General features: G+C 37.3%; 5 protein-coding genes across 5 annotated transcripts; 2 read left to right on the top strand and 3 right to left on the bottom strand.

The window, feature by feature from the left end:
- Window positions 1-8943: 8943 nt before the first annotated feature.
- Window positions 8944-19273, top strand: LOC145768524 (zinc finger protein 474-like). Its single transcript, XM_082580034.1, has 10 exons — window positions 8944-9189; window positions 11572-11699; window positions 11998-12112; window positions 12840-13032; window positions 13365-13661; window positions 14535-14763; window positions 15105-15207; window positions 15808-15963; window positions 17590-17803; window positions 18610-19273. The coding sequence occupies exons 1-10, from the start codon at window positions 9043-9045 to the stop codon at window positions 18753-18755; spliced, it is 1728 nt and encodes a 575-aa protein (XP_082436160.1). The 5' UTR covers window positions 8944-9042; the 3' UTR covers window positions 18756-19273.
- A 1320-nt stretch (window positions 19274-20593) lies between these two features.
- On the bottom strand, window positions 20594-23592 carry LOC145769348 (nicotinate-nucleotide pyrophosphorylase [carboxylating]-like). Its single transcript, XM_082580959.1, has 4 exons — window positions 23093-23592; window positions 22305-22468; window positions 21460-21591; window positions 20594-21118 (listed from the first exon to the last, which is right to left on the bottom strand). The coding sequence occupies exons 1-4, from the start codon at window positions 23568-23570 to the stop codon at window positions 20933-20935; spliced, it is 960 nt and encodes a 319-aa protein (XP_082437085.1). The 5' UTR covers window positions 23571-23592; the 3' UTR covers window positions 20594-20932.
- A 4459-nt stretch (window positions 23593-28051) lies between these two features.
- On the top strand, window positions 28052-44580 carry LOC145768116 (haloacid dehalogenase-like hydrolase domain-containing protein 3). Its single transcript, XM_082579588.1, has 2 exons — window positions 28052-28632; window positions 42383-44580. Exons 1-2 carry the CDS (start codon window positions 28140-28142, stop codon window positions 42709-42711), a joined length of 822 nt encoding a protein of 273 aa, XP_082435714.1. The 5' UTR covers window positions 28052-28139; the 3' UTR covers window positions 42712-44580.
- Window positions 32975-39184, bottom strand: LOC145768266 (uncharacterized). The gene is made up of 3 exons (XM_082579746.1): window positions 39125-39184; window positions 35058-35177; window positions 32975-34585 (listed from the first exon to the last, which is right to left on the bottom strand). Exons 1-3 carry the CDS (start codon window positions 39182-39184, stop codon window positions 32975-32977), a joined length of 1791 nt encoding a protein of 596 aa, XP_082435872.1.
- A 1557-nt stretch (window positions 44581-46137) lies between the features above and the next one.
- Window positions 46138-50912, bottom strand: LOC145768115 (ras-GEF domain-containing family member 1B-like). Its single transcript, XM_082579587.1, has 9 exons — window positions 50819-50912; window positions 49960-50044; window positions 49063-49848; window positions 48650-48868; window positions 48417-48557; window positions 48041-48223; window positions 47492-47878; window positions 47096-47219; window positions 46138-46951 (listed from the first exon to the last, which is right to left on the bottom strand). Exons 1-9 carry the CDS (start codon window positions 50848-50850, stop codon window positions 46809-46811), a joined length of 2100 nt encoding a protein of 699 aa, XP_082435713.1. The 5' UTR covers window positions 50851-50912; the 3' UTR covers window positions 46138-46808.
- Window positions 50913-65333: the final 14421 nt, after the last annotated feature.

The following is a 65333-nucleotide window of genomic DNA, read 5'->3' as shown; positions in this document are numbered from 1 at the left end:
AATAAAAATGATGCAAATTGAGCAATCACCCAATTTGAGTTAGGGTTAGTTAGATCTATAATAACAATTACTCTTAAGGGTAGCCTATTTATACTTGAACAGTTTTTGTCTGAATTTTTCGTCAACACTGAACAGTCTAGCCCAGGGGTGGGCAAAGTTGTTCAAAGAAAGAGCCGCTCGCGGATAAACCATAATCACCAGCGAGCCGCAAAATCAGTTGACATAACATAACAGCAATAAAAACACAATGATTGTTTATCCATATGAGTTATGTACTTGACTCACTAATCTCCGAAAATTTAGACGATAAGTTGTTGATGCTGTGCGAATTAATTCTTCCATTTGTCAAGGTTGCAAGATGTTTTGATTTTACAAAGTTATAAATTCTTGTAAAAATGAATAAGTAAGTTTTGGCATTACTTCTAAGCTTCAACTAATCGCTGCTTGGCGACTTTACTAAACTTCCAATTGTTGCTGAGTGAACTCAAAATGAGCCAGGAGAAGCACAATGTTGCTTTTGCAAAGTCACAATTCCATTGTTTAACAATGGCTACAGTAAAAGAGAGACTCTTGTTTGATCTTTGTGTTGTATTGGCCGCAAATTAGATTTTGAAGACAGTGTAGGCTAAGTCACAAATTTTAATTTATACCAACCGATTTTTGCGCCCCTATCAATGTGGCGCCCATGGCTCGAGCCATACCTGCTATACCCTAGGTACGCCACTACTTGGTTGACAGTCCGAGATACATTTATAAATTATAATCTTAATTTTTTTGTAGTAGGCTTTTACGATTCAATACAAGAGCCACAAATTTTATGTTGAAGAGCCGCATGCGGCTCGCGAGCCGCAGTTTGCCCACCGTTGGTCTAGCCTATATAAGAAAAAATGTTTGGCGATGGTGGTGAGTCATTGACTAAAAAAATAATTCCAAGTCAGATTCATCTTCCGAGTCGGAATCTCCGCTCCACTGTTCATCACAACTCTCAATGTCATCCTCATCACTTCTTTCCTCCGATTTACTAAATAGCTCAGATTGGTATAGCTGCGCCTTCAAACCAGCCTGGAATGATAACTTCATTTGTTTTCGACCAGCCATAATAGTGAGATCTGCTCGTTTTCTTTAACAATCGTGGTTGCGTAATTGTTTCGCGGCATGCCGGCATCTTCGGCTTGTTCTAAGCCTGCAAGATACCTTAACTCTGTTACAAAAGCAGGTCTCTGTGTAACTGTGACACAACATCTTCTTATAGCACTTTTTGAGTTCCGAAACCCAATTATTACTTTCACCTGCAACGCAGCGTCCCTATTCGCAGTTTGCTCTAAAGACAGATCGACTGCCGTCCTAGAGTAATCTTTTTTGGTACGCCTAACTGACAAAGCACCATTATCCAGTATAGCTCTCAGTTTCGGATCGGCGTTTTTTAGTTTGTTTTAGAACAACGATCCCCATCTTGCATAATTTAGACGATTCAGAGCAAAATATATTTCTAGAAGTATTGATACAATAACCAAGTAACCACTTACGTCGTTCATCCTGACGCATCTCTGCACTTCTCGATAGAGTCGGTTTATTAAGAACACCTATAGTGTTCAGAACTGACAGGTTTCGCCAAACACTCCATTCATGGACCTGTTAAAGCATTCTTTATACTTTTCCCGATGTTCGGTGACGACTGGATTGGCCAAGCATACTTATACTTTATCAGGGTCAGTTGGAATAGTGGACATGACTTGCTGGAAGTTGTCAATTTCATCTGCATCTAAAGTTGTCAAGAATCGATCGTATAGCTTTCTTTCCATGACCTTGGCTGTAATTTCGTGCACACGAGTACAGTACACCTGTTGTAAAATTTCTTATAATGAACCCTTGCAATGATCCCTCGGCAAGGATCTTTGACTCCGACAATATAGACTCTATCCCGCAATCATTTATGAAGGTTCCTTCTGCTCCGAAAAATGCAAGATCCATATGAAAATTCCCAAGCATAATGAGGAGATTGTCAAAAAGAATGGTTTTAATGGCTTAAATGGAGTAGGCTTTTTGTGCAACCAGGGTGTGCAACAGCTACGTCATATGTCAACGTCACCACCAGATATTGTTGAGTTTCAGTGGCAACCTTCATGGTTCTCACCAGGGTTTCTTTAACAACGTTATTGTTGGTTGGTAATCTTTTTATTGGGTCCATGTAACATATTCGCTGTGGCGGTAGACAGTCCACTCTATTATTGCTCATGAAACCAGCATAAAGTGGAGTTGCAAAATCTCTACTTTTGCTGAAGCAATACATATCTAGCGGCTTCATTTTGCATGTCAAGATGGACTTTTTATCCGTTATTTCCTGAATATAATCAGATGCTTCTCCCACGGAACGTGATTTTTACTTTCTTCCTGTGCTAAAGCGGAGTATGCAAATTCCGGCTCTAAACTTTTCACATCATTGTAGTTAATTGTGTGGCCTTCCCTGTTAGGTATCTGAAAAGTTAACTTGGAACCTGTTATTGCTCCTAAACCAAGTATTGTGTGCTTCCATGGCTTTACATGACCTCGACTGACGTTATACACAGCATTTGACTACATTGATTCTACTTTTCTTTCCATTGTGTCTGTGTGAGAATCACTGAATTTGGATTTCAACCTGCACAATAGTGTGGTATAGAAGAGTTGCAATCATTCGGGAAGTTTTGGGGCCATATCCTTCAAGCTCTTTATGATTGTTGGATTTGACGTTTTGAGTAGCTCGTAATTTCAACATTTCACCTCGTAAGAGAAGTGCCACTGCTCGAATCTGATCATTTTGATTGCCACTATAATCACCTATCAGAGCATATTTTTCTTCTTGGGCGGAGAGAAGTGAGGTGTAAATAAAATTGCCTACTTATTGTTAGTGCTTTACCAAACTTATGAGAAATTTTCCTCACAAGGTTCTGTGTGGTGTTAGACCATAGCTCAACATCATTTCCTCCATTTACCAAATACTCATCTTTGTAAAGATTAAATAATATTGAACATAGCATTGGCGTTTGCTTTTGCATCTCTTCCTCAACAAATTCGCATATTGTTAGGAAAGGAAGGTTGTGAGTTTGGCGAGATGAAATATTCCAGTTTGTGGTGGTTTGGGGATTGCTTTTAGTCTTCTCTATCAAAATGAACCCGGCAAGACTTGTGATACTCTGCTTCTTTGGCAATTAAGTCCACACCACTACGAATTAGTGATTTAATCCTTTCGTTTTTACAAAACACTGCTCTTGACTAAAGTGATTCGCATCCATCCGTCGTTGAGACCTTAACGGTAATTTCTTTTTTTTTTGTATTTCTTTTCGCTTACGAGAGCAAAATATACAAGATCCTTTCAATAAACCTATTTTGTCCGACTTAAGGAGCGAGCTTCTGCATCTTGTTTCAACTTTAGCGACTTTAGCAAAAGATAAAGCAACTGCCTTAGGTTGAAATGTTCTTTTAACTGCTGTACAGGTAAACTTTTTGTGACATGACTGATGATAGACACCTATGGGTAACGCAGAGGAACTTGTCTGAATGATTTTACGTATGGTGACAGAAAAGCAATCGAATAATAATAATTGTGGTCGAATGCTTGCAATGTTTTTTTCATGAAGTCCAGATTGTTACATTCACAACTTTACATTTTGCATCGCCTGAAGTCGTGCTACAGCAAATAAAACATAGTTGATGTTCTCCATGTCTTTCATAGTTGACCTGAAAATAAAATGTGTGAGCCTAAAGAGTTTGACGTATGTCAACGTAAAGTTAAATTAGCAACATGTTGGTTACTAATCTATAGTTTTGCGTTGCCAATCGCGATATAATTGTATACGAGTTAATCTCAAATCAAGCGCTTCCATGTCGCGTACGAAATACCATCCTTTATCGTGATAGTTACTATACCTTAGTCGCATCCTCATCGGTTGGCGGAGTTACGATGATTGTAAGCAACTGATCAATGACACACTCCTCCATTTGGTAGTTGTTTGTCTGTAAAATATCACTCCGAAATTCGGACTTTCTTTTGAAGTCTGTCCAGTTAAGTTACTGCTGCTTTTCCAACATGCTTGTTACAAAAAACCTTGCCAATCTTTTGAGTACCTCCTAGAATTATGGGTAAATAAAACCTTGGTGTGATAGGCAAAACATTACTGGCTTGGAAATAATAAAGTAGCCAAGCCACCTGATAACTCTTGTAAAGTTAGGAGTACGTATTGCAAACATTACCTGGGCATTACCAGACATAAATCGAAACTATACAAATAGTAGCAGTACTGGTATTGGCTAATAATGTACACTAATTACTCCCAGACAGCAAATCAACCGTTTTTTTTTCATTGATTCAACGTCAACGTCTGCTTTCGAAAGGATGCTTTCTACACTGTTTTTGTATCACATTCTTCAACTTAGCCTACTAATATTTATCCATACTCGTTAGATCGCTGATTTGTTGCGTATTGAATTGTCACTGACTGCCTCTTTGAAAAGTCTTTTTCATGGAATAACGGTTTGGAGGAATAAAAAACGTAGAGTACATGATTATTTATCATTGTGATGTCATATAGTAGCTTATTGTAGGAAGTTTCGAAAAAAGTGTTATCACATAGCTAAATGGTTAGAGTATAGTCAGATGATCAACCGCTTTAAAGAGTGAATTGTTAGTAATGTGTCATTGCCCGCTGTGACACAAAAGCAAATGATCCCTTTCAAACTAATTTAACAGCTTGCACTAGGGCTGTAAAATTCCAATCACCAAACTTGCTAAAAGTAATACAACCGGATTTCTCTATCTCAGCCAGCAAATCAACCCTTTTTTAAATTGATTCATCGTCTGCAGACGTTAAACCAATGTAGAAAACGGTTGATTTACTGGCTGAGATTGTAGTGAGCCAAGCAGATGCAAAAACGCTTGATATAGTTCCTTGCACTGAAACTATTTTTATTTGTGTAGACAAATGAAGTAGATAAATCATGTTCTGTTACTTAGCATACCGTAGCCTACTTCAAAAGAACAGCTAACAAATCCCTCCTATCAATTGACTTAGTGCAAACCTGGGGGTTACCTAGGCCTATTTCAGGTCGCCTGTCAGGGGACACCCACCGCCAAATTTTTCTGTCACATACATGTTTGTGAAGCTTAACACTCACACATTAATTTTCAATTGGTTTGATCCGGTAACTATTTCAGCTGACCTAGCTCAATTAGGGGGGTCACCTACTTTAGGTCGTCTGTCAGGGGACACCCACCAGCAAATTTGTCTGTCACATACATTTTTGTGAAGCTTAAAACTCACACATTAATTTTCCATTGGTTTTATCCGGTAACTATTTCAGCTGACCTAGCTCAGTTAGGGGGGTCACCTACTTTAGGTCGTCTGTCAGGGGACACCCACCAGCAAATTTGTCTGTCACATACATTTTTGTGAAGCTTAACACCCACAGATTAATAATCAGTTGGTTCTATCCGGTAACTTTTTCAGCTGACCTAGCGCAAATTTTGGGGGGTATAAAACTTGTCTGTCAGAGCCCCCCCACCACCAAAAATGTCTGTCACATACCAGACAATCATCTAGAAACTATTTACTTTACAACCAACTAAGTTTCAAACGGTAACTATTTCAGCTGACCTAGCGCATTTTTTGGGCCATGAAAAATGCCCCCCATTCCCATACCCACCACCGGCGGCCCGGCAGACTTCCAGATTATGAGTGCCCACATACCACCGGACATCGCTGTATGAATAGAAATTGGTAACTTTTTCACCTAGGGTGGACGTCGCGGGCTCCCGGTCTACTAGTCAGGAAGTGCAAATTTTGGTTTGTATCAGCTACTTGAAAGCAGTGTTGTACGTTGACATCGTCAATTTGACGACGTCATTTGACGGCGTCAACTTTTTGTTGACGCTGAGGCTAGCGCAGTCAATTTATTTTTTAGTTAACGAAAGTGATAGCGCCGTCAACTATTTTACCGATTTTAAGCATCAAGCGCTATGCGTCATTTTTTGTTTTCATTGAAAATCTCGTTTCACAATGAGAGTTTCACATTGTATTCTGGCCAGCGCGACTCATTTGAATTACCAGCTTTCGCGTTGGTTAGAATGGCTACCTGGACTACAAGCGGAAGAAGTTCGCCAAATGGTGATCACTGATCACTCATATCATGAACAGTATCGAGAACGAGGGATCAGAGAGAGAAAGCGAAAAATCAATGAATGTCGGAGGTTGAAAAATGAAGATACTTTATTTCAAAAGCTCTATGCCCAGAAAAGAGCGATGTTGGGGCAGTGGACCTCGTGAAAATATATATATATTTGCTACATCACAGCACACTTGAAACAGTGATACCTTTCCGAGTAAACGTTTTTAAGGCTTGTTTTTGAAATACAACACACCAAATAACCAATACCATCCAGCGCTGCTATGGAACGCATGTTTTCACTTGGAAAGGACATTATGCGTCCCAAACGCAGCAGATTGTCGGACAAACACTTTGAAATGCTTGTGTTTTTACTTGGCAAGAACTAGCCTGTAGGCTAAGCATTAAGCAACCAATTACAATACAGTCTCAAAACATAATACCTGCTCTTTATTTATAGATATTACAAGCCTAAACTTGGTTGAAATATATACTTCTTTTTTGTGAGACCCTGGCTAAAATAGCGGTAAAAATTAGCGCTGACGCCGTCAATTTCTTTAAGAGCTGACGCAGTACTTTACGCCGTAAAGTTTTTAAGCAATTTACGCTGACGCCGTCAATTTATTTCATTGACGCGTACAACACTGCTTGAAAGGAAATATTTTCATCAGAAAAAATGACCGAAATAAATAAAAAAATACCGAATTTTTTCAATTCATTTCGGACAAATGACCGAAAAGTCTCAGCAAAAAAAAAACCCAGCTCCCAATCAAACCGAAAGCAAAAATTTTCAACACTTACGTTTTACCAGTCGTGCTGTACAGTCTAGAATGCGTAACTTAATGTTACTTGATCACAAGAAAATAGAAGATCTTCTAACTATGACAAAACTACATCCAATTGCAGCAATAATAAAATCAAAAGTTTTAAAACTGTTCGGCCACACTAATAGATCACAATTCGGAATCAGCAAAGTTTGCACAGAAGGCAAAGTAGAAGAAGAAAACGTGGCAGACAACCAAAACGATGGCAAAACAACATTCAATCATGGACCGGACTCAACTTGATGACACTGGGCGAGTTGGCTCAAAATTGCCACTCTTGGAAGCAAATAAGCCATGTTGATGGGCAATCTGCTGCAGGCGGAGATGACGACTGATGATGATACACACCCAACTAAACATCAAGCGGCGCTGGTTTGCCTCTCGGAGTGTGCTTGAGCACTGTATTTCAGGAGTGCTCTCCATTTAGTGGCACCAAGTGGATGGAATAATTCTCCAAGCAACAACACTTTAACAACAAGAGGAAACTTCACTCTGTCAGTCTAGGTGACCAGGCCTGCACCAGTGGTTCAAAGCCTCTACTGTACAAGTAAGCAAAACTGCCAGGATTAATCTTTCTAAAAAGCTTTCCCAGTCTGAGGATAAACATCAAATCAATCTATAAATTTCACATCAAACTAAAGGGTCTTTGTTGTGAATTTTGAACAACTGGCAAATCTTTGCTATGTATTCTAAGTTTGTAACAAAATGAAATTGTCGACATAAAATTTGATCGCTGAATCCAAAGAACCATGCTGCAACTAAGACTTCTCATAAGGCAGGGCACCAGGAGCCGCAGTGTTCCCATTGACTTGAGTCTCCAAAACATCAGATTTTTTCCGAAAAGTTCCAAACTAACATCAGACTCAAAATCTTATTGATTTCAATAATAATCCAAAAGTTTCTGACACCTTACCTAACAGTATGAATAAAATGCACAAACACAAGCAGTCAAATTCTGTGTAATTTGTGCATTTAAACATCAAGTACTTTATTCGTAATGTTATTAGTGCAGAATAATACACAGTGGTTGTGTATTATTCTGCAGTGATAGCATTACGAATACTTGATAACGAGTGGTTGTACTACAGTATCAATTGCAATGTCATTGTCAATGCCTTTCAATTGCAATGTCCAAGGGGTGTGCAAATACAAATATTTTGGAAACTCCTATAAGAAATTTACAAAACCAGCATTCACTCTCAGTCTTCACTGTAGCGTACACTCTATATCATCGAGATGGTCCTCTAATTTTCATATCCTGAATTAAACTTGTTGAGGGCTTCCACCTTGTGCAGTGTGCACCCTCCATTGGATCATGAAATTAACTGATGTGCAGAGACTAGACATCTGAATAGTTCCTTAGAAATAGCCTGTGGAGTGTGGACACATAGGCTAAAGCCTAAAGCTAGTATGTTATACTAAATAAATTAATTAGAACACAAACCTACAGTATTCATAATATAGCCTACCTATATAGAAGTACTCTGCCCTAATAAAAACCGCCTTCACCCTAATAGAAGTACTCTGCCCCAGAAAAAAAATCACACATCAAAACATCAGACTTCAACATTAAAACATCAGACATCAGACAGTTTGCTCAAAACATCAGATCTGATGTTAAAACATCAGATGTGGTAACGCTGCCAGGAGGTCCAGGAGTTGATTTTAGCATTGACTTGATTCACTTCTTTTTTTTAGAGAAATCGTCACGGCTTTTGCTTTGTATTTGTTTTAAATCCAGCGGTTAACATCATTTTTATTTATTTCATATATCTCGGAACTAACATGTTGTGTACTTTCAAAAAAAAATACTCCTTTAATAAATAAATTTTCCTGGTCTTTAAGTTAAAACATTTATTTAATTTTTTTTTATTTCTTCCGTCAGCTTCAAAAAGAATCTTTCGAAAAAGATATTTGGTAGGGGACAATTTTTTTTAGTTGAAAAGCGTTGAAGCATGAAGTTGATATTTGTTGTGGCGTATTGTTGCTATCGGATTGTATTTTTGTGTTAGCAGAATATGTAATTTGTTTTACCGATTTAATTGTGTGGCAATGAAAATGAAGTAGATCAACTTGCACCATGAGCCCTCCAGGTTTTCGGGTTTGTTATATTTGTGGACGTGAATTTGGTTCACGCTCGCTTGCCATTCATGAACCGAAATGCCTTGAAAAGTGGCAACAAGAAAACTTAAAACTGCCTTTAAAATTAAGAAGAATGCCGCCACAAGTGAGTTTATTTTATGTAGAAATTTGCATTTTTTTTATTTAAGGATTGTGCACTGGTTTATAAATATTATTTTATTCAGCCTTGTTGTTAAAATCAGCAGATAATGGTCAGCTCAGCGAGTTGGTTAAGCTCTCAACTTGTAGCCTACATTGTCCGCCCTATTAGCTCATTGGCTACGCGCCGGGCTTAACATCTCACGGCGCTGGTTCGACTCTTGGGGTGTGCGCTTGAGCAACACATTTCAGGACTGCTCTCCATTAAGCGGTACCTAGTGAATGGAATAATTCCCCGGCAACAACATTTCAACAATCGGAAAACTTCACTCTGCCCATCTCGGTACGGTAACCGGCCCTGCTTCAAGAGCCTCTACAAGTATGCAAAACTACCATGAATAACCTACCAAGGCTTTGTCAGTCCGAATATAAAGGTTCAAAACCAACCAACCAAGTAACAGCAACATCAATCAGCGCTGTTTCGGCTCTGTATGTGTGTTTGAACAAAACACTTTAAGGACTGTTCTGGTTCTTAACTTTTTCCTTCTAGAAAAGACAGGTTTAGTTGTTTGTTAGTTCCTCTGCTTCTATTCTGTCATATTTTGGTATTTCTGTTTTGTCTGACCAACAACAAATTATTCTATGGGGACATCTCAACTACTGTAAGATATTTGTAAGGTTTTGTCACTGTTAGCATGGTGCAGCATAGTTACACAAATGAACAAAACATGTATTAAATAATACAACACCTATAACTTGCATTTAGTTTTGATGTCATGTTATCGTGTACAATACTTGATATGTTGAAGCTATACCAAAATATACTTACTCTCTTTGTTTGCCATTAGACTTAATTCTCGCCTAGTAGGATATATAATTATAAAATAAAACAAGAATAAAATGTTGAAGGAGCTATGTGCAACTGCTATAGTAAGTTTTTAACTTTTATTGTCAATAAAATGAAGGTATTACTTCAGTTACGCCTAGATTATTTTCTTACAATACCCAACACTTGTCTTATTAATTTGTAGCTTATATATTTTATGTTTTGACTAAGAGTGCGTTCAACAATTTTTTGTTAATAGTGACAGTTTCAAATATTTGAAGTGGTACTATGATAGAGCTTTAGTAAGCAATTTAATATATGACAAACATGAAAAAACTAAAATGTTATAGTTGTGGTAATATAAAACTGATATCTTTGCAACTGTGTATAGTCCACGAAAATATGCTATGTTATAGTTCAACAATGAATATAATGATGTTATTTCAGTTTTAATCTTAATAAAAATTTTTTTATTATTTTTGGAAAATGGCTCAACTATCCACCCCGATAGCTCAGTTGGTTAGTAATTAGTATGTGACTTCTGGAACAAAGAAGCTTCAAGATCAAGCGGCGCTGGTTAGACTCTCAGGGAGTGCGCTTGAGAAATGCACGTTAAGGACTGCTCTTCATACAACGGCATCTAATGGATGGAATAATTCCGGCAACAAGACTTTAACAATTGTAAACTTCACTTTGTCAATCTCGGTGACCGGGTTTGCGTCAGTGATTCAAACCGCTACAAGTACTTCCAGGATTAGGCTATCTAAGAAGATTTTCGTGGATAAAGATTCAATAATCAATATTGCATGCTGTTCTTAAGAGGACGAGTTTAACCATACCTGTCATATTGACCTTACACATGGGGAGAAGTGAAGCTTGTTATGACAGTTAAAATTACAGTATGGGACTTTTTACTATGTTCTGAAATTAGGATAAAACAAATATATATTGGTGTTTGATGATGGAGCATCTGTACGATGTTTGTTCATATGGAAATAGTGACCTATCATCCTTATGGTTTTTGGCAAAAATGATGAATAGGGATCTAAAAAAGTATTAATTAAATTCTTTTGTGAAAGAATTGACCCAAATTTCTTTGGAAATCAGGCCAAGAATTAAAAAATCTTTTTAACGTAATGTAGTGAAGGGAAGAAGAATTATATAATAGGCGTAGTTGAAATATTTTATGAAGGACAAGAAATGCAAACAGGAGTATTGAAATTAATCATTTTGTGTTAGTATTTCAATGAAATGTGGCAGCACCCATGCAAATAAAGCATATTTACTTAGTTTAGTTGGTATTACATTGCTGCCACAACAGTGGTTGCATTGAGCACTTTAAAATTTATATATATGAAATTAATGTATATATTAACTCCAATCAGATGGCTAGTCTTATGGAAAAAAAATATTAACCACACTGCTTTTCAGATCAACAAAGACAGTTGATTTAATGGCAATTGCTTGCTTGGAAACCTAGTAAACTTTCAACTTTTAGAATAGCTAAAAACAAATATTGTTTATTGTAGTGTTTAAAGGTTATTTATATTTGTTTTTCTGCAGAAACCACAAATGTTGCCGTCTTTAAGTTCAAAAGGATTTAACACAACTAAAAGTGAAATAAAAGTAATAGAAGAATACAATCAATCCGCGTGGGAATCTGCTCAGGCTCAACTTGTCCCTTGTTCAAGGTGACATAGTATCATGCTTAACATTTAATATATATAATTGTATTTCACTTGCAAAGATATAGTTTTGAATGCTTATCCTTTTACTGACAATGCCTTTGATAGGTTATATCTGGCATAATCATAGAGGTTTTGAACCACTGAAAGCCGAACGTGCACCCTGAGAGCCGAATCAGCACCGCTTGATCTTGAGTCAGGCACGTAACCACTGAGCAAACGCGACAGACAAGTTTTTATTTGCCATTAAACTCAATTTCAAATAGCATTTAGAAAACAATGATTTTGTTGATATTCTTACCAGATGCGGTCGAACATTTTTACCTGATCGTTTGAGTGTCCATTTGAGGAGTTGCAAAGGGGTTAAAAGACCAAATACAGTTGTATTGTCTAAAAGACCAAAAAATTATGAAGGAGAGGTAGTGTATGTTTTTTCTTCAGCATAAACATTCGCCATTTATGCTAAAATCGTATAAATTTTCTTGATGTAAATGCTGATGAATATTTAAACTTGATTTTATTTATATTCTACGATATTATATTTTATATTGTACTTAAAACGGGTCAATTTTAATTCCATATCGAGAGACATAAGGAGGAACAGCCCAGTTCATGCTTGGTGTTATAAAAAAAACTTGAACTGATCGGGACATTGACTTCTTTGGGAAAAGTTATTTGTTGCTTATAGTTGTTTCAGGTCTTGCCATCAACACAAAAATTTCAATCATGGAGTGTCAACCACAGCTGAATGCAACAATTTATTTGTTTTTCTTGTAAAAATAAACAATCAACCTCTGTGACGAAAGAAACAAAGCAAAAAGTTGCACATGACTTACGAATCTTCCTTTCATTAAGATTAGTTCAACTATTGTACCCTAGGCTTCTGCTTAAACTTTCTACTAATGTTGATGTCAACCCCTTGTAATCAACTTCAATATTGTGGATCTGGCTTTATCATAAAACTGCGTCTTAAGGGATTTCATAGATGCAGTCCCATCACTGCATGCAAAATAATTATAAACGACCGTTATGACTTTAGATGCTTTCCCAATTTCCATCCGTGATTTTAAGTTGTCTGCGTACCATGTTGAAACACTGCAAGCTTATCTTGAAGGGAATTATTAACATGGTTTGTTTTCTTGATAGATTTGCCCTCCTGTTGTTAACTCCGGGAACACGTTTGCTTCAGTAAACGCTTACCAAAGTGGTACAGTTGGTCTTCCACCTTCTGAAAAAAATGTAATATCCAGCAAAAAGGTGTTGAAGCCCTTGTCAAGGACTAGCTTGAATACTCCCAGACACTCTGCAAGCAATTCCTCAATGGTTAAAGAAAATTCTGGTACCGTACATTTGAAGTTGTTCAGCTACATTACAAATGTTTTACCGCACTATTGCTTTGCGTTATTTTTTAGTATCGTAATATTTAAGCATTAGCGTAAAAAAGAAACCAATTGAATTGGAAACGATTACATTACTTTCGTGCCATTTTTTAACAATTATTATTTGCAGTTGGTGATGAAACTTTAAGCTTTTACACTTTATCGGATCAATTGGGTAATGTCTGATTTATATAGTCTTTTTAAAGAACGTGTGTACTGTGTTGTCTGTGCCACTGAAAAAAAAATCGTATCTAACATGCTCGAATCTTCTGTAACAGCACAAATTTTTCAGGTGGAAACCAATCTGATAGAAAAGGATCGTTGCAACCGCTCTACCGAAATAAACTGCCTCCGCAAAAAGCAGTTGGAATATTGAAAGATCAAAACGTATCATTCAACAGCAAAACTGGCCCCCAACTCAAGCTATCTATGAACGAGCCTTCAAAGTCAATGTCAAGATTAAGAGACAGAGCTGGATCGAAGTCACATCCTGGCCATATTCTTCCCAACCCCCCAAACTTGTCTTCTGCGAAGAGGCAATCTTTGCCTGGTACCCGGTCAAGAAGAGGAAGGTTTAATTACAGATCAGGTTCTATAAAGAGTTTTTTTTTGATAACCTCATTGTTACGGTTGAAAAGAAGTATCATGTACAGGGCAGAGAGCTTCGTCACATGCTTCCCTCTTGATACTGAAGCTGAGGAATGGGATTTTGCGTTCAAAATAAGCAAAGTTTATTCAGCAAAAGAGTTCCCACAAACTCCACAAAACTAAACCAACCTCTACTTCTTGGGGCCGGCTCTTTGTTCTTATTTGTAATGCTTTATTAAAACAAAGATTGTACCATTGTGGTGCTCCCAATTTCTTTCTCGGTCAGTTATCGCAATACACTATTCTAGTCCGCTCCGTTAGCTCAGTGGTTACGCACCCGGCTCAAGATCACGCGGTGCAAGTTCGACTCTAGGGGTGTGCGTTTGAGCAACGCGTTTTCAGGACTGCTCTCCATTCAGCAGCACCTAGTGAATTGAATAATTCCCCGGCAACAACACTTCCACAATAGAAAACTTCACACTGCCAATCTCGGTAACCGACCCAAGAGCCTCTACAAGTATGCGAAACTACCAGGAATAACCAATCAAGGCTTTGTCAGTCCGAGGATGAAGATTCAAAACTAACCAACCTATTCTTGTAACTTTGTGTGGATAAAATGATTAAGAAACCGTGCGATACCTGACACCTGTATCACAAACAATAGTGGCAAAAGTGTATTTCGTGTATATTTTAATCCTAACTATGTGGTTAAATGCATTGCAGTATATCGTTGGTTTCATTGAATTCTTGATGCAGTGCAATTTTATACACTACTAAGCTTTTTTACTTAAACTCATATTGCAAAATGTATTTCAGGTTATGGTACGTTGGTTATTTCTAGTTTTTAAATCGAAACAAATAAATCTATTTCCAGGCACCACCACACCGGGTATGCTTTCAAAGAAGCCTTCCTTAGATAGTGACATATCAAGCTCAAGGACAAGTCTTTCAGTCAAATCTACAACTGATCGTCTGGACAAGTCGAGAGAGAACTTCAAGACAGAAGGATCTTTTACACCACACCCCCCTGGTATCAAAAGTGAAGCCCGTCCTTCATCTCTTGAATGCTCAAGAGTTCAGTTGCGAAGGAGAGGAACGTATGAGTAAGTTGTTCGAATTGAAGTATTTTATTTGTGCATTGTTGTATCGTATCCTCACTCCAACCTGTATTATTGCATGGCTGTACCAGTAATCCAGAATGCTTAGCACTGAGCTTGTGCCTGCTATGAAAAAAAATTGACTTATCTTGCTGTCACACGAAGTAAATTTTTCTAAAAGGAATGATGTTCAATTAACGGCATGTGGTACACGGAAAAAAGTGCTAAATTGCTTTTTGGAGGAGGTTAGGCTACTGCACTTCAGTTGAAGCCGTTTACAGTTGAATTAAACTGTGTACTGTTTTTGATACAACACATTTCAAATTAAAAATGCTTGACCACTGTAGATTAGACAAGATGGAAAGTTCTTTGGTTGAAATGAAAAAAGACTCGGAGATCCGAGTTGATGTTGTGCTGTCAGATCTTTCTACGAAAGACCTTAGTCCTAAGGTGAAACCTGTGAATTATTATTATTAATTAGCTCTTGTGGTTGTTTGTCTGTAAAAATAATCATTTTTATAGTTTGCCCTGGTTCCGCTCCCGGGTGTGCGCTTGAGCAACATATGTCATATAATAATTCACGTACAATAACACTTCAACAAGCCTTAACTTCACTCTAACCGACCCTGCATCACTGGTTCAAAGCCATTACAGCTTTACAGGTAGGCGAAACCACCAGCTCTTAAAGAAGCTTTCTTAGTTCGAGGATAAAGATTTTCAAAATCAATCAGCCCACGATGACTGCAAAAGTAAGATAAACACCCTTAATAAGCCTGCTCCGGTTTGTCATGATTAAAATCTTGGGGCTAAAAGGCCTATATCTTTATCTTGAGAATGACCATTTAACATACTTAAGTAGAAAGCTGATAACTTTGGAATGGGTAGTTAGTTCAATATTTTTCTCAAACAAAAGCTACTATTTACAGACTTTTTTTTACTACCTCGTTTCAGAAAATCTGATTAAATATAGTTTCTTTAGGCCAAATTTAAGCACAGGCCTACAGCAAGTTTGGTTTTGTTGCGTAGCTTTACAAAATTGTTATTCTCAAGGATACACTTCGCTTGGCGTCGTCAACCACAGGCAGCCTAGGTTCGAGTGGCAACCAACAACTTTCTGCCGTGAGAGCAAAGACGAGGAAAAAGCTGCAAATGAAAGCTGTGACTCCGACTTTGAAGTTAAGCGAACCTCGACCAAGCGTGGGGAAGGTAGAGATTTAAAAAAAATTTTTTATAAAATAGTCGTAGATTTAGTCCCTAAAGCTTGCGCCTCTTGTAAAGATAATTTTGATTGAAAAACAAAACCGAAGTAGTTATAATATGCTTGGATTCAAGCATAAAAATGGTTTTCGAGGTAAATTTACTTGCAAAAAATTAATCAGGGGTACACAAGAGTAAAAATATCAGGCCTAACATTTTGATAGTTGATCTAATTTAGATTTTTGTATCGAATGTTCTTCCTTTTAAATACTTTTATCAGGGTAGTTGCTATTTTTGTGAGTTTCGAACTATGCGGTTAACCTTCAAATCTCATCTCATTTTTGCATTTGTGTGAATTAAAAGCGCGCGACTTTGTAAACCAAGAAGGTTCAAGATCAAGCGGCGCTGGTTCGACTCTCGGAGTATGCGCTGAGCAACGCATTCAAGGACTGCTTCATTCAGCGTTATTGAGTGGATGGAAGAATTCCCCGGCAACAACACTTCAACAATCAGGGCTTAGTCAGTCCGAGGGTAAAGATTCAAAATCAACCAAACCAAAACCAACGCTAAAATGTGTTAAATTCAAATTGTTAAGATTCGCTGGTCTGAAAAGTTTTTTTAAAATACAAATCATGAAATCAGTCGCTTCTCTGAACTCAGATTGTTTTCTATCACGTCAAGTTTTCAAGATACAGTACTAGTAAGCAGCATATTTGACGATTTTCAGTGTACGACAAAAATTCGAGCCAAAAACAATGATAAAAAGTTAACAAGGATGTGAGCAAGCAAAACAATGCTTTCAGTATGTTCTCAAGTCCCAACTATGTCACTAAACTGCTCATGCTGGAATTTTCCAAAGAAGTTGTCAACCACTGCCTTGAATCCAACCCATGCTGCTAGCACAGAAGGCTTAACTATTCTTTGAAGCCATCATCGAGCAAAAGGTTCAAAAGATTTCTGGTCCAATAAATATAAAAACCAGCTTGACATCAAATTTGCTGGCCGAAAAGTTTTCTTTCACAGAGTGCGAAGGTAAAGTGTAGTCTTAACAATGAAGCAATAAAATTGTTTGAACATTCAAGCAACTTCATTTACTAATTTTAACCAACTACAGTACTGGCTGCGTATAACTGCAATAAAAGCATGGCAACAACCCCAAAACCAATGGCATAGTCCCCTGGCGATCCTTGAAAAGGACATAACTATAGCAGTCAATTATGAGAGGTTGTGATATCACAAAAACAAAACACCCAAATCATTATCTCGAACAATTACAACTCTTACTTCACAATGCTGAAATTATTGTTACCTCATAAATCCAATGTTAGAGACAATTAACTCGACCAAATATTTTTTTGCTGGAAAAGGAACAGAAAGTGTGATTAACGATCATCGTAAAATCTTGACGTGGTAGCAAAATTGAAATTCTGATTTCAGATTCGAGCTCAGCACACCAGAATTGCTTCAAAATGGTTGTTATATAGTTCGTCTGGCGAAAATTTCTTGTTGACCAGTTTATCATAAAATAGTAGGTTGCTCATGCTCAGAATGAGTCTATTGCTATTGCAGTAACATCAGCGATCATTTGTTTTGACGGGTTGAGCACAGATAAGCAAACAACAACTTTTGTTGCAGCCTTCGCAGAGCGTTTCTTCGTCTATGACTTCGAAAGCTGCCATACGTCAGCCACCCTATGTAATATGCTACATATGTGGGAGGAAGTATGGCACCCAGTCCATAGCAATACATGAACCTCAATGTTTGGACAAGTGGAGATTAGAGAATCAACAACTGCCGAGGCGTTTGCGAAGGCCTGAGCCGAAGAAGCCAGAAGTGGTACCGATTACAGGTAGGCTAGCGGTCTAACTTTGGTTTTAAAGTGCCAGACCAAAGATGCCCAAAACTTAGCCTACGCTAAAATTAAACAGCATGAAGTTCTGGAACATTAATTAAACAGTTTGTCATTGTCAATATACGTTTAATTATGAAAATATTCCTTTCAATCTGACCCTTCAGTTTTCTCAAAAATTCTGTCCCAGTTGGAATAAAAATATAACTAATTGGAAAGCATAAAGATAAAATTTAACTCCTGAGTCCGGATAGGAAACTAATGAGCAGTTTACTATGTAGGCTAAATTATATAATGAAAATACCGTAATCGATTCATTCGAGTTTTCCACGGAAACAAAACGGTTAGGCCAGTTCCTAGGTAAAATATACATGCTAAGGACCGCTGATGGAATTCAAGATGAAGCGACCTTCCAAAAGCTGACCCTTGACATTCACAACTAAACAATGGACAGCTTCTCGTTTTCTCTCAGAAATGCATTAACGCCAACGCTTCTCTTGCTATAACTAGAGATCTACTTCCCAAGATGCAGTTTGAGAGACTAATCTAGGCCTGGTACCGATGGCAGTCCCGGTCCCCCAAAACAAGACACCTCTATAAAATGAACTATGGCAAACGTTAATGCAACGTTTTTGTTAACATCCTGGGCCCTCGGGAAAGGTTTCGGGCCCCTAAAATCATCCCGTATCCAGCAGTAACCCTTGTCAACGCAACTGGTTGTAGAACATAGCAGTGTCACTCATACCGCATTTACCACAAAATGTTTGATATAACTGTTACCATTCCTTTTCACTTGAATTTTATAGCAAATGGATCGTACGATATCGAGGCTGCAAACGAAGCCGCCTGGCAAGCTTCACAAGAACAACTTGTCCCATGTGATAGATGCGGAAGAACATTCCTACCGGATCGCTTAATTGTTCATCAAAGATCTTGCAAAGGGAAAAAGTAGCTTGGGCAGAGATTCACAGGCTGGCTGTATTTAAACTCGAAACAAAACTTAGGCCCTATGCTTATTGAAATTGCTTGATCACGGGCTTGGAAGTAGGTGTAGTGTTTATTATTATTGTCAAGAAGTACGAACCGTTGGCAAATAATTTTACCATTCTGAGAAAGTAAAATTAATTTAAACTGCCGATAGAATAACTGCAGTTTGTTTTCTATGTCCTTAAGTTTTTTTTGCTCAATTATTTTTACTTGCACTTTTTTCTATTTTGTTACTTCATTTCCTCACTGTTTTGTCCCCGTTAAAGCCACTCAACTGTGAAAAATATATTTTCATACAAGTATATCAGTGTTTGTTTTTCAATTAAGTTCTACCATTCAAGTCACATTCAATGGCGTAGGTTTTGAAGAATAATATTTCATAAAGGAATTACTAAGTTGCTTTTGTAGTGGCCTGCGGTATTTTGTAGCCTACTTGTATCAATTAGTTAAAGAATAAATGATTTGTACGGTATGGTTTCAACCTTGCCCATGGTTGTATTTTCGGTAACTTAACGTTACAATACACCAGCGGTAGCTTGAAGTTCAGATTAGAGTTGACAGTTTAGACTTGACGCAACAAGCGAAGCCTGCTGCACAATCTCGTTAACCCTCGTTGTTGGGGAAGCAATGCTTTCCTCCACTTCGTCTTTAAATCTTCCCGCACACCATCACCACCTTGCTATGACGTCTAATGAAACAAAAGACTGTCTGCACTCTAGTAGCCTTCCCAGTGTGGTCCGGGAACATCGTGAATCTGGGGTGGTTAAAAGATGGGGCCTCGACCTCAGAGGCTCACACGAAGACGATGATGATAAAGCGTCGCCACCCAGACACACGCCTCGGGACAGGCGCGGATTTATGGGGGGGCCCAAGGGGCCCGGGCCCCCCCCCCCCGAAATTTTGTGAGAAATTGTTGAATGGTTTGATATGCTTTTAAACAGCTGATATTAGTCCCACAGCGGACTTACAACCCCCCCCCCCTTTGGCACGCGTGTGACGTCACGATATTGAGAATGATGCTTTCAGTCTCCATGTCTCTAAAACAAAGTTTGCCTAGTTTTAAGCAAAACTGCATTAAAAGAGCGAGTTTTGCCAATACCAAAGATTCAAACATCTCAGCCAGGAATTAGCAACAAGAAAACATAGAGACTAAGCTTTATTACCGAAAAAATGCCGAAGAAAACACGATCTTATCCTTTTGCTATGCCACCGGACAGCACCATTTTACAGGAATATTTATACCCATATTTTTGTTGAAAATGCTCTCAGAATGCACCAAATTCAAAGTAATTTTTCAAAATTTTCTGGGGGAGGCCCCCCAGACCCCCCGCCGCTGGGTGTCGCCTTTGGCGAACACGCCGTCGGGCTTCGCCAGCCGGCTATCGAAACCCCCCAAATTCCTGGCTACGCCACTGATTGTTCATATCTGTTTCATCTTTTTCTTACTTTTTAATTCATTTTCAATTTTTTTGCCCCCCCCCCAAAAAAAATCCTAGATCCGCGCCTGCCTCGGGAGGTGATGCTTGTATCGCATGCACGAACGCAGGTGCAATCTTTTCCAAGTATTCTCCCAAAAGGAAAAGTGATAAGAAAAAAACACACAGAAATGCACCTGCTTTCGTGTGGGCAGTAAACTATGTTTGTATCAGCTTAAACCTTAAACTGATGTTTTGGCAAAACATTAACCCAGCAACATGTGCTTAATCGTTGCACTGCCAAGCAATCTGCTGTTCTGTTAATTTATTCTTCAGCATAGTAAAGATATTTATATTCTGATTCGCAAATTTATTATACAAACCGCAAGTTAATTAGACTTCAACTGCAAAAATATCGTACGATCTTACTCAGCAACTAACAGTATGCTGCGGTATGTTATTGCACTTATTGCAGTGTCCGAGCAGTAAAAGATAAAGAGTAGGCTAGCTATAGTAAATAACAAGATATATCAGCAATCCAATAACGAAAAAAAAACGGTGGCAAAACGTTGAAAGGTTTTAAAATGCGGATGAACAGTTGTTGGGATAATATTGCATAGATGGGGTTTAGTCACAATATGATAAAAAAATGGCATACTAACCAACAGCACCTTATTCTAACAAGATTTGCTGATGCACCTAATTACAGGTACGGGAAGGTAGTTTCTTATTTCTTAACAATTTTAAGAGAAAAGTCGATAGTTGGATAACCTTGAACCAACTTTGAAGTCGAAATAATGTCAATATTTGGTCCACAATACTGGGTTATGTTAGACTCATCAATTCCGCCGCTAGCCTCCACAATAACTTGAGGAAAGGATAATTTCAAACCTGCTGCTGCTTCATGTAATTCCTGTTATAAAACACAAGATTTTCTGAGATAGTTGCCCACTACTCAAAAACTACAATAAACCCAATTGCACATGCTAATCGTACACACTCTCTCCTTGCAATAATGAAATGTTTTGTGAAATCCATAGGAAATGCCACAAATCGAAATGCAAAACAGCTTGTCAGCAAGTGTTGTGCAATGACAGGCAAGTGAGTTCGGCTGAAAGCATACCCAACTCATTTAGAGAATAGAACGCGAGTTGTCTACTCTGTCTATTCAGTAGCAAAGGATAAAGGTTCTATTAACAGTTTAACAGCTTCATGACCAATCCAGAATAAGAATATGTAAGCAGTTAATATTACCTCCGGTGAAAAGTTATCAAACATCACAACATCGGCTCCAGCTTTAGCAGCTTCAATTCCTTCGCTAAGAGATTGGCATTCTACCTCCACTTTTAAACTGAATCCCGAAACAGATTTGACGTCTTCCACAGCCTGAAACAAATTTACAAAGTGTAAATACCAGCACTATCATCACAATCATTTTGAGCATCTATATGAGATTGCATGAATTAAAAATGTAATGCAAACACAAGAACAGGAGTAGACTGTGCAGTGTGCATACATTAGTGTAAAAAGCATGAAATCGTGCAAGTACATCGCGAGCATCATGTATCAATACATCTCTATGAGATGTATTGTGAGCAGTAAACAACTGAGCATACTTCAATTAAATTTGTTCATCACAATCACTAATTTATTTAGGAGAGTTTGCAAATCACTTTATATTAAGCCAATAACACTAAGCTTTGTTAATGATATGGTCTTCTGGCAAACTATTGGAGGATTCTCAGAAAGCAATTTTATACTGGCAGTAGTTACCTACTCAATTGCAGGGCCGGATTTAGCTGATGGGGGGCCCGGGGCACTTTTAGATCGGGGGGCCCCCGTAAAAAATGAAAAGCCACCTCTACGCCTACAGTAGCATTAATACAGTACTGCACAGCATTTTGCAGCAACTTTAAAGGCTGAAAAGAAAACAAATAACACAAAATCACATTTTTTCCATGTAGGGGGGCCCTTCAAAAGTCGGGGGGCCCGGGGCACCTGCACCCTCTGCCCCCCCCCCCCCCCTAAATCCGGGCCTGCTCAATTGAAAAGGTGTTTATTTTTAAAGAATGCAGTAAAAACGACATTTAAAACCATACTTTTTTTATGCTTCCAGACGACCAGATGTGGTTATCTTTTAACATAATCATAGAGGATAGGTTATATCTGTGAGTATCAGCTCCAACAACCAGTAATCCATATTTTTCAACAAGGCGAAAACCTGGGGTTGTCTTTCTTGTCCCTGCAACCTTCCCCTTCCAACCTAAAACAACATTCACTTAATATTGTTACAGTGTGGTGTGTGACAATAAGAAAGACTTGCCATTGGTACAACTTTTAAAGCACCTCTTTTTATCTGACGTATGACAGATTATTCCAAGTATTAAATTGCAATCAACTTCTAATGCTTTGTGAGATACCATAGAAGCACTCGATCTCCATGAAGCACTCAAAGAGAGAAACAAACTACTGTAATATCAACTTAACATTGCTAAAATATTGTTTGCTAATTTTGGCATAGCTTTTACCATGGTAAAAAATAAAAAGAAACAATAAATTTGTTTTAATTCTGAGAAAACAATTAACTAAATTCTACATTTGTTGAATCTGTGTAATGTGTGTAGCCTATACTGTGCTTCTTTTGTTTTTATTTTTTGTTGCTTTTTTGGATTTTGTGGCTATGTTAGGTATAGACATACACCGTAATTACATCTTTTCAGGCGCTTCTTAAACCATTCAAGACTTTGCCATCTATCGTCATTCATCATTTATTGATGCAATGGCATATCACATTATGTAACTAGAACTATATATATTTCTGTTCTGGACACAATTTTGAGAAAAATGATATGATCAATCATATAGCAAATGGTAATGTAGCTTTTACCTGCATCTTGAACAAGCTTCATATATTTATAAGCTCGTGCAGCAACACCACTTGCACGAGAGATGCAGTTCAAAGCAACCCTTTCACCAAGTAGAATATTTTTACACTTTCCTTGAACATGTGCTAAAACAACTGGTGTAGTCGAGTCATGATAAGTGCCTTCACTAGCAAGCCATTCAACTTTGCAGTTGAGTTCACTAAATACTGCATCAAAAAATGGAACACCAGCAACAACTCCAGGTGACTTTATGAGTAACTTTGCTGTTTCAATTTTGTTCCCCACAACAAGCCCACCATAATCAAAATTTGGTGTGTCTTCTACCAGCCAAGTTTTAACTAAAGATTGCACTATTTCCGCAGGCAGAACACATGACAAATTGAAAGGGGGCAAAAATACACTATTTTTTGGTTGGCTAGATCTTGTTTCAAGTGCAGACATTATTAAAAAAGTTGAGCTATAACTTAAAAAAACCTGCATAAATGTTAAAACAAGGCAAAGCATTCAAGATGTGCATAAACAAGCAGTAATTTCAACAAATGGCTGCAAAAAGGGAATTTGCAGAAAAACAAGATTTAGCACGAACTTTGGCACAAGACTGAACTTTGTCTTGTCTATATTATATACTTTTGTTGACCATTGTAAAATTTCTATCATTGTTTTTCAATTATCTGACCACAACATTTTATACAGTTATGTCCCAATGCAGTGTGTTATTGTTACCTACTGTTACTATGTCAATATTGAACAGGATTTGGGCACTTATGTTCAAATTCTGGAAATCCATTGAGCAGTAGTTTTTAACCTTTTTTATACTGATAATCTTAAGAAAAGCTTGATGAATGTCAAGTTACGGGACAAAATTGAAGCCAGTTTGACTCAGCAATGAATCCAGCCCTTTTATTTAGCCTCTCAGCAAGTTGAGCTATAGTAGACCACCCTACAACCGGCTACCAGTATAAGTACAGTAGCCTAATGAAATAGAGGGTACGGTAGTGTCTCTTAACCTCTTTTCTGATTCCTTGATGTTATCGAGGATGAAAACTTATACAAGGGTCCTTTATTCAGGATACAACCGAACGATTAAACATATTAGCCTAGCCCTAGGCTAAGTAAACAAAATCAGTTAGTTTGCGGATGTTTTGTCTACTGTATAGCAACCATAGACTGTTGAAACAATGGAGAGTACTAAAATTGTCTGCAGGCTACATGTTGTCTGTGTCAGGAGATGTTCACCAAACTTAGATCTAAGTCGCTCTCAAGAAAGTTTGGAAACCACTGACATATAGTTTTTTCGTTGCGATAGTCACAAATATCAACAAATTGATGAAAAAACATAATTGCCATGCGAAAAGCGGTGCCGATATGACGTCATCGATTGGCCTCCGCTATTACTGAAAACAAAATGGGGGGTAAAAAGCATGGTGATCGTTTTATCTTCACATGCATTACATCATAGGTGTACGAGCCGGGGGTGCAGGGGGTGCAGCCGCACCCCCAATCTGTCGAGAATTAGGGCAAGATTTCATATTTGGGCAAGATTTTATGCCTTTCTACCCTACTTAATCTTCGAAAAGAGAATTTTGGGAAGATACCTTGCTAAAAAAAGTTATAAAAGTGAACGTATAAATTCCTGCTTGCTGGAGATGCAGCTTTTACTTTGTTTAGTACAGTCCTTGACAAAATTTAATAAATTTGATAATGGGGAAGCACATATCAGAATGATGGGGAAAAGGAAAAAGACCCAAAAACCTGCGCTGATGGCAGGGGTCTATTTGTAGCTGTGATGTCCAGTTCCTTCTGGGACTAGAAGAAATCACAGGAATGAAGAAAAGTTCTTTAACATTTGGAATGATGTTCATAAAGCTTTCAAACACACAGTGAACGAGACTCAAGTAGCCTACCGGTATTTCTTTGCATCGTCAATCCAAACCTTCAAAAAGGATGCAAGCATTGTGTGGTGAAAATACAGCTACAAAACAGAAAATGAACAAACTGACATGGAAAGAGCACGTGTTGATGTATAGGCTACTATGATGCGATTGACAGGGTCACTGCAGAATTATCTGAAAGATTTGCGAACAAAAGTTCGAAGATACTGCTTTGTCTTGCAGATGTAGTGCTGAGAAATAATGCTAACCAATAAAGCTTGAAGTTGATATCTGAATTCTAGTTCTACACCGTGGAACAGGATTTCCTAGAATCGGAATACTATCTCACTCGCAACAAAGAAATCAAAACTGCTGTAGCTACAATGTACAAAATTCCTTATTTCAAATGGATTAGATACAACTATGCCCCACTTTGCAAAAGCTGCAAAAATTCTAGCAGCAGTTCCTGCAACTTCATGTTCAGCTCAGAGGTCTTTTTCCGGATTACGACGACTGAAGATACATCTGAGATCAACAATGGGCCAAACACGCCAGGATTAAGCTTTTCAAGAAGCTTTCCCAGTCCGAGGATAAAGATTCAATCAATCAACCAACAACAAATAAAGTGGATGTCAATCGTATTGTAGATATATTTGGACAACGATGTGGGCCAAACAAATACTTCTTTTAAATTTGTTTATATAGGCTACCACAAAGTCTACCACTGTATTTAATCTACTGATCAATACTTTTTAGTTTAGCTTTGCAGTTTTAGAGCCATGTTTTAGAGCCAGGTAGTACTGCATTCTACTGGTTCGTTAGTGTAGTGTCAATTACTCCATTCAATTGTCTTTTGATAAATTTGTTGTTTTGTAAATTTGCATAATGGTATCCTTATCACACCAGTGGCTTTGTGTAAGTCATGTCAGTTGATGCCTTAGGCCTATGCTGTTTTTTTCTTGAAGACTATATTATTGCTTTTTCTTACATGTGTACTTTGATTTAGGCGCAGTTGGTTATATTTGGGCAAAAATTCTTTTGCACCCCCAAAAAATATGCTTCCCGTACACCTATGCATTACATTGCAAACAAAACATAGCCTACATTGGAAAAAGCTTTATCGAGCAACTGCGTTAAAACGACGATTGCTTGTTTTGTGTTTAAAATACAGACATGCAACTTGGCCATTAAATAAAAAAAAATATTTATTAACATACGCTTAGTTCCATGTTTTTATTTTAAAAATAAATTTGTGTGAAACTATGAATTATTAATTTAATTCATAGTTTCATATTTGTTAGTTTCATAGTTAATATTTTATAGTTTATTCCATCACCAGATAAAGCTAGTAACTCTTTGGAACATAGAATAAATTTATTCGGGTATAGATACGCAATCTTTCTTTGCAACAATGTCAAATTTGATTAAGTTGCTCAAAATTTCTATCGTATCCACACTGCTTCAGTATGCAGTATGCACTCAGCAATCAGCATCGACACAGTTGCTTCGACACAGCCTTCGACACAGTTGATCACACTATTCTCATACAGAAACTGCAAACATACGGTTTTCGGGGCCTTCCATTACAATTGTTAAAAAGCTATATCAGCAATCGTCTACAGCACACGGTCGTCAATGGAATCTCTTCAAACTCAAGACAGGTTACCTGCGGTGTGCCCCAAGGATCGACATTGGGACCCCTTCTTTTCTTACTCTATATAAATGACTTACCAAATTCAACAAACATGAATGTTAAACTATTTGCTGACGACACCAATCTTACGATGAGCGACAAATGTGAAATAAATTTGCAGAACAATGTGAATGCCGAAATGCAAAAAGTTTACAACTGGTTGAAGCTTAATAGATTATCATTAAATTTCTCAAAAACTGAATACATGCTAATAACAAATAAAAAACACATAAAAAATTTTAACATTAACATTGGTAACACAAGCATTCAACAAAAAAATCAAATAAAATACCTTGGTGTTTACATAGATAACAAATTAACATGGAAATATCACATAGATAAAATTTGCGGAAAAGTAGCAAAAGGTTCATGGGCGTTGCTTAAACTCAGAAATTATGTCAACACAGACACTTTAAAAGATGTGTATCACGCTTTGATTTACTGTCATTTGCAATATTGTATTTCAAGCTGGGGAAAGGCCTGTGACAGTGCACTGGATCCATTAATAAAATTACAAAAAAAGGTTATAAGAATAATTACGAAACAAAATTACTATGCTCACACTAATTTTTTATTTTTCAAAATGAACATCTTGAAACTAAAAGACATACATAACATTGAAATAAAAAAACATATGTACAAAGTTCATATGAATGAGTATCCGTCTACGTATTGTGATTTATTTACAAATGCTTCATCTATTTATCAGCATAACACAAGATATCAAACAGGCAACAATTATTTTATAAACAGATCAAACACAGAATTTGGCAAGAAGTCCATGCAGGTATTGGGACCAATGCTCTGGTCAGAGGTTCCAAGTAGGCTAAAAAACTTATCATTTCATTGTTTCAAAAAAGAGATCAAAACGTTAATTTTACAAAGCTACAGTACATCGTAAGTGATATGTTATGGAAACCAACTTGTCAGTTGCTTCGGAAACTTTATTATTCTCTGCTTGCTTCATGGAATTTTGTGTTTTGGCCTACGTTATCATCAATATGTTGTTTTTTTTGTGCGTATGCTGTTGTTGAAGCGCGGGAACTTTTCAATTATTATTTTTCTCTTGTAAGCTTATTTTAAATGGCAAAATCGTAATTTCCGTAGGGTGGCAATTGACTAGTAGACCGTATGGTCGTCTCGTTGTCTCCCTGTCGGTATGGGAACTTGTGTAACTTTTGTACTGTGTATATTGCATATTTCAAACATGTACCTATGTTCCTGTTACTGACAAATAAAACATTGATTGATTGATTGAAATCTTTGAACTTCACCTTTTTTTTAGCAATAGTAGAGCCCAATTAATGACGTCACATGGCACGGTGATGTTTCATGTTTGATCATATTCAATAATTCATGCATGTTGGCTTATTGTGAATAAGTGGCAAAATCTTATTCTTATTGCAACTTTTTAGGAATAGTTGTTTTAGCATCTATTGGGCGAAACTTATGGCATCCATGACAGAAGATTAATATTTTTTTAACATGTTACGTTTGGTAACTTTTGATGTTACTGGAACTTTGCTTCGTCCATTGCCATCTGCAGGAGAGCAATATGCAGTTGCTTTAAAAAATCATGCTAGCCTTTTATGCGATATTAGTGCCATGGAGAAATCGTTCAAGAAATCTTACAAACTATATAAAAAAGCCTATCCCTTGTATGGTAGAACTGCTGGTGCTACATGTAGGTCATGGTGGCTGTCAGTTTTTCTGGATACAGTTTTAAAATCTGGTGTTGTTACTGGTTCTGCACATGAGATTTCAAAGATTAATAATCACAAGCATCTTCCACTTTGGAATATTGATGAGCAAAGTCTTTTGCATGTAGCATTCAATGCAGTGTATGATAACTTCAAATGGGATCCTTTACCACACTCTCTTCACTTGTTGCGGTTTCTCAAAGAACAATCTCCCAATATCAGCATTGGAATCTTATCTAATGGCGATAATCGTGTTAAAGGTGGATTAAAAAATGCAGGTAATGTAGACAACTACACATTTTTGTTATATACGGTAGTCATAGGCGCCTAACTATTTTTTTGGCCGTGGGGGCGAAAGCGTGTTTCATCAGCAGCAACGTAAATTCAGCAAGTGTCACGCAGATGGATGACGTAATTATGCCGTCACACTAGGATTGCTTTTATTGCCACACTCAGAGTTATCGCTATGTTCGACCTACCGTTAATTATTATAAACAAAACTCGACCACTTCGGTTAAGCAAACACATGACATGTGTTTGCGTTGGCTAGCGGTTGATGGACTGCGACTCTTTAAGCTAAGCACAACATAAAGTTTAGCAACGAACTAGATTTATTAGCATGAAACAAGAGACGAAAAGGTTTACTAAAAGGTACACTGTAAATGGAATGACAATGTTTTGAAAATGGAATGCAAATACTAACTTGATCATACGCTTGAAAATACACCTGTGGAAAGTAAAATCATTCATGTTTACATCAATTCAGCAGCACGTCACCTTGAATAAATTTAAAAGTTGCTGACACCCGTAAGCAGCCCTTGAAAAATAGTTACGGAGAGACGTTTGATTAAGTTTTCGACTTGACATTGCTCCCTTTTCATTACAATATCGCAACTTATGACTGACCGCTGTAAAACGCCCGTTTTCGCGTTGCAGATGAAACAAAAGATGCGCATATTCCGCCTTTGATCGGGTTTCTATGGCAACGGTCGTGTGTGCGCCATTCAGTTTGCGTGAGTCCGTTACTTCGTTGATTATGCGGCGTGTGCGCAATGTGCTTTGTACGCTTGCCAGATGTTTCGTCCCTGAGATCTTTCGTCCCGACGTTTCGGCCCTAGGCTTGCGAGATGTTTCGTCCCTGAGATCTTTCGTCCCGACGTTTCGGCCCTACAAGACATCGGCTACTTTGGAGGAAAGTGCAAGATTGAGAGTTTCAAAACACCGCGACCGAAAACAAGTTTTATTCGAAGTCGGCAAGGACCGAAACATCTTGGGCAGTGACTGGTAATAGTTTTGTTTCTGGCTTCCTGTCAAGCTGTTGCGGGCAATTTCAAGTGTAATCTACCTTGGAATTGACTTTGATAAGCGGGTGTGCCTGTTAACCGTGGGCTGGTGTGACGCCATAAAGCTGCTTTTCTTCTATGCAAGACGATCCTTGCTTAGAACCACATCAAAAGAATTTTGCATGACCCACTGTAGGTTAAAGGTTTCTTTTTTGAGTCACTAATATTTTCTGTAAGAAACATAGTGGATGTTGCCAGGGAGGTCCTAATAGGTAAAGTAAGCCAACGTGACAAAATGGGGGGTGACAAACCAGTTTATTAGCTTGAGCAAAAAGTGACGCCTAGATGCAAGAAACCAATAACTGAGTTAGTAAAGTTGACAACCATGCAGACTGTTGTAGCGTAAAGCGTGTGTATTGATTTACCATAAACACAAGCATGGGCTACTTGGGTGACACTCATGCAAATTGCAAAATAAACTAGACTACGATAAGTTTAAAAAGATAGCTAGCTAGGCCTAAGTCAAAAATAGTTATTTTCGAAAGCTTGAAGTTTATAGCCTACAGTGATTCACAGATGTATTCAAATGCAACGCTTGTTAGTAACTTTTCAAATGCATCCTTTTATTAGTCTGTTTCATAGCCAAGTAATCGCTTGGCACTGCTGGTTTGCAGATCTAGGCCTACAATACATTTGTCTACTGTTGAACAATAAATGCTTGTAGCCTACTACAAAAAGTGCTCAATGCCAAGCAAAAGGCCAAGCAGAGCGAATTACATCAAATACAATTACTATTCTCTAAAGAAAAACAAAGAATTTGTTTCCCATCAAATAAACGTTAAATAGAGTCTGATTAACAACCGCAGGCTCAAAAAATTGAGATAGGCTACTTCGGACATATTGCAAGAAGCAACGCGTTGGAAAATGCAATGTTGACTGGGATGGTGCAAGGCAAACGAACAAAAGGACGACAAAAAATGAAATATTTTGACAATATCAAGCAAGTTATGGGAATAAAAAGCATGCCAGATGCAGTGGCGTAACAACGCAATATGCCGCCCTTGGATTTTTGCACGAAACGCGCCCCTACCCTCCCTTGACACCGTCGTAAAAGCTGATTAAAATTCCACACAACAGAAGAATTAAAGCAGTTTTGTTTAATTTTATTGAAAGTTCAAAATAAAACCTCTTCTTACTCAGACAGCTGAAGCATTCTTTGTCTTCTTTAATTACTGTAATCGCTGGCTTGAATGGCCCTTTTTATTTTGAAACCTTTCGGGCCCTAATTTGATCATCTCAACTCTCATGTTATGAGTTAATGTTGCTGGCCAAGTAGCGACATCGTTATGAGAATAATAGATAGCATCTGTGTTATCTTTATCTGACAGTGTTTCATTCACAGGCTGACTTCTTTCAATGATCAGTTTGTTGTTGTTTTGCTCGAGGTAGCCTACACTTCTTCTTCCGTCTCAACTTGAGGTAGAGATTTAATGTGCTAATCTCTTCATTTTTTTTAGCAGAGGCAATTTTTACGAACTTCAAAATGGCTCCTTCATTCTTTTTAGTTCCTCTTCTCTAGCTTTCTTTCTCTTTCTAAAAATTTTCTCTTTCTTTTAGTCTCTTCATAGGCAAAAATTAATTGAAAAAAATTGCAGCTTAAATCTTGTTCTGGAATCTGCAGCGCATTAGTTAAAAACAATAACCATAATTGCAAATTTGCTGAGTTAAGCTATAAGTGATCTATTTCAGACCTGAAACTTTAAACCTTTCACAAACCTAACCGATCTTCACACATGAAGATGGAGGAATCCCGTCTATCCACCACAGACAGATGGTAAAGGTGGCCGTTGACTCGATGAACTCACGGTCCATTCCTGTCTCTTCCCGAAAGTGAAATAAACTTAAAACTAATCTGAACTCAACTACCAAAGCTAAATTGACTGAACAATGCTATGGCTTACAAGTTACAACCGACATTCTATCATTACTTCAACAGCATGAGTATTGAGTATCATTAAACCGTCACAAATACCACATGGTGAGGCACAACCTAAAAAAGTTGCAAATTAGTTTATAGGCATAACTTGTTTAATTTTTTGGCTTCACTTAGATCAATGTTAACTTAGGTCGTTTAAGTCTCTCCGAGAATAAATTAATGCGAATGTCTTTGTTCGTTTAAACTTTAAAAAGTTATGATATTTTGCCGCCCTCTAGCAACGTGCCGCCCCTGGATTTATCCACAAAATCCAATGGGTAGTTACGCCACTGGCCAGATGTACTAATAAAAACAAAACAAAATGGAGGCAGTTCGTATGGGAGATCATAGCTGATCTAACATGATCAATCTGTTTGAAGAGATTCTCTAAAAACCTCTACAAACTGTTTCACCTTTATTTGGGGTCACAGAAGGTCATGAAAAATATGTAAAAATAATAAATCGGTTATATACTGTAGCCTACTTGAAAAGGTATTAAACATTACAACCTTAAACCCGCCTGCAAAAAGAAAATTCAGAGTTATTCAAAGACAAGGGTGTGGGTCCTAAAATATCATGGTCCACAGTTATTCTCGTTCTAATAGTGGGGGTGGCCGTAACAATTGTGGTCTTTGTCTTGCTGAGGAGCTTGCTATTCTGAAGGCCGATTGTAACTACCTTCTGAACAATCGTTCTGAATTGGTGAGTAAATGTCGTCACCGCAATAAATTTAAACTCAAATAATTTAAAATAACATAATTGAAATTGGACGTTTTCATTCATTCATTTTGAACATAAATTTATTTTCATTTCTACAGGTTACGTCAGCCTGCATCGTATTTTGCTTCTGTATGACGTCATACACGTTGTTAATTAACATCAGTTCACGTTTTTATCGGAGTCTTGTGCGAAAAACTCTGGTAGTGGTCCTTCAATAACTCTGAGTGTTTTTGCAGGCAGGCTTAAGGTTGTAATGTTTAATACTTGCGGTTATAGGCAAATTGTTCGTAAGCAATTGTTCGTAAACCAATTGTTCGTAAGCAATTGTTCGTAAACCATTGTTCGGAAACTGTTTTTCGTAAAATGAAATCCGTAAAACAATTCTTCGTAAAGCATTTCTTCGTATACATCAAATTTTAACTGCACGCACGAAAAAATGCTTTAGGAAGAATTGTTTTACGAAGAATTAATTTTACGAACAATTGCTTTACGAACAACTGTTTAAGGAAAAAACCTCGGACACCCTTTTCAAGTAGGCTACCGTATTATACCAATTTATTATTTTTGCATATTTTTCAAGATCTTCTGATGATCCCAAATAAGGATAAAGCAATTTGTCTGCTGTTCAATAGATAAGATGGGCTACTCAACCACCGGGCTGACTAGTTTTGCACAGGCGTTTAACAGTTTGTTCGCACTTCTTTCGCCATTTTCATACTGACGCCAATAACGAAATACCTTCTTATGGAGTGCAACATATTTCTTTCTTTGGCGACGCTTCAAGCATCCCATATCAAGGAGCTGGACATTTATTGGAATGTCGCCAGCTTCTTCACGAAGTAGAGTTACTAACAAATAAAATGGAGTGTTTGGACGGGCCTTCTTGATCATTTTGTGATGCCATCCTTCAACGTCGTTGTTTGTACGAAAGGGAAGGCCGTAAACGCTCCAATTTTCTTTTTTCCAGACACAATTTTCCATCCAAGTTGATTGCACATAGTTTGTCAGTTCAGACAGGGAAGCAGACGCATTTGCTTCTTGCTCCAGAGCTTCGAACATTGGTCCAATATGAAGGGAAGGAAGATAGCATAACGCCATTAGCTTTTTGATAAAATTTCTTATGTCGAAATTATTGCGATAGGATGCCGATAATCCCAAAGATTGCACGTGTCTGTAAATGGCTTGGGTAAAATGAAACGAACAACCTCTAATTTCAACAGCAGGGAAAACGTTTGTGATCGCCTTCCACACAGCCGCTTCGAAATCCAAGATCACGCGTGTAACTGCAGGCGGTGTGACGAAGCCGGTCGTAACAGCTTCAAATACAGCCGTATAGTCTTCTGTCTTCTTTCCAGTCATAAAGACGTAAACAAGTGGAACTTGGAAAAACTGTTCATTTTTTTTAACAAATGCGTGAATTGTGTACAATTGCTGAAAAGGTTTATGGACTATTTTAAATGTACCGTCCATAAACCACGTTTTAGCTTGCGCTAAAATTTTCAGTTGCAATTTAGTGGCAAAGACTATGCTCCTACCAGCTTCAGGGACGCTACAGATATCTTCAAATATGAAGTCATGGGGCACATTCGAGTAATCCAATTCGAAATCCTTAGTTGTTGGTTCTTGGGGGCGGTGCTGCTGCCGAAACTTGTTCACATATCGGGACATGTTGTCTATCGGAGGTAGTCCTTCCAAATCCGAAGGATTTGAGATTTCTTTTCGAATTTCTTCTCGTATAATTTTAGTCGCTGGTTCAAATGGTTTAGCGGTTGCCTTTCGTTTCGCAGCTAATGTTATTGTGGTGACCTTCTCAGCGCCGTGTTTTGGTGGATGGTTGTGACAGGCTGCTCCACGTTCAAACTTGCCGTTTTTTTCTACCACTGTTGCACAGCACGTTATATTACTGCTTCTGATTGAACAGCGCCACTGCTTTGTGGAAGCAGTTTCTCTCTTCAATGTATAACTGAATCCGAATGAATCAAACAATTTATCTTTACCTCTTTTAGATCCTCCTTGAATCACATTGTACATCACTTGTTCACATTCAAGTACTTTCTCATATTCAGGATTCGAGTAAGACAAAGATGACTCGTCCAAATAGGATGCGCCTACACGCATTTTGGCATGAAGAGGTGCAACAGAGGATGTTTCGACTGGGGATGCATTATCATCAATTACTGATACATCATCAAGTATTGGTGGTTCGCCTTGCGTTGCTTCAATGCTGTTTCTCGGTGTACTCGTTTGTACCAGCTGAAAATAAACCAAATAAAATTTAAGTTGGCATATGAGGGCAATTTTTGCAACTTTGTTGAAACCTACATCTGTAGTCTACTAAGATGTTCCGAGCTGTTTCAAAAATTTAGCATGCAAATTGTATTTCAAATGCAGTGACCACCTTTTGAAATGAGGAGGTTGCGGTGCCTTGTCTACTGTATAGCCTTCGTATGAGGTTATTGACAGCAAAAAACCTCGAAGTTAAAATGCAAAGGTCAACAATCAGAAGTTCTGCTAAGTAGCCAATGAACGATGTTTTATTTTTGGAGGCAGTATTGTATTGAAATTAGAGAATTTAATACTTAGGCTGAAGACGTGAACCGAAACTTAAACCACGCTTAATTAACATTATGCTACGTAAACTACCATCGCCTAATTTTCAGATTGACGCAAATCCTGAATTCCAAACACCAGCCTTAGGTGCGCATGAAATCATTTTATATTTTACCTCTGGCTCGTTTCCTGTTGTGGCAACCAAACTAGAAGTTGCATCGAAACCTTGGAAAGTTTGTTCATCCGCAGTTTGTGATGAGGTGTTGATCGTGTGCAGTAAACTTGTTCCTTCTGTCTGAAAAGACAAACATAAGAAAGTATATTTTTCTGCAAACAAAATAATAGAACGTAGGCTTATCCATACTCCCGGGATCAGTGGCGCCGCCAGACCTACAACAATAGGGGGGGCAAAATATTGACAGTGCAAGACAGTAGCGTAGTCAAAAATTTTGAAAAATTACTTTCAGTTTGGTGCATTCTAAGAGCATTTTCAACAAAATTGTGGGTATGAATATTTCTGTAAAATGGTGCTGTCCGGTGGCATAGCAAAAGGATAAGATCATGTTTTCTTCTGCATTTTTTCGGAAATAAAGCTAAGTCTCTATGTTTTATTGTTGCTAATTCCAGACTGAGATATTTGAATGTTTAGCATAGGCAAAACTCGCTTTTTTAATGCAGTTTCGTTTAAAATTAGGCAAACTTTGTTTTAGAGACATAGGTTGATTGCTTTTTTTTGCGAGATTATTACAGTTTTATTATTTATCAATTTTCTACTTGGTTGATTCAAAAAGCGATCTTATTCCGGTAAGTCACTAACTTTTATGCTCTGAAGTCAACCCAAAGTTTAGAAAATGTAACGTCATAGAGGTCATACATCTTGATGAGTGTCAAACAAAAAGCTTTGAGACAATGAAGTTACTTTAGGCTATTTCTGATATATTCAAGTTTTGTATAACGAATAGCTGTTTAGATGTTAATCTAGATCGAACAAGCGATCTCAGCAGTTGCAGATGGCTTGCATCCTTGCACAGTTTGACGAGAAATTACAATGTGGCTTACAATCACGATAACGAGAACCTTATATTTTACTGATCTCCGGAGCTGACGTAAACCTTAAAAGTCATGTCGACATATTCTTGATGCCCCCCTTATCGAAAATTGTTCTTTGTAATACCGCTTTGAAGGAGGACTACGACTATGAACAAAAGAATAAATTTTAAACTTCAATTTGTATTGAAAATACATGACATAATGTCTTCCAACCTTATCACATTTTTTTCATTACGTAATATTTACCACCACCAAACCACTTTTGACGATCGAATTTTTTACTTTATTATTCGGTAAAATGTTTAGATGATGTCACGTCATTACGCCGATTTGAGATATAATTTCATTCATGACGTGGTATGGATGAAAAATTTTTACAAGTTTTATACTCTGTTGAGATTAAAGAAGAAACATAAATGATAAATATTGGAGAAATTGAGTCTCCTTTACAACATAAGAATCGAACAACTCAAAACTGCTGAAACGAAACGTTTTGTTTAAGTGACAAAATCACTGCAAGCAACCAATGCCAAAATGCGCGCAGAAGAAGTCATGGGAGTGTGAGGTATCAAAAATTTAACAGGTTGTTATTTTTCTACATCAATGTGACGTTAGTTACAACTTTAAAAAGTCTATATCTTTGCTTCTGTTGAAAATCTTTTTATCTACTGTACAATTTAGTCATCAAGGTTTTCCATACTTTTTTTTAAAGAGAGAGCTTTTACCCCCCCCCCCCCCCCCCCCCCTTGCAACTTCAGTTGACGTACTTGAGGTTGGGAGCCAAATATAATAAAAAAAAATATTAATATGTATTAATAAAAAAAAAAATTAAAAAGATGATGCCCAAAACATTGGGTGGGGGGCAGCTGCCCCGCCTGCCCCCCCCTGCCGGCGCCACTGCCCGGGATCCATAACGCTATGGGATGGCCCACTACACTGCGTACAACAGTGCTACTAGATTTAACCCAGTAACCCAGCTTCAAGGATATCTCACCGCCCACCAATGTAACAACGTCCTCATGGATTGGCTGAATAAAAACTGTTTCGACCTATAACGTCTTACGAAACAAATAGCTTTTTTTTATCTTTTATTTTTAGAGTAGGCTTGTGTTCGCCCAAATCTTGCCCGCTTAAACCTAACTTTAAGTTACACAAAATTGATTTCAAGCAATTTACAATTATGTTACCTTGCAGTGATGTTGCAAATTTATTTTAAAAACTTAAATTGAAAAGAATTTTCAGGTTTAGAAAATATATTACAGAGCATTTAAAGACAGAAAACTTAAAGAAGGGTTGTATATGTCTGTGGTTGAAGAAAGTGACCTCTACCAAAATTGTAGGCTACTATTAAAGAAGGGTAGACTGCAAAAACATAAACCATCATGCTTCAAATGTTGAATTTGTTTTCATGTTATCAGCTCGGTGTAATTTGCAAGCATTATGATGATTTGAGGTGGATAATAAAAGTAGGCTACTTTAGATTAAGTGTGGCATAGTTATTTATGGGCATGTTTTGGGTTAGGTTAGCCCACAGGGTTAGCCTACCGCTAGTGTAAACTAATAAGTCCTCCGTTGATGTGGATTTAAATCCGGCCTTGAGCTATTTTAAAAACCGGATTTAGATATGAATTTGGAGTTCTGCTAATTTGGATATTACTTTAATATGTAAGTATAGCAGCATTTGCTTAAGAACAAGCATTTACCCAAACAAATAGTTTAAAACCAGTTATTGCATTAAAACAAGTAGGCTATGCCCAAAGTTTGGTAGGCACGGGCCTCATTTCGCTGTTTGTGAGTCTTTTCCCTGAAGTTCGGCCTATGTATATCGTCAGGTAAGCAGTTACGAAACGTTTTTAGTTATACAATCAACCTGCTTATTATGGCCCACGATAATTCAGACTACCCCTTCAATCAACCGTTTTTCGCTGGTTCTGTATCTAAATCAAATGTTCTGTACAATTTTCGCCGTTTATTTAGACCACTACGCCGCTTAAACGGACCACTCTCCCACCAAAAATAGGTTGGTGGTTAAAATGGTTAACGGTTTTTGCTTTTTCTACACTGTATTGTTTAGCGAGATTACACGTCAATAGTTAATGTTGGGCATGGCGCTATGCTATATTAGTGGCAAAGGTTACCAGATAGGCCTACTTTTTACATTTCCAGCCCAATTGCAAGTAAAAAGTAACCCAATCCATTTAAAAGTTGAAACAAGCCCAAAAGTAGACAACAACTTGAAAGTTTACACAAATTGTTAAAGTCAAAAACGAAATTTTTGGCTAAAAATTATATTTATTTTGTGAACTTTGATTTGAAATGAAACAAAGAAATCAACCACCGCACAACCTGTAATTGCAAAATTTTCCCGACTGGTAAAAAAAATTTAAATTTAGTTTTGTGTTTATTTCACTTTATCTTGTGCGGATTAAACAACACAGAGAAACACGGGACAGGAAAAATGGCAGCAAAACGACGACGTTATAACACGCAAAAACATTGGAATTTGCTCTCCTAATCAGACCAGTTTGGCTTGGTCCCGATTAAGCGGGGCTGACTGTAAGCTACTGTATAACTTAGGGAAATTGTATTGCTCTTCAAGACCATCAGCACTTTTGATAACGCACCAAGGCCGATCAACCTTGCGACTGTCTATTTTTTGTCTTCTTTTTTTTGTTTAGGCTACTCATACAAAGTAAAGTTGAAAACCGCTTTTTTTTCTTTTAAATTTTGATATTCTACTAAGGTGTTGCGATCATGCCATGTTTTTAACTTAGCCTATTGTAGGCCTACTGTTTTAGTATCAATCACGTTATAACGTTCGCATTTTGTCGCTTCTATCTTTATCTTGACTTCTGCTATGTTTGACATACCTATTGTTTTTCGTTGTGATGGTCAGAAATAAAAACAAACTGAATTGACAAGCCCAAACTGGGGCCGGATATTATCAAATTATAAGCGCAGATATTGTTAACGCGGGCCGCGCTTTGGGCATCCCTGCTTCAAAGCAAAAAAGCATTACAGAGGTTAATACCACCAATTGACCTCGTTGCACATTTCTAAAGACTAGGTTTTCATAATAATTGGCAATAGTCTTAGCAATTACCGCATGTTATTAGCCTATCCAAAATCGGCTGGTTCGAGATAGATGAAGGCTAGTATGTTAATAAAATATCACTGTAGGCTATTACTTACTTGTTCAGACGAACATTGGAAACATTGCCAATTCTCCAGTTCCCACTCATCCTTGACCATTTTTCTGTACAATGTTCGCGATAAGCCTGTATTGCAGATGCGATGCTGCCAACCTGCACATTTATCACACTGTATCGCTTCTTGTCGTTTTCGAACCACTTTTCTGCAGTAAGAGCAGGAGCTTTTTTTTGATACGTTCATCTCTAAGAAGTTGTGAAACTGAAACCGCAGATGAATACAACTTTGGCTTTATATAAAGTAGGCTATTGTGCAAAGCGTGTTGGAATGAAGACCAGAAAATAGGTAACAACAGTACGAGTAAATAAAAAAATAAATATAGGCTAAGTTAATCAATCATTTCCGCTACTAAGGTTTCCAATTATCTACTAATGCAATTGTCGGACTACATAATGTTTGTTGTTGGCCTAGAAATCGAATCAAAACAAGACACTATGTGGCCAATTATCTACGAATGCCAGCTGTTCAACAAATACTTTGCAAACATCCTGTCAGGAAGAATAAAAAAGTAGGCTATGCCAGAATAAAGCTTATACCAAGTTAAATGACACGTCTGCTGTCACAACCGCAAGATCCTGTGGTCTCGATAATCCGTCTACATCGTGTTTGTTCTACGAACGGAGCTCAATGGGGATCGCTGAGGCAAATTAGTATCTATATGTCTATCCCTCAGCTCATCCACCCATCTATGAAGCTACATTCAAAAACATTTTTTTTTTCTTCAAGTAGCCTAATCTTCCCCATTATAATCTGGCCTACTTGTTCCTGGACTGCTTAGAAAATAAGAGGCGCAGAGTTTAAAAGCCATCTTGATTAATAAGTCAGACTCATAACTTAGCTTGTAAATGGCTTGTCACACATTTGAGAAAACTAAACATGCACATGATCGAATAGATATATTAGCCTATGTTTTGATTTATTCATTTTCAAAGCTTACGTTTAACTTATTTGTTCTGAGTGACCTCATAAGGAAGTCTACGTCTATGTAGCCTAGTAATTTTGGGCGTTCGAATTCTTGTTTTGATGATGGGAAAAATTATAAAATAATTATTTTGAAATACCGTAACAATTGTCTTTTTTTCCTAAACACACCATTGGCATATTTATTCTATACAAATTCGTTTTGAAAAAATTGCACAGTAGGCTACCGCGGTACCTACAAACGATTGCACTATATCCAGCTGCTCCGCGGGGAGCGATCGTCGCTGCTTGATTGTTCTGGCCAACAATGGAAAGACGAATAGACATGATGTAGCCTACTGTGGCTGTTTTAGCCTACTTTTTCAAGCAATGGTATATAGGCTACAATACGTTTGTGAATAACCAAAAAAACGACATGCGTTTCTTTTTCTAGTCTAAATCAGTGAATTATATGACATGATAATTAGGCTATAGCTTTTTTAATCACAATTGTATTCAGATAGGCCTACTATTAGTTCGTTTCCACTATCCGACAGTTGAAATTAAAAGTCATGTCTTCATCTACCTCTGACGAATATAATCAAATGCTGTTATGTTAAATCCTGCAGTGGCTGTATTGTAGGCATATAAGGCAATAGTTATTGATTTTCTTCATCGTGTGTCACACGGCCGTAGCCCAAAGGTTGTTAAATTGAAAATTTAAGAGATGTTTCGGCCTCTTGCCGACTTCGAATTAAACTTTTTTTCGCCCGCGAAATTAAACTTTTTTTGGCCGCGGTGTTCGCCAGCTCAAGAGATGTTTCGGCCCCTTGCCGACTTCGAATAAAACTTTTTTTCGGTCGCGGTGTTTTGCCACTGTTAATCTCGCACTTTCCACCAAAGTAGCCGATGTCTTGTAGGGCCGAAACGTCGGGACGAAAGATCTTAGGGACGAAACATCTGGCACCCCTTTGTACCAGCCCTTGTTGCGTTGGTTAGTGGTTACCTCGGGCCGAGTCTTCAAGTTCATTTTCACAGCGAGCGATTCACTGGGCACCGCGCAATTCACTGCAGTGCAGAGGTTTCGACTTTCGAAAGCGACATCAAGTCTGTTTGCAAGCTCATAAAGCTAAAGGCACGCTCCGTCTACGTAGCAAATTATGTTTTTTTTTTGGGTGCATTCAACATCTGATGACATTGAATCGACACAAAATGGTAGATTTTTGCTATGTCCCAGGCAGCAAAATCAATCATATTTACATTGATTCAACGTCTGCAAACGTTAAATCAATGTAAAAATGACAGATTTTGTTGTCTGGTGTGGGATTGTAGCATCGCTACTCGTTCTAGTGATTTATTGCGAAGCTGTTGCGGTTTGCATTCAAAAAACGTTTTCCTGCTGCCGATCGCTAGTTCATCTATTGTTTTATGTATCAATACAGCATAAAAAGTTGCCCCCACGCAGAAATATGCGTGGGGGCCAGGCCCCCACGCCCCCACGGCTTAGGCGCCTATGACGGTAGTCCATGTGCATATTTGCAACCAGCAAGGTAATTGCGTCCACTCACGAATTAGCAAATATTTTGCGATTGATAGACAAAAAAAAAACTTATACTGTATCAGTTTATTTATTAATACTGTTATCCTGACTTTTGTAAGTTTTATTTGTTATGCTAACGATGTGACTTGTTTTTTGGTTTCTAAATTATGTTTTAAGAGAACCGGAAACTCTGTTTTTTATAAAAAAAGTATATATATAAAAATGGCATCCTGACTTTCAAGCGGCATAAAAATAAATGGTCAAGAAGAAGTGCTTTTAGCAGGGTCCGCATGTTGTTGCTATTATTGCATTATTTGTGGCGTGTCTTTTTACAGATTATTATTAGACAGATCATGCCGAATTATTCCGTCAGAATGACAGTGGTGTTTAGACGCATTCTGGGATGGAAACAGTAATCACAAAATGCATTTTTGAAATTTGAATGCACATAACTATACTGCTAAGTTATTGCAAGCTTAAGAGTATAAAAATATCTTTTAATAAAAAAAAGAGTAACTGTTTATGTTAACAAATACGATCTTCAGAGGTCCTTGAAAAACCATGGTTGCAAAACGCACATGGACTATAAGTATGTTGAAAATTTACTGAGTACACACAAATGACATTCCTTTTATAGGCTATAGGACAGGTCTACTGTTGCTTGTCTGATGCTTGCAGGTGATCTGCATTGATAAGTTATGTACTTTATGCTGTCATAAAACTTCCAGTTTAGCATTTTTATGATGAAATTGCATATGCTAAGCTTAATCTTTCATTAATATGTTGATATTTGTGTTCAGGACTACATGAAAACATTGACTTTGTTATTACAAGTTGTGAAAGTGGTTTTGAAAAGCCAGACAGTCGTATTTTTGACCTTGCACTTAAAACTGTATCAAATCTTCCACATATGACGAGAGAAGTAACAGCATCTCAAACTCTGCATATTGGTGACAGTTTAGAAAAGGATTATCTTGGTGCTAGGAAAGTGGGGATGCTCTCTTTGTTATTAGATCCAGATGGCAATTATGTGAAAAGTGGACTTTTAAATCCAACTCACTGTATAAAACATCTAGGCTGTGCTCGACAGTATGTAACTCAGCTACAAAATTCACAACACCATGTTTAAGATATTGAAGCATGTTGTCAAAATTTCATTATTACCGGTACTTTTATTGTGTTTCATTAGTTTGCATGCTTTGCTTTGAGCTTAGATAGATGTTTATTGAGTTTGATTATAATATTATTTGTTTACTTGCATTATCAGATTAATTAGTATTGCCAAAGACAATTGCATATACTTTTTTGACATTTTATTGTGCCCACAAGAAGAAAGCAATATCACTTAATCTCTTCTTAGTCCCTACGCTTAAGGACTTCATCAACTATTGGTACCGGTATTATCCAAATCGATTGGATTAACAACAAACTGTTTCCACCAAACTAGAATCATTTAGACCATAATGAAATTAAATCTAACTCTACACATTATACATAATGTGCATAAGTTCAATCATTGGTTAAATCATATGATGTTTCGTTCTAGTTTTACTTTTCCCTCCACGTCAACTTCTCATGTTATTTCTAAATATCAGGGCACCCGTTCGTTAGCCGCTGTCTAGTATAATCGTCAATGGAGACTAGGCCCTCCGGCCTCCAGTCCATATCATGGGGAGGTCTGCACAGCCGAAAAATCCTTAAATGAAGTCGATGCCTTAAAATGGGATCACATAACTCCTTTGATTAATTTTCTGTCACATCACAGTAACTTAGATGTTTACTGTATTTTTTACTTGGTTTCACGGTAGTTGTCATAATGTCATATCCACCATGCTTGGTTTTTTACTCTAGAGCAACGGTGGGCAAAGTGCGGCTCGCGAGCCGCATGCGGCTCTTCAACATAAATTTTGTGGCTCTTGTATTGAATCGTAATGTATTACAAAAAAATTAAGATTATAATTTATAAATGTATCTCAGACTGTCAACCAAGCAGTGGCGTACCTAGGGTATAGCAGGTATGGCTCGAGCCATGGGCGCCACATTGATAGGGGCGCAAAAATCGGTTGGTATAAATTAAAATTTGTGACTTAGCCTACAGCCCTACACTGTCTTCAAAATCTAATTTGCGGCCAATACAACACAAAGATCAAACAAGAGTCTCTCTTTTACTGTAGCCATTGTTAAACAATTTGCAAAATTGTGACTTTGCAAAAGCAACATTGTGCTTCTCCCGGCTTATTTTGCATTCAGTCAGCAACAATTGAAAGTTTAGTAAAGTCGTTACAAGCAGCGATTAGTTGAAGCTTAGAAGTAGCACCAGAACTTACTTATTTATTTTTATAAAAATTTATAACTTTGTAAAATCAAAACATCATGCAACCTTGACAAATGAACGCTTGGAAAAATTAATTCGCACAGCATTAACAACTTATCGTCCAAATTTTCAGACATTAGTGAGTCAAGTACATAACTCATGGATAAACAATCGTTGTGTTTTTATTGCTGTTATGTTATCTCAACTGATTTTGTGGCTCGCTGGTGTTTATGGTTTATCCGCGAGCGGCTCTTTCTTTGAACAACTTTGCCCATCCCTGCTCTAGAGTATTGTTACTCCCAAAGAGAGCTTCGTTAGTGAAATTGAGAGTTGCACTCAATGTAGCCTGTTAAATAAAAGTCTGTCCAGTTTTAAAACATCTTAATATTTCCATTTATGCAAGCTTGTTAACGCGCATCTGCTTTTGACAAGCAAGATTTGTTTAGCCATAAGCTGATGTGGTTTTTTATACCATTACATAATCTTTCCGTAAATGTTGTTTGCATTTTGATGACTGTGCGCTGAAAATACTCTAAATTTATAACTAACAAAATTTATATTACTGTGTTGTGTCCTTTTTATTATTATAATTTAATGGCAGACAAAACGTTTTCCATAGTTACCACACAAAAAAAAAAAAAAAAACAGACAGTATGATCAATTAATGATCTACATAAAGAGCCTGCTGAATGCTGATGATATTTGAAGTAGTCTGATCTGTAAAAACTCTTCAAAGAGAAGAAATAAGCAAAGCGCAGAGTTCATTCTGGTAAACACCATCACTTTGTGGTCAAGTGCAAAGCCTCTTGTAATATCTGCATAGCTATGCTTCCGTCTGTCTTGAAACTCGATTCAATTTACTGTGTGTTATCGTATCAACCGCATCCTCTGGAGCTTACATTATTTCCATTATATCTTGCTTTTCCTAAAATGTTCATATGAGCAAGAGATGGAGTTATACATTTCGGCACCACTTGTTCGAGACAGCTATTACAAAAATGTTGCAACTTTGCGGCCCAAACATGTGATGCACTGTATGTGTACCACTGTATAATCCGGAATGGCCCGTTTCGGTGAGTCCGATTCAGTGAGTCCGATCCCTATTCGGTGATTTTTTCAATTTTTTTTTTTTAATTATCAGGTACCGTAGCCTAATTATCATTGTCGTTTTAGGGTTAGGGGTTAGAGGTTAGGAACTCACCAAATCGGACTCACCGAATAGTAGCAGACCTGTATAATCTGTATATTCATTTACGGTTGTCGGTTTCTTCCTTGATAGCTTTATACTAGTACAGTAGTACAAAGCCCTTTTTCTCCGCGGCCCATAATTTACTTATTTTTACTGAAATGTGCCTAATTGCAATCTCATCTCGTTTCTAATTTTCTGAAAGGTTTTGTGACCCAAATTTGGGCCGCAGCCGATGGTTTGAGAATTCTACTGTAAGTGTAAGTTAATTTCGCATTCAACCAAACAGATTTGCCTGATCATACCAGGGCTATGTAGAGGCATGGCCCCACCTGTCGTATGTTTCAACCTGTTTCTCACAATACGGTCGTATATGTAGGTTGCCATAACCCTTGGAAACCTATCTACACAGGCCATGTCAACGTGCGTACTTCAAGTTTGACTGGAGGCTGATCTGTTTCGCTTGATAGCAATCAGAGTAGTTGATACATTTTATGTGTATTTTGCGTCATTTCGCACGCTGCCAAGGCCTGTGTAATGTGTATACGTAACTTATAAGTCGCTAAACATACGACGTTCTGATATACCCAATTGTGTGGCAGTTATCGTATCCGTGGGTTTGATCAAATATCCTATGATGCCATCATGCAAAGTGGTGTTTAAGCCGTTATACAAAAAACGCATTGAGACGAAAATGGCGTTACCGGTACGGTGTCCTATAAATGAAATGTTTCTGAGCTGTCATCACAAGGACTAACACCGCGGTATGTGACTTTTCAAAGAAGCTTGTTTGCACGTGCTTACCCCTCAGTAGTAGGCTAGATTGTTGTGCCGTGTTGCCAGATTATCAACAGTCTAAACCACGCGAAACTTGCATAAGCACAACAGTTAATGCTGTTAGTTTTTTTGTTCTGAATGTCAATTATTTCTGTGTTTTGATTATCCAGTTTAGTTGGTTGCACTAGGATACATTTTCCGCATTTTGTCACTAGTTTTTTTTTCTAAAGTTTGCTTTGATGATCAGAATATGAAACGCTTTTAACAAGCAATATGCGTGTCGTTAAGAGCATGTTTATTTTCAGTAATGCACAGTTCAGTGGTGAGTGTATAACAAACACTACAACTAATATTGGTTATCAGCCAAAACGCATCATTATGTAGACTAATAGAGTGACGAACTTTAACAGTATCTTATGAAAAGAATCCATATTTTTAACAATACGTATCACGGCAGTATGTAAAAAAATAAAACAATCTGTTTGGGACTTGAGATGAATAACAAATATTGGGAATGCTTTGCTCTAAAACAAGTTACAAAAAAAAACAGATTAAAACAAACACGCTATAAAAGCAATTGATCGTTTTGGCACAGTAACAATAAGACAGCTACTTCGTTTCCTTGGCTTATGGAAGCAAACTTTATCATCGGAAACTTCAGCTCATTTTTAAATGAACTTCTTGGCATAGTTTGTCTTGTGTCGTGCTGACATTTGTCTGCAACTGGTGTTTGCCATTCAGACACAAAGGCAGATAGATTTCAAGATAATGGAACGTCACAGTATGAGTAAAAGTCTGTCTCCAACAGTTTGTTTCAATGACATGCTCACTCTCTCTTTTGCGTAATCCTTGCCGAAAAGGCATTTCTACTCCGCATGGGGCTTCACTATGAAGGTGACATGATCCTCCGCGGCAATGTAATCCTTTGCTTTTTCAGAAACTAACTTTTTCACATAGTTTTTCGTCGCAATATGCTTGTAACTGAAGTCGCATTTCGTTTCTTCAGATCACGTTCTGTCTTCAAGGTTTTCAACTGCTGCTTCTCGAAGCGGTTTGTCGGGGCTTCTCGTTTGTACGATAGAAGGTACAAGTCTGTAAAGAAGCCAAAAGTTTAGTATGTTTCAAAGCTAACATGGACAATGGACATTTCTATTGCACTTTTCGCTTATGCTATTTTTTGTAATTATGGCTTTATACGAAGTTAGCCCATTGGAAATTTTGTTGCTAGCCTTTCACCTTCATCATTTTGCACTGGTGTGCGTAAAAGAAATTCTTGCATCTCAGGGTCTTTTTGATAAGATGGAGTCATTTGTTTCCAATCCTCGAGCGGTCTCAAAATGTTGGATAAGCTTTGCAATTTCTGAAAAAAAAAATACATTTTTACAACCTTTTTTATCAATTGGTATTATGAAGGTTGCTATATTCAACCACTTTGTAATACATGTTTTCATTTTGCCACAAAGTTGTGCTTGTTAGCTTTAGTCCAATATGTTGTCATTTGACATTTTTGTCACACAATCCATGCTCTCCGAGGCTGACGAAGTACCATACAAGATACAAATGCCCTTCTTGCACACTTAAAATGCTGCCAATATTACTCTGAGTAAAGAGTACTGTATAAAATTAACCTACCTCGAAATTGATATTTCCATCTTCATCGACTGTCTGGATGGCGTGATTGAGAAAATAGACATCTTTCACTAGCAAAACCAAAAATGGAACAACAGTGCCTTCTTGCGGGACGTTTTGTGGATCGAAGGTGAATCGAGATTTTAAAGTCCGCTCCCTGCCACAACACGTGGTCGTTGTACAACCGGGTGTTGGAGTCTCGTGATCGCATTCGATCCCTGAGTCGCCTTGTTGTGAAGCGGTTGATGTCGCAGAGACCACTGAGTGTTGAGAAATGATTGAGTATCGATTTGCCACTCCATCGCTGGTCTTTGAAGATCGCAGTTTTTCGACGCATGACATGTAAATCGATCGATACGTCAAAAAGTTGTTGCTCGGGTCAAAAACATTCTGAAAAACAAAACTACTCAGTGAGTCACCAAACTTACACAATACACAAATTGTTTCTATCTACCGGTAGTTATGATAGACCGAACATTTCCAACAAAATCCACAATTGCGGCTTATCATGAAGCTAAACTGTACGGTCCGATTGTTTGCAGCATAGCCTACCTGCAGCTTATGGAGTTCCGTCAAAACTAGTTTGTTCCTCGTTTTGTTCAATCGCGTCACTGGTCCAAGACTAAGCCCGGTTAAAATGGCCATGGAAGAATTGAAGTTGGAGAGCTCGAAACAACGATTCGCAACTCGCGCGAAGAAGGTGATCACGTGCCGCCCTTGCTTTCTTTTCCGACACTAAAAGTACCGATTGACGTTAAATGCGACATCAGTGCGATTGTAAAAGTTTACACAACTGGAAAAAAATCAGCCTTTTTTGTTGTTTCAACGTCTGCAAACGTTAAATCGATGTTGATTTGATAAGCAGCCTACACATTTAACATTTCAAAAATCATTGGAAATATTACAAATTGATGCAAACCAAACTCACCATGCAAATAACTGTAGCTACTAAGTGGCTCAGTCGATTGAACCATCTAACACAAGCTCCTAGGTTTGTTCTGACATCTTCATCGCCATCAGGAGTAAACAGCTGTAGGAATTCCTCTGCTCCAACGTGTTTCAAAAAATCCTAAGAAAATACAACACAATAAATACATTTCCTTTTGTAAACAACATGCCTTCAACTTTAAGTATAAATAACAAATTGTTTTTGTCACTCACCATTTCTATCATGCAGAGTTGCTGCGCCATTTTGTTTATGTCAGTTGCGTCATTTAATTTGAGCACAAAGTTTACAATTGCATCTTTCTTGCAAGATTTTTCCGTTGCTTCCAAAGCGTTTTCAAGCTCAAAGGTGCTTAGCTGTTGCTCGTAGTTTTCTTGTGTCGCCGTAAGCCGAGATATGCAGTCAACAACTTCAGTGCAAAGTCCGTTTAATTCCTGAAATATTACAAGTCCGGTTGAAAATTAATAAATTATTTATGAATAAGCTGCAGTGGGACCAATCCATAGTTAAATGATGATGATAAAAGACTTCGTCGTGCTCATGCAATAACTACAGTGTTGGGATTATTTTTGAAGATGTTTGGCCAAGATAGCCTAATATGAAATTTTACAGAATTAATTTAGCCTACCTCATTTTCGCTTCGGCATCCCTTCATGACGTCATTTAGTGTCCACATGATCTTCTTGTTACGAAAATCTGCGGGAAAACGACGCACCCATTCGCGCAAGATATGAATCATTTGTTGTTTGAAAGAAAAACTTGTTTCTTTTTCTGATGTGCCTTGGCAATGCGTGCAATTCCCAGGAGAATCAAGTTCCGTGAAACCGCTGTTGTTTTTGCTCTGTTTGTTTTCGCTTGCTGTGGTGACGGCGTTGCTCTTGTTTTTTGTATCCAAATCATCCGGATCAATAATTCCAGATAAGATCCCGGAGTCGCGAGAAAAAGATGTTGATCGATCCACTGCTAACGTGTTGTCAACGTTTGTAGCATCAACTTCAACTGCTCCATCGACCTGATTTCTTCTTCGTCCTCGTTTTCGGCGACGGATCGTGTCTTCACCTTCAACCACAGCATTTTCTGATTCTGTTGCAGTTGGGGCTGTCATGTTTATGAAAGCGGAGGATACAAATGTGTTGGGCTTTTCATATGTTTGGCTTGTGACTGCAGATGCTACATCTGAAGAAACAGAGGAAACGGCAATCAATTCAACTGGAGCATCTTCTGATTCAAAATTGCTTGCTGTTGCGGTGCCTCGCTTGTGTAGCTGATGGCATTTGGAACATACTGTTACTGTCGAAGATGATTGATTAATCCGAGATATATCTTCCGTTAAAAGTGCTTGAAGTTCTGTTAGCAATTGGTGAGGGGAGAGAAATAATCGAAAACCGAGCAGAAAGGAATACAAGAACTCATCCTGCAAAAAAATAACAAATTATAAATTATATCATCTTTAGCCTACTTACATTTTAGATTAAAGGTTTTCAGAAAATATGACCGACAGAGACTACACGCTCAAGCAACTTACGTCAGAAGTATTTTTGCTTTTGGACAGGAGATGGCGCAATAGAGCTTCTTGTTTTAAATTTTCATCCATTTTGGTTTTCCTGTTTCTGAAAAAGTAAGGTAATTTAGTTATTTGTTAACATTCAATTTTTAAAAAAGAATCGACTTTTCACAGGTTAAGGTAAATTGGGAGCAAAAAACACCAAGTTTCGTCTCACGTAGACCCAGTACGCAACAAGTTGCCATGAAGAAACTGCTGACCGCTAAAATAGAAAGGAATGGAATAGTTGCTGTGCAGTTAAATTTGAAAACTGCTCTCATGTCCTCGAATTAGATTTTTGCCGAGTCGCCCAAAGCTAAAACAAAGTTTGTTTTTCAACAAACTTTGCAAATGGCTTGACGACTTTCCTTGTTACCGTGTCTTACCAACGACAAACACAGATTACAGATCACGATGGAAAAAAAAGAAAAGCTGAAAACCAGCAGGCGAAGCTACGCCTGCGGGAAAAAACACATTGCGTACTATTCACGAGCCAAAACAAATCACGAGTCAGTGTCAAGGCCCACGAGTTTCACAACGCATTGCTAAGTACCCATCCTGCTAATCATACCTTATTCTTTGCTTTCCGAAATAGAGTGGCAATTAGAGTTTTAAACTTATAATACTAGTCACTACGATTCAAATGTAATTACATTCAATCTATCATGAAGTTCTTTTCATGTGAGTGATTTACAAATGGTAATAAAATTTCAATAGCAAATTTAAGTCTATAGTCCTCTAAGTGCTATCAAGAAAACATTGCTATAATAGGCTACTGGCGGTAGCATTGTAATTATTCTTATGTATTCATGAAAACACAAAAGCATTCAAAAATACATACCTGGAGAGCAAACTTGATATTCTGATCGGCATGAGGCTTCACTGTGATTAAAGCAATTATAATAGTTTTTAATTACAGCAGTTCAGTCTGATCTGCAAAACAAACATGTTTATGCTTTAGCGCTCCCAGTCTCATGTGAAACTTCATAAAAAATACTGTCTTGCACAACTGTTCGTCATATTAATTGACGGTAGTGAATCAGCTTTTTGTAACTGTAATGAATTCTGCTCAAGTTTCAGGCAAATGTCTGACTGACACGCGGCTTGCGTGATGGCACAATGAACTGAAAATTTAACAGTTGCCAAAGGGCTTGTTGGTATTTTAAGACCGCAGCTTAATCTTTTTACGCAAGAAACCTTTTTTCCTCGGTCTCTACTTATGGTAATTTTGTAATACGCATACGCTGAAATAAGGGACCTCATACGTACCCAAACATGCACAACATACAACGGAACATCATAACGCGTAAGATGAGATGGCAAATTGTCACTAAAATAGGGATTAACATAAATTAAATTGAATAAAAACAAATAGTAATTGATTCGATGCAATAAGAAGGAAATTTGTGGCTTGTTGTTGTAGTAAGTCAGGCACAATACTAACTGACTTATTCAAGATTACAAGGCGTTAAAAATACATACGATGTATACAAAATATTACATAAAACTTATTGATCGCACTAGCATATTGTTCAAAAGTTTTGCGGGGGTACATACAATGATAATCTCTCACTCTCTCTAATCCAAGAAATCAAAAAATACTTGAAGTAATTTCGATGAAACCACAATAGCCTAATATCAATATTTTTCAGAGAAATTGTTACCCGTTAAAGTTATGACGTTAATCTATGATTTTTAACTTACAGTATATGATGAGCTTACATTCATTAGTTCGTGCTGCATTTTGTAGGTCAACAACCATAACTCAACAATCTGCATTCTATTCTCGCAATTTTTCAAATATAGGCCTATACCAAACACTCATGCACACGACTTCTAAACCTGCAGTCTACGTGCTACTGCTGTTCTGAGGCAGCAACACAACAAAATAAGAAAATCCAATCACTTTCGGCCATTTTTAAGTAACCACAACTTTCCAAATAAGACCTTTTCGATACTACATTCACACGCTACCATTGCAGACCAACTGACGCCTTATTATTGTGCAGGCCAACTCACTGTTTTAGGGAGAAAGCACAAATAAAAAAAAACAATCGATTGTGCCTCAATCACATCAAGTGCATGAGGCAGCTCGTCCATATAGGGTATTTCTTTACTTTCCCAGTCAAAAATAGCAAGTTCTTAAAATGGCATCACTTTGATATCATTGTATTTTTGAAACAAAGCAATAAAGTAACAAACCGCCAATATAAAGTCCAAACGGGTTAGGGAACGTTCAAATATTACGTAACGCCTTCGAGGGGGAGGGGGGGTTATGCAAAGCGTTACGTTAGCGTCACATTGGGGGGGAGGGGGTTCAAGCAAAACGTTACGTAACGCTTTCGAGTACGGAATGGTAGTTTTTTGTGCTGAATTTGTACTGAAAAAGCGTTACATGGGGGAGGGGGGGATTGAAAAAAGCGTTACGTTGGCGTTACATGGGGGAGGGGGGGTCAAAAATTCGGAAAAAAAGCGTTACGTAATATTTGAACGTTCCCTTAGGGTTAGGTCTGTTCGGCAAAACTCACATTTTATACGCAGCGAAAATTTGACTAGTTTTATAAAAATGAGTAGCCTACCCTCGTAGATAGGTACAACAACCACCCCATCACATAGTACAAACAAGTTCGTCTTAAGAGTAAGCTTTCAAAATTTCTACTTTAGAAAAGTTATCAACATAATTTTAAAAATAAAATATGCGCAATCGCAGAAGTAAAACGACTGACAGAGCAACAAACGGAGTCAGTAACAACATCGATATTTCATAAAAGTTGTTCCACTAACGTTGCTAAACTGACATAGGCTATAACTTACAATATATTCAATTTCAGGCTACCTACTTCAGCAGAGAAAAGGAAGTGGGTAGGCTATACTTATAATCAACGTAAACTGTAGTCTACAATGAAAATTAAAACTCTTACTCTTTGATACCTCAATTGACTTTCGGCAAAGTTTCTTTCAGTATTTCGGCAATGTTCTGTTCGATCAGACGATAGAGTCTGTTCTAAGCGAATAAAACGGTAAGACAAAAACAACATGCTTTGTAATCACCCCTCTAAATACAAAATGATCAATCTCAAACGTGCTTTAGAAAACTATAATCGTACAAAAAGAACCACCCTGTGCTTGCGACGAGAGAAAAATTTTTCAGATTCAAAAACCGGATGGTTAGATCGCCACAATTTAAGGAAGGTTTGTTTCCGATTGAAGCGTGCAACGTTTATCAGAAAGGGTGATGTATAAAAAAGAACTCTTCCTGTTATTCAATTTGTTTATGATTCAGCATTTTTCAAACACGTCACATTTTCAATTACCACTACCCAAACTTCTATTTCTTGGAAACTGTGGTCATCTTATAGATTTTAATCATTTAAGTAAATTAACTGCATGACACGAAACAACATCTATGATCTATGCAACATGGTAATACTAGGAGAGTAAATTTTAAATAAAAATATCTCTTGTTGATTGACTGTTTTGTTTAGTAAGTCATTATTAGAACAAAAACAGTTACATCGTCGCCTTAATGATAGATCAACAACTGATAAAGGTTGCTCACACCTCGAAACTGCTACAGATGCATGTTAAATGTAGACCAGTTTCGCACTACAGACCTAGATTCTAGAAAGCAATTGGACTGTTTGTCACCTGATCACCTACTTTTGCGCAAACTCAGAAAAAAATCCAAACTGACACCTCTGTAAAAATCCAAACTTTCAATGAAATTTATCACAGGAAAGAGATATTTGTGATGCTTTGTTAATGCTTGTGAACTCTGACCTTCAAACTCGCCTAAAATCAGCTGGCTGTACGTTTGCTCATGAAACCAGTGTGAATCAAACATCTTACAAATTCTCCGTAATGAATAGTTAAATACTCTATCTAATCGGCTGTCGCTTTCAAAAAAAGTATTTTTCAAAACTGCAGTCATTTGAAGCTGAATTAATTTTAACTTTTCGTTCCTTTTTATCACCATCAACTTGTGATTGCTGGTCATGCTGCTCTTGTAGTTACCGCTGTGAGAAACTCAGGATAGAGTGTGGGCAAAGCTGGGCGAAAATCGAACGGCAACCGAAGAACGAATTTGTCGAAGCCAAACTGAAAAAAAGGCGAAAAGGATTGAGTTTTGTTTCTTTTACGTCTTCGCCATTATGCCATTCTCTTTCATACAGCGCTTCAACAAGAACCCAAGCTTTCTCGTTTTTCTAACACAAAATAAATTTATAGCGAAGTTTGGTGTACCAACCTTTGGAAGGTTGAACTTTTCCATTCCAACTTTTTGTCGGCTTGTTTGTCTGCAGCGTTTACTCTAGCGCTTGCGTCACACCCAACTTTTCGCTTTTATATCGTATAATTTTGCTTTCCGTCATCTGCGAAGATATCGTTTTTCCTCTTAGTAAGGACAAAGGGAAAGTATGTTGACAATACAACTTGAGCTTAAATTTTATGAAGCTACTACAATCATAATTTTTTTCTTGTTGCCACAATTTCCAGTTTTTATTCATTTGCGTTCTGTAACTTATATCAAAAATATGCTCTAATCTATTTGCACTTATCATAGTATGGAAACCTTGAGGCAAAACCATGTTGCAAAACTTTTGTTCGTTGGTGTCAAAGGTTTTTTGTACTGCAAATGTTAGGTTTGTTTTGTGGTGAGTGCATTTGCAAATTGCGTAGCACACTCATCGAACTGACAGGTTATCACAACAACTTTTGAGTTTTACAATTACTCCCAGCTGGTAAAAGTGGTCTTTTTTACATCGTTTCAATCATAAAAATCTTTGCTAGCTGGATTTTTCAAGTTCTTTTCCACCTCACTGGCGCATGCTACAACGTTGTGCTGCAAAATGTTGTTTTTGGATTGTTGTTGACAGCGCATTTCAGCTGACAAGTTGCTAGTTTTGCTTTGTTTCAACGTCTCTTGATGGTAAAACGATGTAAAAAATGCCAGCAAGGATGTTTGCGCTACATGACAAAACATGATTTCATCTTTTATTTATTGATTTCTATATTAATCAAAAATCTTCCACAAACGTTACAGACTTCAAGATAGAAAAATGGAATAGCTACAAAAGCAAACTGATATGGGTGATAGGCCTACTTTATTGTCGCAATTCGCAATCACGAAAAATATTCGGTTTTACAACGCTTTTTTATTTTAACACTGAATTTACACGTTTTTTTTTAATTTTAGTCTCCTTTTTCGGCAATCTTATCCAATTTTTTATTGTAGCCTTGACAACAAAAGCAGAAAAAAACTTCAACTTATTAAAATATTTGCTTCGTGCATAAAAGATATTGCGATAGCGACTGAGCCAATCAAGTACGCAATATTGGACGCTATCACATAAAGTCACAATGAAAACGTTTTGAAGCATATTTAATGACTCTGCAGTGTGATATTTTTATTAATCGAAAATGTGATATTTTTACTTGTGATTAAAAATTATTGTTAAGCAAAGTGCATAGCCACTTTGTTGTCTGTTTGACATTCGAAACAAGATTAATCGATTATTGGATCAGAATTAACCCTTGAGTTTGGTAATCATGACGTTATAATGACATGGATGAATTAATTGGTCATACAATGGTCATTAAAAACGTTTCTTTTTCTGTCTTGAAAACGCAGTTGTTTTTTTCAAAACCCAGACACTAACCAAAAGCAAAAATAACAACATTACAGACGTTCAATTGGTTTCTTTATGTTGTCAAAAATATCAAAAGTTTAAGTTTTGCAGCATGAGCGTTATTCTTGGACTACCATAACGAGGTAGTGGACTGTAACAAGGTTTTGTTCACAATTTTTGATAATCATGCCGTAACCATCTTTTTTCTGCAAAAAGACCTGAAAACGACTAAGAAGCTTTGAATGAGATTTCAGTTTCTTTACAAAGGGTGGTATCGCAAACTATCTATTCTTTTGTGTTAATTAGTTGTAATGCAACATACGATTTAAGCAACCCACCTAGCTTAAAACGTCGAAGTTCTCGGTTAATATTTTACAGAGGCCACTGAGCAAATTTGCTGAGCAATTTTGTGTTTGTTCAGCACTGGTTTTAGCAGGTTACCATTTTTCAAGGTGCTACGAGGAAAATGTTTCTATTCCTTGCTCATTTCTTTAGCTGCCGTACACCAGTTATGACATCAAGTAAAGTCACAATTTGAAATCATTATTGCTCATTCTTTTTTAGTTGTGTGGCTGCATAAATTTTACAGTCAGTCAAAAATAATTGCTCTCTACAATAAATTGACGACTCGCTTCACAAATTAAAAAGAAATCAAAAGTTTCTTGAAGCGTGCAAATAAAATTTAATTAATAACAACATTTCTAGCATGACCTATCGAGAATTTACGTTTGTCTTCAAGGACCTTTCGAATTATTTATTGAGTGGTTATTGCCAGTCACACTTTCCACAAGTTTTGCAATAAAGTTCCAGAAATCATAAGAGGAACAACACGAATTCGCTCATCATCAAGCGATTTCAATTTTCCGAAAGAAACCGAAAAACAATTGTAGCTTGATTGTTAATTTCTTTGGATTTAATTGCCACTTTAAATCTGCGTAATGAATCAGAAAAGCTTTAAAACATGCCCATCTTGTAGTTGATAGTTTAATCACACTCGTATTGAGCAAATTTTACTAATTGAACAAGTTTGATTGTTCTGTTTGTTTGTCGTATCCAGGCTTACACCCGGTGATTGAAGATTTAGATTAAGTGGACGGGAAGGCAAGGCAGCCAATCTTCGTGTTCACCTTCAGGCATACCTTTAAGTGTCCTGCCACAAACACAGCCGCATGCTCTTGAGCGGTGTCAAACCGGCGCCCTTTCGATTGCCGTTCCAGTGTTCTCACCACTCGGCTATGCAGCCGACAAGTTTGATGATAGCCTAATATCTATGTGTATTGTGTAATCTCACCCTGGCACCAATTTCATGGCCACTGCTCTTGACTCTGCTTAGTATAAAGCAGAGACAATTATATCTTTCTCTCGTAGTTGTAGCCTAGACTGCAGGGCTTCTCAAACTATGGGTCGCGACCCCAAATGGGGTCGCGTAATGAAATTTTGGGGTCGTATGAAATAATGAAATAATTGGTCGTAATAACAAAATAATAATAAATAAATAAAGTCGTAATAATAAATAAAATAAAGTAATGAAATAATTGGATAAGCACAAGGAATGAATACCCAAACCTTTCTGACCTAACCCTTGACAAACATCGTGCTTTTTTGCACAACATATTTATGTGAAGCGGCACTCTCAAAACTCACCACCATCAAGTGTAAAAACCGATCCTCTCTGTAGAGAGGATGAGGAAAGTTGAGCCACTTTTTACTTAAACGCTTCTACTAAGAAAACCGCTTGGTTTACAATTAAAGTGAAAGTGGCAGCATAATGGTTGATGCTTTGGCCTTAATTTAACAAAAAAAAAATTTTCATAACTCATAAGAATATTGAAAAAAACATGTTTTAAATATAACGTCATTTTGGCTCAACTTACCTACCCCACGCGGTAAGTTGAGCCGGGGTGTGAGGAAAGTTGAGCCACTCGTTTAAGTTCAGTAACAAAAGCTGTAACCTACATATAATTTATATAAAATGCTATGCAATACATGTGTTCACGAAATTATTGCCCAGCTATTTGTCCCGAATTGTAACATTGTTTTCATTCGTTGCTTTTTTCATGTTTCATTGTTGTTGTTTTCATGCTCCTTTCGATATTGTTTTACTACTTCAGTAAGAAAATTATAAAGTAAGCCAAAAAGAACCGAAACAAATTGAGACAAAAGAACTAGCCCCGTTTTAATGTCATTGACGTGGATGTCCCCATAATGGGGTCGCATAGAAATATATTTTTCAAAATGGGGTCGCAGAACAAAAAAGTTTGAGAAGCCCTGCCCTAGAGTGGCAGCAAAAAGACTCCAACATGTTATATAGCTTACGTATACGTACCATAAAATGGGGATACTTTGAAACCGGAGTAAACTTTGAACAGTTCCCCAAAATTAGTTGACAGGGTACCGGTAATAGTTTTGTTAATAACTCCTGATAAAGCGAAATTTTGGGTTAAAAATCACTTTTTCGTAGTCCATGGTAAAATTACTTTCGATTAAGTCTGGTTCGAGACTTAATTTACTTCACGCTCCAGTGCACAATTTCATAAATGAGTGATTCTAGCAAAACAGCATGGTGAAGCGTTGTGTTCCAACTTCTCTCTGGTTCTCAGCCGTTTCATGGCATTTCAGCTCAGTTTTTTAAGCAGATGTTGGAAATATCATCAAGATCTTAAATCTAAAAGGATTTTTTTGTATTATTCTCAGGTTTTCCGAAAATCAGGGTTTTCTGTCTAGCTAAGCTTTTATTTTACTGATGGGGTTACTTTGAACGGCGTTTTTGAACAAGAAAACTGGCTGTGGAACCGGGTAAAAGCATTCGCAATGAAGATGTACGTGATCCAGAAGTAAGTGTTCTAAGCAGTAAGAAAAAATGTTTGCTAAGAGATGAGGCTTCTATCACAAGTGAGGAAAGAAACAAAGATGATGAAGAGATAATGAGTGATGCAAGTCTATTCAACTGCGATGAAAATGATCTGGAAGTTGGAACAAGCTCCAACTCTACCGTTTCTGATGAAAAAAATGGCAAATAATTCCCCAGCAACAGGACTTCAACAATTGGAAAACTTCACTCTGCAAATCTCGGTAACCGGCCCTGCGTCAAGAGCCTCCACAAGTATGCAAAACTACCAGGAATAACCTTCAAGGCTTTGTCAGTCCGAGGATAAAGATTCAAAAACCAAACAAACCAACCATCCATACTAAGGATGGAATTGGCCTACGTTCAAAGATGAAATCGATTATGAATGGAAAGACGTTTTGAAACGTAACCTTGAGGCTATTCCTGTTAACAATCGTAGCCTGTTCCGATTCCCTGAGCCACGCCTGACCTTGAAAAAGAATGGAGACAATAAACCCTGAACACTATTTGGAGGAATCTTGCCCCTTGTCTCAAATAACCCCCAGATAAAGTTAAATGTCATCGAATGACTGTTGTGTGTACATATTCGTTGACTTGTGTGTTTAAAATACAATTTTCTGTTCAAAGCAGTGTGATACGTAAAACAATATTGAACACAGAAAGGAATTTAGTGCTCGTTCAAAGTAACCCCAAAATCTCGTGAAACTTTGAACACCACATAATTTCAAAAAAAGGTAATTTGTGCAAAAAATTTTAACATTCCTTGCACATGTCAATAGGGATATATGTAGCACCTAATATATTGCAATATCAGGACGGTTGGTTCAGAGTTTAAAATTTTACGATATAAAAAAGACGAAAACTGTTCAAAGTATCCCCAGTTTACGGTACCTACAATTACTTGGGAACAAAATGGTCGGAATGCTTGATTATTCTGAATACAAATGCCTAAATGCAGGAGCTAAATTCATATTCAGCAAATGTTTCGAAATCTAAACTGTGTTCACCTTCAGTGCTACCAGTTGAATGATCCAGTGCGATGCTTGGCTGTATTTTGTTTATTCGGCATGCACCATCCTAATTTTTCGACTGTGGCTAAATAAGAACTGACAGAGTATGCAATAAAGTGTGAATCTATACATATATGTTGTGTGATTATTGCGACTTATCTACGATTCCACAATAATAAATGTTCAATATAAGTCTTGGAATAGTTTTGACAAAAACAGAGGTAGTTTAGACGTAAAAGATCAATTTTTCAAAATCTATGGATAGTAGGCCACCGCTACCATAAAATTGTTCAATGATTGAATTAAACTATCAGTGCTTTTAAGTTTAAACACAAAATTGTAAAATATGTATACAAAAATATCCTAATTTCAGAAATTTTAAGCGAATTTGATAGTCATATAGACTACTGTGATAAGTTTCTCATATTCAGCCACGCATTTTTTCATCAAGCCAACAAACGATTTTTATTGTAGACTACTATGATAAAACTGTTTTAAGAAAATTATTTTTGTTATTATTGAATGCTGTCTAAGAAAGCACTAAGACATATCATGAATTACTTTTTTTATTCTGAGATGTTTTCATATACACACAGCTTGACGTCAGAGTATCGCCTGAATGCATTGACTCAGAAAAATCGCAACATGAAAATCGCCTTAAACCAGTAATTTGCCCCTAAATTACCGCTGCGTTAAAATGGTCACGCACGATTGCTTTCCAATACGTTCCTCACCAGTTGTGGAAAATGGAAATCGCGCAAATAGCGATGATCAAATTCAACGTAATAATATTTGTCCATAAAGGATTGTTGCTTGTTTCTGTATTTGGTCTTTCCAAGCTCAGTGGTCGAATAGTTGTTGCTTTCGGGTCTAGTGCTGGTTGATCTGAGATCGATTCCAGAGAGGGTCATACCGAAGACTCTAAAACGGTACCGATTGTGTTCTTTCTTGCATAACGCAGTGAGGTTAAGTTGGGTAATGATGGGATGACTGATGACATCATAAAGACAGTATGACACAAAACGAAACAGGAACCCTATTGCTGAAAGACCTTTGCAGTTGTAGAGCGACGATAAATAAAACCATAGCATTATTATTGGTTTTTCCTTCAAGCTTTGGTGCAAAATGTTGTGCTTAAACTTGAAACCAAAGAAAAGAAATCAAGACAAACAGTTTAGCTATATTTTGTGTTGAGTACCACTTTTCTTTGCTTGTCTCTTCACTACAACTCTTGCTGGCTGGGATTTTAGCCTTTCACTGCTACAAACGCGCAGTCCTAAAAATGCTATCAAAGTGACATTGCAAATACGACAAATAGCACATTTGTCATGTCACAAATGTGTCATCGTTGTGTTCTAAATTTATACGTTGACGTTTTAACAAGAATAAAAGACAACTGTGACGTCCACAACCTTTAACACTGTATCCTCGGTCGACATGAAATGTATGGCTATTTTTTGTTACATGGAATGCGACCGCGCGTGCCAAGGCGCCGAACAGCCATCTCGCACACAAACCTCATTTTACCTCCTCGCTTTGCAAGATTAATGGATACAGTCGCGTATTTCAAATGTGGCCGTGAATCAACTTTGGGGAAGTTTTAGTTTGGAGATTTATTTGCTTTCCAGTAATGATCATTTTTTTTTTTTGCTGACGATTGAAAAATGAGACCAAGATAAACTGATATATTTGATTTGCATCCAATCTACAGCTAAATAAAGTGTATACACTAGAGACTAGACATTAAAAGTATAAGCGCATCGAATTTAACTTACTTCGAACTTACACAACGAAAAGGTGGGTAAAGTCAAAATTCTAGTAGGCGAATACATTGATAGCATTGTTGAACGCTTTCTTGAATATATTACCATGTTTTTGAAACCCCAATTTTGCCTCAGAACATGAAGATACAACTTGTGACGTCAATTCAAAACTTTATTACGTCAAAGAAATCGAGTTGATGTGTTCGGTACGCAAGAGGCTGTAAAAACAATAAAGTTTATTGCTATGCTGTTTGCACAAGATGAATTGAGATTCGCGGCGTCTGACCAACCACAAATACTCGTTAAATTATCCTAAAACATACACTTACTTTTACAGAGTACAACATTAAATCAAATGCAGTATATTCATTATTCATGCAATGGTATCTTTTTCCAACTACAATAGCTAAACGTTGACAAGATGTAAAAATAGCAAAACTTGCTTGCTTGGTTGTGCTGTGCATGTCCATCTGGTGAAGTTGTTGGTCAACATTCGGTGCTTTTTCAACTTTAAATAAACCTACTGTATATCAGATAAGTGCTCTGTAAGCACTAATTAAAACCTTGGGTTTGGCAGGATACAAGACGTTTATTTTGACAATAATCCTGCAAATTAGGTGAAGTCGAAGCTGCCGCAGCAAAAACATGAGCTGCAAACGCAACAAACACAACTTGCAACTTTGCAGCTTGTGGCCTTAGAATTAGAAACAAACCAAACATTCCTAATAATAATAATCCAACATGGACTTTTCAAGCGAAGTTGAAATATGAAAGAAAGAAAAAACAAAAGGTGGTATCTCTTTGTAATTTTGAGGTTTATTTGTACATTGAATTAAGGTTATATTGTTCAGTATCTTTTCAAGTATTTTTTCAAGGCCTTTTGATGATTCTCCTTTTAGGATGCAACAGGCTGTAGTAGAGGTTTAGAAAGTAGCAACTATATTTGATGTGATTTGCTCTGCTTTGCGTTTTTGCTTGGCATTGATCACTTTTTGTTGTATTAATAGCATCTATTGTTTAGCTTTCATTTATAAATATAAAGCGGAACATTTGAGATGTCTATATAGGCCTGCTACACTTTTACTTTTTGTACAAAACATGCTTCTGAAATTTGTGACGAGAAGACAATTTTAATAAGATTATTATGCGTTATCATAAAAATTGTTACAATAATTATCATTATCATCATATATAACACTTGAAAAAACCTTTAAAGCACGTTGGTATAAATTTTGTGGTATTTTTAGTGAAAATGTACGTTATCTTGTTTTTTTGCGCTTGTGAACTTTAACTAGTAAATTTAGAACTAATTATAATATAATTACCATTCCTGATAGAGTCCGAACAATATTTTCAAGGAAAAGCACTTAAGCAAATTGTATTTAGCCAGCATAAAAGGAAAAAATACTTGAAGCACTGAGTGTTCAAGTTCATGATGTAAAAATAGAGTTTTCTATTTTTCTTGGTCGTCGGACCACTCGGCATGCGACAACTCAGCAAGTGCTTCAACTCACCAAGTTCATTTCAACTACTGCCAAATCAGCAAGTGCGATTTACGTGTTCACGTTGGTTCACGTCGGACTAGCTTCGTCATTGCTTGTCCAACTCATCTTGCTGACTTGTAACATTCCAAGTTTCGGCTTGCTGAGTTGTTACTTGGTCAGTCTCATCATCAACCAACTTCAGCCACTTGCTCAAATGTTGCTATAGCTCTGTTGTCACTTGCTCAGTTGTCGCTTGCTCAGTTCACAACTGTTGACTTGTACTTGTAGGAGACTCATTTCTCTTGCTATACTAGTGCCTTTTACATACAACGTAGTGTTTTATTGATGCAACTTTGAATTTTAGATAATGCTAATGACCGTCGATTTATTGTATAGTTTTGTTTAGCTGTGTCGTCAATAAGTTAAGCCTACATGGGGTAACCGCAACATATATCCAGATGACCAAGTAGGCTAAGTTATTTTTTGCCAAAAACAAACTGTTTTGACATTTTCTAAATAGGAACGAAACAGATTTCAGTTGAGATTTGCATTTTTTCAAAGTCGTGTTAAAGATGAGTCTCTTGTTTGCTTTTGTTCTCAAATCTTAAAGAAAATTAAACATGAAATTATGACACAACAAATTTCAGAAAAAGCTCAGATTTACTTGTTATTTTGTCTAAACCATTGTTACAAAGTCAATTAAGTCTGTTGATTAGTTCTAATATTTGTAGAAATGTTTCTGCAAAAGTTTGTGTATAGTTTTTCCCGATCAAGACTATACCAAAACTGTTTTAAGTTTGCACTTTCTAAAGCACGAGACTGTAATTTTCACTTGGGATACTTTAGAAGCATAAAACCAACCAGAAATTATCTCAATAAAAAAAAGTGGAGAGAGTTATCGAAACCGCACTCCAAGCGTACTAACAGAGCTAAACATATTGATGAGATACGTTGCAAAACAAACAACAGATGCAAATGAAATATTATAATGTAAAAGGAAAAACACTAAATTATAATGCATGGATATAAAAAAAAAATATATATATATAAGGGGACCTTTTGAGCATCCAGTCAAGCAGCAACAAAAAGTAATAAAGATAAGCAGTAACTATTAATGATAAATTTAAAAGTCGTTATCAGCCTACATTTGCTGTTATTCTAAGAACAACTATATCCTAAGTTTCTCGAATTTTTACACAGACTTGAGCATTTTACTACAAAGCACAAACTGTCACCATCAACTGGTAATCCCCAAAGCAATGTCATTTAATTACCATCTTGTAAAATTTGAAAATAGCAATGAATTAGATTTAAAGATTTTCTGATTTGCTGCGACTTCCGCTTCCTTGCAGATCTCTAAATTTGATTTCTCTATTTGAATCAAAACAATGTATTTCAATGTACATTTGTGAAAAGGAGATTGGTAGAGGCAATGATCTAACAAATTATTTTTCTTGACTCTGTTCTGGAAAAGAATCGTGTATTGAGCATACGACTTTCTTTTGGAAATCAAAACTGCAGTTTTAATTACCAGTAATAGAAATTGTGCCAGACAACAATTACAGTTTAATTGCAGGGTTGCATATTAAAGCAAATGAGAAAAAATCGACAACACGCAGCCGCTTTCAGAAAGTCAGGATTGTGCCATCTCCATAACCGTAAAAGAATGCTTTGTAGGCTTCAGGAATGTCCATGTCGACATTGCAGCCTGTTATTACGCAAGCTTGCGAACAATGGAAAAAATATCTAACACAAGCCTCCTGTACAATCAAAACCCATTGTTGTTCGTTAGTTTGCTCTCAGTCAGCAAAAGCTGCCCATTTTACATCGTTTCAACGTCGCCAAACAGACGAGTGTTATTGGCTGAGTTTAAGATTTTAAAGTCAACACTGGGTAATGTGACTTGCACGAATCTGAAGTCTTTTTTGACCATGGCTGAAAACATCCAATGAAGCCCAGGGTCCAACAACATCAAAGCCGAATAATTAAAAATTGAAGCACGCTTTCTACCGAGCTATCACCAACAGTACTTTTACAAAAAAGGTCAATTTTTTTTAAATGGCTTCATTTTGCCTGCTTTCCTTTACCGCGGGCTAAATACATTTCTTCATTCTATTTTTTGTTCTTATGCGTGTCGATGCACGTTTCATGCAGTGTTTCGTTTGTTTCACGTTTCATGCAGTTTTCACGTTTCATGCAGTTTCAGCAGTGCACTTGTACTTGTTGATGATTTGCAATAGTTGTTTACAAATTTTTCTTAACTTACACCCAGGAATGGAGGAACCACGTGGGCCTCGTGGGTCTGGGCCCACCTACTTTATTTTCTGGGTAGGCCTGGTCCACCCACTTTTGAAAGCCAAATTTCTTTGAAAAGGTAGCGAAAACGGCAAATTAGAGAAGGAGTTCCAAAAAAAAAGCTCTCACTCATTTGATACACACTAGTTTGATTACACAGGCCAACAAAAAATTTGGGGACAAAAGGTGAGAGTCATTTTAGAGTATTTCAGGGTCCCTGATTCCAAAAATGCACTTAGTTTTTTCGAATTTTCGAAACTACCAGGAATTGAATTTGGAATCAAGATTACATTCTTCCGTAACAAGGATAAAATTTCAAGCAGCTACTT

The sequence above is a fragment of the Aplidium turbinatum genome, chromosome 4 (genome assembly GCF_918807975.1).
Source record: "Aplidium turbinatum chromosome 4, kaAplTurb1.1, whole genome shotgun sequence".
NCBI lineage: Eukaryota > Metazoa > Chordata > Ascidiacea > Aplousobranchia > Polyclinidae > Aplidium > Aplidium turbinatum.
Note: the sequence above shows the minus strand (reverse complement) of the source record. Positions and strands in the feature narration are given on the sequence as shown.

Excerpts from the sequence above, each read along its gene's own strand:
- LOC145768524 (XM_082580034.1), top strand. The coding sequence starts at position 9,043 with ATGAGCCCTCCAGGTTTTCGGGTTTGTTATATTTGTGGACGTGAATTT. Across the intron at positions 11,700-11,997 it reads CAACTTGTCCCTTGTTCAAG|ATGCGGTCGAACATTTTTAC; the intron begins GTGACATAGTAT and ends TATTCTTACCAG. Across the intron at positions 13,662-14,534 it reads AAGGTTTAATTACAGATCAG|GCACCACCACACCGGGTATG; the intron begins GTTCTATAAAGA and ends ATCTATTTCCAG.
- LOC145769348 (XM_082580959.1), bottom strand. The coding sequence starts at position 23,570 with ATGCAGGTTTTTTTAAGTTATAGCTCAACTTTTTTAATAATGTCTGCA. Across the intron at positions 22,469-23,092 it reads GAAGCTTGTTCAAGATGCAG|GTTGGAAGGGGAAGGTTGCA; the intron begins GTAAAAGCTACA and ends ATGTTGTTTTAG. Across the intron at positions 21,592-22,304 it reads CGTCTGGAAGCATAAAAAAA|GCTGTGGAAGACGTCAAATC; the intron begins GTATGGTTTTAA and ends AATTTGTTTCAG.
- LOC145768116 (XM_082579588.1), top strand. The coding sequence starts at position 28,140 with ATGTTACGTTTGGTAACTTTTGATGTTACTGGAACTTTGCTTCGTCCA. Across the intron at positions 28,633-42,382 it reads AGGTGGATTAAAAAATGCAG|GACTACATGAAAACATTGAC; the intron begins GTAATGTAGACA and ends ATTTGTGTTCAG.
- LOC145768266 (XM_082579746.1), bottom strand. The coding sequence starts at position 39,184 with ATGGTCAAGGATGAGTGGGAACTGGAGAATTGGCAATGTTTCCAATGT. Across the intron at positions 35,178-39,124 it reads TCCAATGTTCGTCTGAACAA|ACAGAAGGAACAAGTTTACT; the intron begins GTAAGTAATAGC and ends TTGTCTTTTCAG. Across the intron at positions 34,586-35,057 it reads CAACAGGAAACGAGCCAGAG|CTGGTACAAACGAGTACACC; the intron begins GTAAAATATAAA and ends GTTTATTTTCAG.
- LOC145768115 (XM_082579587.1), bottom strand. The coding sequence starts at position 50,850 with ATGCCGATCAGAATATCAAGTTTGCTCTCCAG. Across the intron at positions 48,869-49,062 it reads GATGCCGAAGCGAAAATGAG|GAATTAAACGGACTTTGCAC; the intron begins GTAGGCTAAATT and ends GTAATATTTCAG. Across the intron at positions 47,879-48,040 it reads CGGAACTCCATAAGCTGCAG|AATGTTTTTGACCCGAGCAA; the intron begins GTAGGCTATGCT and ends TTTGTTTTTCAG.